Source organism: Staurois parvus, unplaced genomic scaffold (genome assembly GCF_062004578.1).
Source record: "Staurois parvus isolate SC_StPar_1 unplaced genomic scaffold, SC_StPar_1.0 ptg000432l, whole genome shotgun sequence".
Lineage (NCBI taxonomy): Eukaryota > Metazoa > Chordata > Amphibia > Anura > Ranidae > Staurois > Staurois parvus.
Genome location: NW_028318228.1, coordinates 13,308,451 through 13,380,539, shown reverse-complemented (window position 1 = coordinate 13,380,539; position 72,089 = coordinate 13,308,451). Strand labels below are relative to the sequence as shown.

Below are 72,089 nucleotides of genomic sequence, written 5' to 3'. Positions count from 1 at the left end.
TTACATGTTATGTGCAATTAAACCATGGCAACATCTAATGTTTGTGTAGTATTATGTTCAGCAGACTGTGTTCTTCTATTGTTGTGACGGAGAGTGGGGTTGTTGGTATGGAGAGTGGGGTACAGGATGTGTCCATCAGTCTGAAGGGAAGGTGAGTGAAGTTGTTGGTATGAAGAGTGGGGTACAGGATGTTTCCATCAGTCAGCAGGGAAGGAGAGTGGGGTTGTTGGTATGGAGAGTGTGGTATATGTTCTGGAGAATGGTCACTGAGGTGAAAACGTACTTGTCCTGGAGAACGGTCACTGAGGTGATAATGTACCTGTCCTGGAGAATGGTCACTGAGGCGATAACGTACCTATCCTGGAGAATGGTCACTGAGGTGATAACGTAACTGTTCAAGAGAATGGTCACTGAGGTGATAACATACCTGTCCTGGAGAACGCTCACTGAGGTGATAACGTACCTGTCCTGGAGAATGGTCACTGAGGCGATAACGTACCTGTCCTGGAGAACGCTCACTGAGGTGATAACGTACCTGTCCTGGAGAACGGTCACTGAGGCGATAACGTACCTGTCCTGGAGAACGCTCACTGAGGCGATAACGTACCTGTCCTGGAGAACGGTCACTGAGGCGATAACGTACCTGTCCTGGAGAATGGTCATTGAGGCGATAACGTACCTATCCTGGAGAACGGTCACTGAGATTATAACTTACATGTCATAGAGAAGGTCACTGAGGTGATAATGTACATGCAGGCCCAGACTGGCCATAGGGCACAGCGGGCATTTGCTTAGAGGGCTGGGGCTGCCTGAATAGGAGAGGCGGCCAGGTGTCACATAGAGGAACCGGACATTGCATTTCTTGGTTCCTCTATGTGCCATCTGGCCTCCCCTCATATCCAACTCCAGCTGCTGTGGGCTCCTGTATACTGTACTACCACCACAGACAGGAGAGGAAGCTGTCCCTCCTGCTCCCACCCTCTCCTCCTGTGTCTGCCACTCCCCGCCAGTCTTGTGTCTTCTCTCCCCTTCCTTTCTTTTTTTCTTTCTTTCTTTCCTTCACTGAGGTGATAACGTACATGTCATAGAGGAGGTTACTGAGGCAATAGCGTACATGTCCTGGAGTACGGTCACTGAGGCAATAACCTACATGTCATAGAGTACGGTCACTGAGGTGATAATCTACATGTCCTGGAGAACGCTCACTGAGGTGATAATGTACCTATCCTGGAGTACGGTCACTGAGGCGATAACCTATATGTCCTGGAGTACAGTCACTGAGGCGATAACCTACATGTTCTGGAGTACGGTCACTGAGGAGATAACCTACAAGTTCTGGAATACAGTCACTGAGGAGATAACCTACAAGTTCTGGAATACAGTCACTGAGGAGATAACCTACAAGTTCTGGAATACAGTCACTGAGGCGATAACCTACATGTTCTGGAGTACAGTCACTGAGGTGATAATCTACATATCATGGACTATGGTCAGTGAGGTGATAACCTACATGCTCTGGAGTACGGTCACTGAGGCGATAATCTACATGTCCTGGAGTACGGTCACGGAGGCAATAACCTACATGTCCTAGAGTACAGTCACTGAGGTGATAATCTACATGTTCTGGAGTATGGTCACTGAGGCGATAACCTACATGTTCTGGAGTACGGTCACGGAGGCGATAACCTATATGTCCTTGAATACGGTCACTGAGGTGATAATCTACATGTTCTGGAGTACAGTTACTGAGGCAGTAACCTACATATCCTGGATTATGGTCACTGAGGTGATAACCTAGATGCTCTGGAGTATGGTCACTGAGGCGATAATCTACATGTCCTGGCGTACGGTCACGGAGGCAATAACCTATATGTCCAGGAGTACAGTCACTGAGGCGATAACCTACATGTTCTGGAGAACAGTCACTGAGGCGATAACCTACATGTCCTGGAGTACGGTCACTGAGGTGATAACCTACATGTCCTGGAGTATGGTCACAGAGGCAATAACCTATTTGTCCTGGAGTACAGTCACTGAGGTGATAACCTACATGTTCTGGAGTACGGTCACTGAGGCGATAACCTACATGTCCTGGAGTACGGTCACTGATGCGATAACCTACATGTCCAGGAGTATGGTCACTGAGGTGATAACCTATATGTCCAGGAGTATGGTCACTGAGGTGATAACCTACATGTCCTGGAGTACGGTCACTGAGGTGATAACCTACATGTCCTGGAGTACGGTCACTGAGGCGATAACCTATATGTCCAGGAGTAAAGTCACTGAGGTGATAACCTATATGTCCAGGAGTATGGTCACTGAGGTGATAACCTACATGTCCAGGAGTATGGTCACTGAGGTGATAACCTACATGTCCTGGAGTACGGTCACTGAGGTGATAACCTATATGTCCAGGAGTACGGTCACTGAGGCGATAACCTATATGTCCTGGAGTACGGTCACTGAGGCGATAACCTACATGTCAAGGAGTACGGTCACTGAGGCGATAACCTACATGTCCTGGAGTACCGTCACTGAGGTGATAAACTACATGTTCTGGAGAATGGTCACTGAGGTGATAACCTACATGTCCTGGAGTATGGTCACTGAGGTGATAACCTACATGTCCAGGAGTATAGTCACTGAGGTGATAACCTATATGTCCAGGAGTATGGTCACTGAGGCGATAACCTATATGTCCTGGAGTACGGTCACTGAGGCGATAACCTACATGTCAAGGAGTACGGTCACTGAGGCGATAACCTACATGTCCTGGAGTACCGTCACTGAGGTGATAAACTACATGTTCTGGAGAATGGTCACTGAGGTGATAACCTACATGTCCTGGAGTATGGTCACTGAGGTGATAACCTACATGTCCTGGAGTATGGTCACTGAGGCGATAACCTACATGTCCTGGAGTACCGTCACTGAGGTGATAAACTACATGTTCTGGAGAATGGTCACTGAGGTGATAACCTACATGTCCTGGAGTATGGTCACTGAGGTGATAACCTATGTGTTATGGAGTACGGTCACTGAGGCAATAACCTACATGTTCTGGAGAACGGTTACTGAGGCGATAACCTACATGTCCTGGAGAACGATCACTGAGAGCTTAATGCATATACACTGCTTGCTGGCTATGTCAGCATGGAGACATGGATATTTACGAGGTAGCTGCATACTAGATCACACTGGTGGTATGGGTACTGAGATCTGATCTTGGTGTGTATACGTATGTGCCTGAGTAGGTATAGCAATTCTTTTTGACATTTAAAGCTGTGGATATATATTCTAAAAAGAGGTTTATAGCAGCAACCCAATCTATTACTAAAGGAAAAGGTATGACTTCTATTCTGATTCTGGAGGAGTTGGGTGATCTGTAACGTAGATGTTCATAATTTACTTTGAATTTATTTTCTTTCATTTTAAATAATATTCTTTGATTCTTTTTCAAAAAAATAACATTGTGAAGCTCTTTATTATTCAGGGTCTACCAACAAACTGTGCGACACTCACCCGGTGACATCCATACAAACTGATAAAATGATACAAAACAAAGAATGTTTCTTTTATTTTATTGTTAATGGATTCTATCAAAGATACAAGGCCTATACTATGTGGAAATGTAATTCTGTCAGTGAAAGCAGCAAAGCAAGGCAAAATCCCTGAGTATGCAAAAACAAAAAAATTTAACCCTCTGCAGCGCACTGCTAGATCGGTGCTAGGATTTGTACAGTTAGGTTAGTATAGCTGCTAAACAGAGAGGCTGTTGGGTAAATTCAGTTTGGTATTCTGCTTAACCACTTGCCTGCCGGGCACTTTTACCCCCTTCCTGCCAAGGCCAATTTTCAGCTTTCATTGCTGTTGCACTTTGAATGACTATATTTCACACAGATATAGCTTTCTTTTGGTGGTATTTAATCACCATTGGGTGTTTTATTTTTTGAACTATAGACAAAAAATAGAAAAACATTTTTAAAAAAGTTTTTCTTTGTTTTTATTATAAAAGTTTGCAAATAGGTAATTTTGCTCCTTCATTGATGTGCGTTGATGAGACTGCACTGATAGGCAGCACTGTTAGGCTGCACTGATGAGGTAGCACTGATGAGGCGGCACTGGTGGGCATAAATGAAGAGCCACTGATGATGCTGCACTAATAGGCAGCACTGATGGGCACTGATAGGCAGCACTGATGACGTGGCACTGATGAGGCGGCACTGGTGGGCATTAATAAGGAGGCACTGATGATGGGCACTGATAGGCAGCACTGATGGGGGGTACTGACTGACGACACTGATGGGCAGCACTGATAAGCAGTGCAGATCTGCTCTGTGACATTTGCCAGTTATCAGCAGTACTTTCCTTACACTAACCAAAAAAGCTAATGGGGTTTTAACCTCCGTAGCGGTCTGATTATGTATATATTTCTGTGCTCAAAGCGGTACATTTTTTTGCATGGAAATATGTATTTTTTTTATTGTAGGCCTGTAATTTTTAGGAATAACTCACTGAAATCTGTCCGAACAAGAGTCTAGTAAACATCCCGGGTATGATAAAATTTGAAACATGAAATCATAAATTATAATTTAATAAATAATCATAAAAAATAATAATATAATAATAATAAATTTAATTCAATAATATAATCAAACCAAAAACACTGAAATTTGAAATATAGCGCCAAGTTTGCACATCACTGAGCAAAGTCGCAAAATTGTTTTCAGTGTCTGATGATGAATTTCCCCACGAATCATTATCACTCAATTCTGCAAGTGGTTCTGATTTACTATCGCTGTTCTCTAGCCGGTCTAAAATCGATTTTGACCTAAAGGGACACTTTTTGGACGCCATGGACATTTCTCAGTTTCCAGGCAGAAAGAACAGTAAAAATGCAGGCAGGGCGCAGGACAAAGCACTCGGGACAAAATGTATGTGAAATGGTTTGATACAGTAATGTTATACTATGTGATTTTAGTGAATTTAGTGAATGTCACTTTTTGTCATTTTCAAATTTCCCACCGTTCCGTCCCCCGTACATCCCGACGCTCGCAGGAGACGGAACCCAGATGACAGATGCTGGCATCCGCCAGATTACATTGCCAGGGACACTGCAGGAGGGACATCGCGGGAGCGCAGGACAAGGTAAGTGATCGAGGGATCGCGGAGCAGCGCCGCATGGTAAGCCCGAGTGTAGCTCGGGGTTACCACTTTTGGTACTGAAACTTTACCCCGAGCTACACTCGGGAAAACCGCCAGGGAGGTTAAAGGTGCCATACCATACATTAGAAAAAACTCGGTAAAAATATAAGATTGCTTTTCTTGGTTAAATTAATTAAAAAGAGCCACCATAATAATGGTGGAACATAGCATTAGAACACATAGGGCATGTTGGGCCTGAAAACAAAGACAAACAATATTACAAAGTGTAGCCTACTAACACATGTACTAACACATGAAACAGATTGAAGCCTAACATCGTTGGTACAAAATAGTACTTGTAGGTTGCTCCAACATATTAGATACAGTTGAACGCTTGTTCGTTACTCCAACGCGTTTCACAGGAAAATGCCCACTTCTTCATTTACGGGTTGGTAATATTGATGACTGCACATAAAGCCAGTGAAAGACAACCGGAGCACTTGGTTTGAGGATGGATGGAAGGGGACCCCTCAGTCAAAAGTATCAATGGCCGCCAGACAAATGGAACCATCATTCCACAATAAAGAGCTAAAACATCATTACAGAGAATTCATTATATATTAAGATAAAATAAAACATGTCCCACATAAATACAAACTATACCCCTACTCCCCAAACTAGCAATCAACAAAGTCCTACAAAGAGGGGGGCAACAGTAACAGAGGGAAGGGAAAATAAATATAACCTCATGCCCTCCACATCTATACCAACTTTATGGCACCATAAAGGGGGTAACCTTAAGCATAGAAATAATTAATGACAGGCAAAGTCCATCCAAACACATACCATAGCAAATAATGTAAGTAGGTGTCTCAATTAGCATCCAAAGAGGCTCCAAAACAAGTTGTATGGATATCAGAAGAACATTCAGATCAACAGAGGGAAGAGTGACAGCATCTCAGCAATTTCTTCCAGTGTAATCCTAGCCTCCACCTACTAATGGCAGGCTTTAAATAGTGGTGCATAGGGATGCTGTCACTCTTCCCTCTGTTGATCGGCAAATGTCACAGAGCAGATCTGCACTGATTATCAGTGCCACCCATCAGTACCTTTAAAACCCCATTAGCTTTTTTGGATAGTGTAAGGAAATTTCTGTGGGACATTTTTTATTTTATCTCAATATATAATGAATTCTCTTTAATGATGTTTTAGCTCTTTATTGTGGAATGACGGTTCCATCTGTCTGGCGGCCATTGATACTTTTGACTGAGGTATCCCCTTTCATCCATCCTTGAACCAAGTGCTCAGGTTGTCTTTCATTGGCCTTATGTGCAGTCATCAATATTACCAACCGGTAAATGCTGACAGTTTTTTTTATTCCATTTCTTGAGTATTGTAATGATTATATATTTATAAAATGTTTTGGGCCTACTTTTGCTTGATTCTAGTAACTTATGCTTTGACTTCTTGAAGAAGCGTGCCTTGTCTCGTGAAACACGTTGCAGTAACAAACAAGGGTTCAACTGTTATCTAATATGTTGGAGCAACCTACAAGTACTATTTTGTACCAACCATGTTGAGCTTCAATCTGTTTCATGTGTTAGTACACGTGTTAGTAGGCTACACTTTGTAATATTGTTTGTCTTTGTATTCAGGCCCAATATGCCCTATGTGTTCTAATGCTATGTTCCACCATTATGGTGGCTCTTTTTAATTAATGTAATCAATAAAAGTAATCTTATATTTTTGCTGAGTTTTTTCTAATGTATGGTATGGTACCTTTAAAACCCTATTAGCTTTTTTGGTTAGAGTTATATTCACAGTGTATCAATCAAGGGGTTTGGTACCAGTAAATCCCTTTACCAAGGATTTGGGGACATTTTGCCCCCATCTCCCAACATATCCATATCTACTTTCTTTAAACTGTGACAGCGTGAGGAAAGTGCTGCCGATAATTGGCAACTGTATTTACTCCGTGATCTGCTGTGTCATTGGACACAGCTGATCACATGGTAAAAGGCCGCTGTGATTGGCCTTTTACCTAGTCATGTGATCAGCTATGTCCATAGGACACAGTGATAACTGGCACCACTGGGTGCGTGCAGGGGGGCGCGTTCTGGGAGGATGTCATATGCCGCCCGAAAGATGGCTACAGCGCGGTTGTAGAGTGGTTAACAGAGTGCTGTGATTGATTCGTCAGACCTACTCATGATGCTCTGGTGCTGTTTGAGTTTATCTTGAGCTCCACCTGCCCTCTGAAAGCTAGTAGAGCCTTCCAGAACATAGGCAGCAGCTTGGCAAATGAACAGCTTGAATATGGATAGAGCCCTGGGCAATTACAGGGGAAGGTGGCCTCATTGCATGCTGGGAACTGGTATTTATGTTCTTTGAGCACATGGGCTCAGTGTCTTTTCTGGAGAGGATTGCACCAAGTCAGGCTGATGGCAGGCTTGCCTCACCTGGCAACTGCTGCCATGGGGCCTCGGATGGGTGACCCGAGGGCCTGAAGTAAGAGAGAGAAACCTTGGTACCCTTCAATACACTGACTGAGGGAAGCTGTCTTCCAAAGGTCTGTCTGGTATCATTGGAAGGGTGTCGTTTGGAAGACTGGAAGGAAGCTACCATTCTGTCCGTGGGCATTGTGAGTACAGACATAGAGATGTCAGCTGCCTGCACAGCATCCTAATCTGACCCTCCCCTGCCCCTCTCCATCAGTGCTGGGGTCACATGAGCTCAGTGATGGAGAAAAACTGAGGGGGAAGAGAAACATTGAAATATTAGTCAGTACCAATAACAAAAGTTGACCTCTAATTTATACACCTCTATATTAGAAATGTATTATACATGCTGGAAAATTTAGTTTTGTTTAGTTTTGGATGCATTCGTTAGGTTGATCATTTCATTTATTAATTTTCATTGTGGCGTCCCAGTGCGTTTTCGGGATTTATTTCTTTATATATTCGTTATACTGGGTGAATTTGGGTGACCCCGCCCTATGTTTCCTTTTCATTCGGTGTGTGGCCGTAGACAGGTCTCATCATGTTCAGTGGGCAGTGTTTACTTGTTAAAAGGGGCTTCCAAATTTCAATAAGCCCCCTGCCCACAGATACCCACCCAGGGTCATAAGGAAGAGGCCCTTGTCCCCATCAACATGGAGACGTGCAATAGGAGGAGGAGCTCCCTTCTGCCATGGCACCCCCCTCATGTTGAGGGCACGTAGCCTAGTATGATTCAGGAGGCGGGGGGACTAGCTCATCACCCCCTTTCCTGACCTGCCAGGTTGCATGCTTGGAAAAGGGTCTGGTATAGATTTTGGGGTTAACCCCCATAGATTTTTTTTTTGTCTTGGTTACATTCTGCTGACAGTGAGGAATCCAGCTGACAGCAGGTAAGTCTAAACAACCACAATTATTCAAAATGAATTCGATAATGACATCATCCGAATGAAAGAAATGAAAAAAGGCATTTGTTATTTTTTCGTTATAACTTTTTTGGATTCACTACCATTCATTTCTATGTGCATTTGGAAATTCGGATGCATCTGAAACTTCGAAAATAATAAAAAAAAAAATCCAAATGAGCCGAATCACACGTGTCTACTCTGTTTTAATATTGTTATTAAGCATTACAAAGAAACAAGTATGCAACAATAGCCTTAGTAGGCCCTCCAAAGCCTTACAGTATACCTCGCAACGCAGGCGAAGCTCATAGATACAAGCAAATCATATATAATGACAATGGAAGTAGAGATTAAAACACAATCCTATAGCTCAGTCCACCTTGCAATAGGAAACCGTGAAACGGGTCTCCAGCTGACTCAAACGGGTAGAAAGGTTGGGGACCGTAGAAACGATCCCAGAGTGCCAAAGCTGAAAGCTATAATCCCCTACAGCAGGTATAAAAGAAAACACCATACCATACAATGTAATTTTAGCCTGCAAGCCATCAGAGGGCTGAGTGATCAGAAAACAATATCAGACTTGGAAAAGGAAAAGAAAAGGTAGAAAAAAAAGCAAAGAGAGAAATAAAAGGGGATAGAACAGAGGCCACCCCTGCAACCAAACCCACAGAACCTAAACAAATCACATATCAATATTAGGACCCAGTTTGCAGGTAATCAATCCAAAGATTCTAGACTGGCTCAAACTTAGCAGAAGTGACCCGCAGTATGCTGACCATTTTCTCATTAACCATAATCCAAGAGAGTTTACGTTTCATCGTCAAGTCAACCAGTGGACCCTTTCCGAGCAGTAGCAATCGTAATTTTAGCTGCTAGGAACATAAAATAAATGAAGGTCTGAGCGGACCTGGAGACACCAATAACAGGTTCATTAAGCAGAGCAGTTCTGGGGTTCATAAGAACATTAATCATGGTCACCGTAAAAATCAGGGAGTGAACTCAAATCCAGAATATTCTAACTTTATGGCACGTCCACCAAATATGGAATATCGTGCCTGCTTGCCCACAGCCTTGAAAACAGAGCGGGGAGGAGCCAGGGTACATCCGTGATAATCGATTCGGGACTAAATATCAGCGAGAGAGGACCTTATAACCTGCCTCCACAAGGGAAACATTCATAATGCCTCTGTGTTCTCTAAGGCAGCCTTTCTCAACCAGGGTGCCCAGGCACCCTGGGGTGCCTTGAGGTTTCTTCAGGGGTGCCTTGGCAAAATGTCTAAAAATTGCCCAAACATGTATACAAGACAGCGGGTGGAACAAGCCTGCTTTTTAGTTACACAAAGTCGCAAGTTTTCATTGCGCACCATTTACGACCTTCAAGCTTCTGACAACCAATGACATCATCGGTTGATAAGGAGGAAATCAGCTGCCTGCACAGCATCCTAATCTGACCCTTCCCTGCCCCTCTCCATCAGTGCTGGGATCACATGAGCTCAGTGATGGAGAAAAACTGAGGGGGAAGAGAAACATTGGAATACTAGTCAGTACCAGTGTGCAAAAGTGTGTTTGCTTTGGAAGAATAAATCGCCTAATGTTGGGTGTCCTATATGTGTGGATGTTGCTGCGTTACAAAAAACTATTAGAATCATTTTTCACATTTTAGAATGGGGTGCCCATTTAAAATTATGGATAGTCTCGAGGCACCCTTTAAAATTATGCACAGTCTTGAGGCACCCCATTCTAAAATGGGGTGCCTCAAGACTGTTCATAATTTTAAATGGTGCCTCAGGACTGTCCATAATTTTAAATGGTGCCTCAGGACTGTCCATAATTTTAAAGGGTGCCTTGATTGAAAAAGGTTGAAAAACACTGCTCTAAGGGACCAATCCTGCCAATTCTTCTCCTCTATCACCTCGCCTATGTCCCTCTCCCAGGCTAGCATATAGGATAATTTACCCGAGTGAGACACAAACAACCTATACAGACCTGAGATGCCCCCCCCTCCAAACCTCACCATGGAGATATCTGCTCTCAAACGCTGATTGCCTGGGAGCTAGAATTACATTCCTATGTAAGGAACGGATAAAATGAAGAATTTGTTGTAGACGATATTGTTCGGACGCAGGCATCCCAAGCTATTGTATAAAATGAGAAGCGGGTATATCCCCCTGTGACCCACAAAGTGCCCTACCCGGTACAAGACTTTATCCACCAGTGAAATTCCTGTGGCTGCAGACCAAGGGGAAACTTTGGGTTTTCAAATATACGTGCTACAGGAGAATTAGGGGAATGGAGAGCCGCCTCTTTGTGGACAGAATCCCAGAGGTGCAGGGAATGGGATAGCGTGGGGCAAAGGATTGTCCACCTTTGCTTAGGGGAGATCTACATTAAAAGGTCAAGGGGGAGAGGCTCATAAGCTTGCGTCTCCAGCGCCAGCCAATCCGGTCGATAGGAGGTACCGTACATTTGCGACAATTGAGTTATATGAGCTGCCCAATAATATTTCCTAAGGTCCAGTACCTCCAACCCCCCACTCCCCAGAATCTCGTAAGACATATAGCGTTCGCCGTTGCAATCTATGACCTCTAGCTCCCCAGATAAAGTGTATCAATTTATTCTGAAATCTACGAAGGTCAGCTGCTGGAACAACTATGAGCAAGGTGAGAAAATAATAAAGTATTTTAGGCAATACAACCATCTTAACCGACGCAATCCTAGCCATCCAAGACAAAGATGCGAAAGATGACCACTGTTCAACGTCCCTCAACAAGTGTGCCCATAAAGGTGAATAATTTGCCTTGTAAAGCATCGCTATAGAAGAAGTAAGAAGTAAGCTTAACCCATAGGTATGGCAGAGAATTCATCTGCCAAGCAAAGGTAAAGTGGTTCTGTAGGCTCTGAACAGTATCCCTGGGTAAATTGATGTTGAGAGCCTCAGACTTCTTCCAGTTCATGGCCAGGCCAGAGATTGTATGAAATCGAACCAGAAGATCAATGAGAGATGGTAGGGAAGTATGTGGGGACGTAAGGAAAAGGAGTATATCATCTGCGAAAAGAGCACATTTGTGTTGTGTATGCCTACTGTCTATACCCAGGATATCAGGGTTCGTCCTAATGGCCACCGCCAAGGTTTCGATCGCAATGACAAATAATAACAGTGAAAGAGGGCAGCCTTGACGGGTGCCAGATGCAATTGAAATAGGATTCCAGATACCCCAGCAAACTCAGTTGCGCTGAAGGATTGCTATACAGTGCGTGAAGGAAAATCAGAAATCTGGGTCCGAAGTACCGTCTCGAGAGAATTCGAAACAGGTACTCCCAAGAAATGGAGTCAAATGCTTTCTGAATATCTAATGAGAGCAACATGCCTTTCCATGAGCTACCTCGGTCCCATGAAGGCTGCAAAATAGAAATAAGGCCAACTGCTCTGCGTATTTGATCCGAGGCCTGCTATACTCACGTATAAACCTGACCTGATCCTTATGGATGTAATTAGCAATAAAGCCATTTAGCCTGGTAGCATACATTTTTGCCAAAAGTTTCAGGTCCATATTAATCAAAGAAATTGGCCTATAATTGGAGACATTGCAATGGTCTTTATTAGGCCTGGGAATAAGACATACAAAAGCTGTATTAGAAATCTTATCCATCGGTTCCCCCTATTGGAGAGAATTAAAATAAGTCACTAAATGTAGGACCAGAAGGTGGGCAAATTTTTTGTAGTATAAGGCTGTGAAGCCATCGGGTCCCGGAGCCTTAGCCGGCTTCAACTCCTTGATGGCCCTGAGAACCTCTGCTGATGTAATTTCTCCATCTAAAGCCTCCCTATGGGACTCTGAAAGAACAGGTAAGGGGAGACGGGCCATGAACTTCTCGAAATCTTCTGACAAAGCGGTATGTGAATGGGTATATAAATTACGATAATATGTGTGGAATTCCTGAAGCACCGTTACTGGGTTCTGGGTCAAGGAACCATCCGCCATTCTAAGTTTAGGGATGGACGTCAATTGCGGTCTAGGAGTCAGTTTCCGCACCAAAAGCTTCCCAGGATAAAATTGGTGTTTCTCTACTCTAGTGGTAAGGCAAATGTTCAATTCAAGACGCGTGACTGCTATTTTATCCTGGAGGTCTAGATGAAGATTCGGCTTGTGCTCTTTAAGAAGGGCGGTCAGTTCAGACTCTTTTTGGCGTATTAGAACGACAGAGGCCTTCTTAAATCTGGCAGCTAGCTGAATGAGAATACCCCATACAGAGGCTTTATGGGCGGCCCAGTTATCTTGAGATGAAGTTTGTATCGAATCGTTAATGGTAAAGAACTCTTTAAGGTGCATCTCAACATCAAGACAAACAGAGGGGTTGCTGAGGAGCGCCTCATTAAGACGCCAAGAATAAACTGAGGAAACTTTGCGATTAGAAATGAGGGTGGCCATAACAGGTGAATGATCAGACCACGCAACCTCCAGAATTTTGGAGTAATTAAACAAAGGCACACTTCAAGAGGGAGTAAAGATGTGGTCTATCCTAGAATAGGTTAAATGAACATTGTAATAATATAATATGTGAAGTCACGACAAGTTCCCGCCAAACATCAACCAAATCAAACTGGTGAAGCAACTTCCCCAGCTTGGTTCCCACTTTGGACAGCTCTCATCTTATCCAAGACCGAATCCAGAGCCACATTCGAGTCACCCTCCAAGACCACAGTCTCCATAGTGTGGAGACAACGTCTGGAAAAGGGACCAGAAAAAGGCTTAACTGGTCAGTGTTGGGAGCATAGTACATAGAAGTCACCTGTTCCCCCTCTATATCTCTTGTCACCAGGAGGTATCTACTGTCAGGATCCGGAACTACTTTAAGGGGTGAGAAGGAGAGCCGTTTGGATATACAAACTGCAACACCCTGTGTCTTGTCCGGCGCATTAGCCAGAAAAAACGGGATAATGGCCATGCAAAAAAAGGCGCTGGCAGGGGCAGACTGACAACTCATGGGGCCCCCTACTGAGTCCGGACCTTCGGGCAGTGCCTGAGTTTCCAAATGGTCAGTCTGCCCTTGGGCGCTGGAACGCGATAGGAAAATGAGCCTTCTGTAACAGAACTATATCCGCACCCACCAAGCGATAGTAATGGAAAGCTTTTCTACTTTTCACTGGCGAGTTCAGACCCTGAGCATTATGAGAAAGACCAAGGGGTTTGGGTGTATTATCGGAGGCCATGAGAAAGGTCCAAAAAGAGCTGATTTACCCCACAGAGACAATTACCAGGCGCCAATCCAGAAGCCAGTCCTAGGGAGAGGCGGAAGCCGCATGGGTGGCAATTAAAAGAAAAACACTAAAAGAAAAGAGAATTACTACAGTAAAAAGAGGAAAAACAAAAGAACCTGCAAGCAGGAAGAGAGAAAAGCGGGACAATAATGAATTACAAAACATCAGGAAATATGGTATATGCAGGTCAAATGCAGACACGCTGCAGAGAACACCAAACTGAAACTAAGTATGTTCCACAAGTCGTGGAAAAAGGTCTGGGTCTATGTCAGCCACAATTAACGAGGCAGAAGTGGAAACAGAGTGGGGTGCAGTACTCACGCATGAGGCCTGCGCCTAATATCATTCAAAACTGACAGAGAACGTTAGTCCTCCAACAATACCGCAGGCAGTAGCAAAGAAAACAAACAAAATAATAAACAAAATATAAGTGGACAACTGTGCACAGGAAACAGAATCCCACCCTGACAAAACTAACAACTGCAAATAAGAAAGGGTGGGGGACCCATATCTCAAGCAAACAGTTACATTTAGCAGAGACCAACAGATCTGGTCCACCAGATCAAGGAGGTTGGGACTTTTGCTTGGAGCGGCTTCTAGTGTTGTGCCATAATGGTGGAGCGTTGGTTCTCGGTCAGTTTTTATTTTCCAGGAAAGGAGACTGAGGTTGTGGAGTCATAGATGGAGCTGTAGTTATCAAGCCCAGTTGCAGCAGTAAGGATGAATGGATACGATTTTCCCCTATAGGTGAATGACAACAGGAAGGGGAACATCCAATGTTATTTAATGTTCTGATCTTGGAGTGGTTTCAACAATGGTTTAAATGCATGTTGTTTCTGTACGGTGGCCTGCGAGATGTCAGCAAAGATTTGGACTTCATGTCCACCGATTTGAATATTGGAATTTTTTTCTGGCCTTAAGCATGACTCGTTCCTTAATCCCAAAATAATGGGGCTTCACAATAATGTCTCTCGGAGGCCCATTGGGACGAGGGGCCATTAGAGCTCGATGGGCCCAATCCCGCTCAAGCTGAGAATCCAGCACATTAGGAAGCAAGGAGCGCATCAGCTCCATAACCGCTGCATGGGTTTCGGCACATAATTCCTGAAGGCCTCCAATTCGAAAGTTATACCTGCGAGACCTGTACTGCAAGTCATCAATTTTCGCCAGGGCTTCCTCCAGCTGTACATGTAATTGAGAAATCTGATCAGTATTCTGATCTGGTTCTGGATACCGTGGCGTCCAGCTTAGTTTCTTAGCTATGGTATTGCTACGATCAACAAGATCTTTGAATTCTTGCTTAAGCTCAGTAGTAATACATTTACTCACCTTCTCTAGGCCTTGTTCCAGCAACGACGAGAACCTCGCCAGTATGACGGGGTCACCTGAATATTCAGGCTGGGGCTGCTGAGAAAGTTGAGAGGGAAGGGCCTGTAACTCAGGGCTAGCAATATTATGACTTTGGTTGGTAAAAATTTCTCCCATGGCCCTATCTAGCGAGGAGCTAGTGGAATGTGGGAGAACCTCCACCCAGGCAATCAGCCACATAAGGGGAGATCATGCTCACCCTGACTGGGAGAAGTCCAAAGATGCAGCACATAAGGTGCTTAGAGACGTAGGGGGGGAGAAACTAGAGAACACTGATCTTCCTGGTGGAACACCAGGTATTTTAAACAAAGGAAACAACAGAAAGAGAAGAGGATACTTTTTAAAGTGGAACTTCGCCCAAAAGTGGAACTTTCGCTTGTTTACCTCCCCCCCTTTTACAACTGGCACTTTTTTGGGGGGGGGGGGATAGGCAATCCAAGCAGAAGTTCCCTCATCTGCAGCCTTCTGGGACACATCACAGGTCCCAGAAGACTGCAGAACCATTCACAAAGAGCAGCATGGCTCACACATGAGCAGTAGGAAGTCGGCTGTGAAGCCGCAAAGCGTCACAACTGCTTTCCCTTAGTTAAGATACCAGTTCCTGGACCTAACACCCCGGTCACATCGGGTGCGATTTGGCATGCGATTTGCATGCCATGCCACTTGTAAATCGTATGCCAAGTTGCACCCTATTGTTCGCCATTAGAGCGGTCAAATCGGTGCGGTTCTGACTTGGTCGGAGCCACACGGATTTCTAAAGTAGTACATGCACTACTTTTGGTGCGATTTGCATAGACATCTGTGTCAGATGTATTGCAAATCACACCTGAAATCGGCATCTTACCTGACTTTGAAATCGTGCGACTTTACTGTAAGTCAAGCTTGATGTGACCGGGAGGTAAAGCCGATTGAAGAATCAGCTCAGTATTTGTAGCTCCTGAGTTTTTTTGGGGGGTGAAGATTGGAGCTCCTCTTTAACACAAGTATATGGTACAATAAAAAAAAACTAAATACCATGTGGACTTCGCATAAATTAAGTACATTTAATTTGACAATACATGAGTAATATTGCTTCACATATGCAAAGTGAATAATTGTAACATTCAGTCCCAATACGGAAAAATAAAGTGCCCAGGTGTTGAATACTAATTGGTGAACTTTGTGCAAAAAATGACAGGTCCTCCCCTGTGCTCAATCGGTGCCCCACATGGATGTGCACTCACCGTTAGCCATGGACCACCTATCTCTAGGTTGGTCTTAAATGCCTGGTTTGGGACTAGCCCAATGCGTGATGGCAAGAATGGCACCAATATTCATTCCTGGGAATCATGCGATCTGGCTGATAGTAACCAATAGGATGATGACCAGCGTGGATATAAATGAGCATAGTTTCAAAAGAGCCTTTTGAACTTTCTCCTCTCCTCCCAGGCAGTAAACCAAGTTTCAGCATGTGAACAGAAACAAAAGCAAACCTCCCATAGTGTAAAACCATAAAAAACTTTAATGACAGGGAGAAATTATAGGAATAAAACTCACAAGCAAAGTACCCATCATAACCTGGCGCTCAGTGTATTCAGCTTTGCTGTGAATAGGAACCAAGATGGCAACCGCGTCCCAGCGTGTGTTCCAAAGGGCGGAAGTTGCATCATCAAACCTCACATGGTACAATAGACACATAAAGGGAATATGATATGTTGGGGTAACACAGTTTCTAATCTTACTGCTGGGTCTTTAGAGAAGGTACATAAAAAAAAAATTAAATATCTATTTAAAAAATATAAAATGTAAAAAATATTTTTTAACAATAAAAGACTGCGAGCCAACCTGCTTCTCAAGGACCCCATGTTTTTGTTTTTTTACGTTTTTTTTTACTACGTTTGTTACATTTTATTTTTTTAAGTGGAGGAAATTTGCTTTAGCACAAAACAATAGAACTGACTGATCACCAACAGTCTTGTAAGATGTCTGTATCACTCTTCAAGTAATTAAACTGGATTCAAATATGTGAAAAATTAAACAGGTACTAATCACTAAAAATGAAAAAGAAAGGCTCACTGGGCTTTAACCATAAATAGGTTTGAAAATGTGACCGCAGATCACAAAGGACTGTCGGCATAATACAAAGCTGACCTGGCTGACAGACTACAAAAAAAAAGCAAAAAAAAACAAAAAATTGTTTCTGCAGAATCCACTATTAATGGTACATTATTCCTCACAATGCTTCATTGTGGATTTTAAGTGTGTGTGCTTGCAGTAATCACAGCCTCTTTTTTTCTATTGGAATCCCAGTGAGTTTTACTATAAGGCGTAGCGTTCCCTGCAGTTAACAACAGGCATGGCTGTAAGCAGAAAATATTGAGCAAAATAAAACAGCTTGTAGAGGGACTTTTGTTTCACAGTCCTTGGCAAACTCGGGCAGTTGGGATGCCAGAAACGTGGAGGCTTCGGCTTCATATCATCCCAGATAAATAGAATCTGGAGGCAAAAAACAACAAATCGGGTGCAGATTTAGTCCACGCTCCTGTTTCATGAAATTTCGCTTTCATGTTACCTTTTCATCTTTACGCCTTCATCTATCGAATGACATTTTCAACTTTTATTATTTTTTTAATTTTCCTTAGGAGTCCCACTCAACAGGTTTTTACTCTGTATTTTTTTTTTTTTTTTTACAAAGGTTTCCCTTAAAGGCTTGTGGATTTGTTTCAGGATTAATCATGAAAAATATTTATGAGGTTTTTATGCACACGGACAGTTTGAGGCATAAAAAGCTCTGTAATATAAAATCCAGGCATTTTTCAATGCCAGAGGAGCCGCAGGTGGCACGTACAGCCGGCTATAGAAGTGAATGGCTGTAAGCTCGTGTACTCCAATACGAGGTGTGACAATTTAATTGCCGGAATACCAGTGCCTTGGCACTATGGTGGTTACACAGCTATTCACACTTGAGTGTGTTCTGACATGTTCTATGGGGCACTCGCCTGGGGTACAGACCAGTTGTCTCAGTCTTTACAGAGTAGCAGAAGAAATAACGTGTGCATTTGCCCTGTAGTCGAAATATGAGTAACAAAAATCTGGAGCAGCACATTAATATCAAATTGTGTGTGAAAATTGGCAAAAGTGCGAGTGCAACTTTAGCTCTGTTACAACAGGCTTATGGTGAGCATTCAATTAAGAATCAAATGTTTTTGAATGGCATAGGTGGTTTAACTACTTGCCAACCGCAGATAGCCGAATGACGGCTACACTGTGGCCGCCCAGTTCTGGGAGGGCGTCATATGACATCCTCCCAAAACACGCACCTGGCGATCTCCATGATCGCCGTGTCCTACGGACGCAGCTGATTACGTGATGTGGTAAAAGGCCAATCACAGTGGCCTTTTACCACGTGATCAGCCGTGTCCAATGATACGCTGATCATCGGGAAATGCAATTGCCGGTTCTCGGCTGCACTTTCCTCACGCTGTCAGAGCACGAGGAAAGTACTGCCAAGAACCAGCAGTTGTCAGAGCAGGGATCGGCTCCGATCATCAGGGCACTGATGATCAGTGCCCTGATGATCGGTGCCCAGCAGTGCCACCCACCAGTGCCCAGCAGTGTCCAGCAGTGCACCCTGTGCCACCCAGCAGTGCCACCCACCTGTGCCCACCAGTGCCCTTCAGTGCAGCCCAGCAGTGCTGCCAGTCAGTGCCACCAGTCAGTGCCCAGCGGTTGTGCCAGTCAGTGCCCAGAAGTTGCGCCAGTCAATGCCTAGCAGTGCCACCAGTGATGCCAGTCAGTGCCCATCAGTGCTGCCTCATCAACGCACATCAGTGAAGGAGAAAAATTACCTGTTTGAAAAATTTTATAATAGAAACAAAGAAACTTTTTTTTTCAAATTTTTTTGCACTTTTTTTTGTTTATAGCGCAAAAAGTAAAGTGCCCAGTGACGATTAAATACCATCAAAAGAAAGCTCTATTTGTGAGAAAAAAATTATAAAACTTTCAGATGGGTACAATCTTGCATGACCGCACAATTGTCAATCAAAGTGCGACAGCGCTGAAAGCTGAAAATTGGCCTGGTACAGAAGGGGGTATGAGTGCCCAGTAGACAAGTGGTTAAGGAGAGGCGGGAAGATGTCCACGAATCAAGACGCAAAAAGTGGGCAGCCAGAAAAGCAAAGGAGGGATGCAAATGTGGGCAAAGGTTATGGGAATCTGTTTGATGAAAAGGCAATAACTCTGGCCCAACAAGTGCATTCTCCACCACAACAATGCTTTTGCACATGATGCGTTGTTTGTGAGTTCCTAGCCCAGAAATCCATGTAGTACAATGCGACTTTTGGCTGTTTCCAAAATTAAATTGGACTTTAGAGCAGTGGAGATGTGTTCTCTGGAGTGACCAATCACACTTCTGTCTGGCAATCCAATGGTTGTGTCTGGTTTTGGCAGTTGCCAGAACGGTACTTGCCTGACTGCATTGTGCCAAGTGTAAAGTGTGGTGGAGGGGGGATTATGGTGTGAGATTGTTTTTCAGGGGTTGGGCTTGGCCCCCTAGTTCCAATGAAGGGAACTCTTAAGGCGTCAGCATACCAAGATATTTAGGACAATTTCATGCTCGCAACTTTGTGGGAAGAATTTGGGGATGATCCCTTCCTGTTCCAATATGACTGTGCACCAGTGCACAAAGCAAGGTCCATAAAGACATGGATGAGCGAGTTTGGGGTGGAGGAACTTGACTGGGCTGCACAGAGTCCTGACCTCAACCCAACAGAACACCTTTGGGATGAATTAAAGTGGAGACCGCGAGCCAGGCCTTCTTGTCCGACATCAGTGCCTGACCTCACAAATGTACTTCTGAAAGAATGGTCAAACCTTCCCATAGACACCCTCCTAAACCTTGAGGATGGCCTTCCCAGAAGAGTTGAAGCTGTTATAGCTGCAAAGGGTGGGGCCAACTCAATATTGAACCCTACGGACTAAGACTGGGATGCCATTAAAGTTCATGTGCGTGTAAATGCAGGCTGACCAATACTTTTGGCAATATAGTGTGTGTACATATACAATATCTCACAAAAGTGAGTACACCCCTCACATTTTTGTAAATATTTTATTCTATCTTTTCAGGTGACAACACTGAGGAAATTACACTTTGCTACAATATGATGTAGTGAGTGTACAGCTTGTATAACAGTGTAAATTTGCTGTCCCCTCAAAATAACACACAGCCATTAAATTCTAAAGTGCTAGCAACAAAAGTGAGTACACCCCTAAGTGAAAATGTCAAAATTGGGCCCAATTAGCCATTTTCCCTTCCCAGTGTCATGTGACTCGTTAGTGTTACAAAGTCTCAGGTGTGAATGGGGAGCAGGTGTGTTAAATTTGGTGTTAGCGCTCTCACTCTCTCATATAGGTCACTGGAAGTTCAACATGGCACCTCATGGCAAAGAACTCTCTGAGGATCTGAAAAAAAGAATTGTTGCTGTACATAAAGATGGCCTAGGCTATACGAAGATTGTCAAGACCCTGAAACTGAGCTGCAGTATGGTGGCCAAGACCATACAGCGGTTTAACAGGACAGATTCCACTCAGAACAGGCCTCGCCATGGTCAACCAAAGCAGTTAAGTGCACGTGCTCAGCATCATAGCCAGAGGTTGTCTTTGGGAAATAGACGTATGAGTGGTCTGCATGGCTGTCGTCTCAGAAAGAAGCCTCTTCTAAAGATGATGCACAAGAAAGCCTGCAGTTTGCTGAAGACAAGAAGACTAAGGACATGGATTACTGGAACCATGTTCTGTGGTCTGATGAGACCAAGCTCAACTGATTTGGTTCAGATGGTGTCAAGCGTATGTGGTGGCAACCAGGTGAGGAATACAAAGACAAGTGTGTCTTGCCTAGTCAAGCATGGTGGTGGGAGTGTCATGGTCTGGGGCTACATGAGTGCTGCCGGCACTGGGGAGCTAGAGTTCACTGAAGGAACCATGCATGTCAACATGTACTGTGACATACTGAAGCAGAACACGATCCCCTCCCTTCAGAGACTGGGCCGCAGGGCAGTATGCCAACATGATAACGACCCCAAACACACCTCCAAAACAACCACTGTCTTGCTAAAGAAGCTGAGGGCAAAGGTGATGGACTGGCCAAGCATGTCTCCAGACCTAAACCTTATTGAGCATCTGTGGGGCATCCTCAAATGGAAGGTGGAGGAGCGCAAGGTCTCTAACATTCACTAGCTCTGTGATGTAGTCAAGGAGGAGTGGAAGAGGACTCCAGTGGCAACCTGTGAAGCTCTGGTGAACTCCATGCCCAAGAGGTTTAAGGCCGTGCTGGAAAATAATGGTGGCCACACAAAATATTGAGACTTTGGGCCCAATTTGGAAAAGTTCACTTAGGGGTGTACTCATTTTTGAGTTCTTTGCCATGAGGTGCCACGTTGAACTTCCAGTGACCAGTATGAGTGAGAGCGATAACACCAAATTTAACACACCTAGTCCCCATTCACACCTGAGACTTTGTAACACTAACGAGTCACATGACACTGGGGAGGGAAAATGTCGAATTGGGCTCAATTTGGACATTTTCACTTAGGGGTATACTCACTTTTGTTGCCAGCACTTTAGAACTTAATGGCGGTGTGTTGAGTTATTTTGAGGGGACAGCAAATTTACACTGTTATACAAGCTGTACACTCACTACGTCACATTGTAGCAAAGTGTCATTTCCTCAGTGTTGTCACATGAAAAGATAGAATAAAATATTTACAAAAATGTGAGAGGTGGGGGGAGAGAGTGTGTGAGAGAGAGAGAGTGTGAGTGTGAGTGTGTGTAAAATTTTCAGAAGCCTTCATAATTTTTTTTTTTTTTTTTTTAAGTTCTGTTAAATTGCAGCCTGATCCTACAGGTGTTTAAATTATTTTTTTTCCCTCATTAATCTACACTCAGTACCCCATAATGACAAAGTGAAAAATTTGGAAATGTTTGCAAATGTATGAAAACCTGAAATATCACATTGACAAAAGTATTCAGACCCTTTGCAACAACACTTTAAATTTATTTCGGGTGCCTCTAATTTCTCTTGATCGATGCAGAGAGGTTTCTACACCTTGATTGGAGTCCACCTGTGGTAAACTAAATTGACTGGACATGATCTGGAAAAGCACACACCTCTCCAGGGCTTGACAAATTTGCTTTGAATCTAGGAGCCAGGTTTTTTTTTTTTTTTTTGTAGCATAGCATGGATTGACTTTACCCGATGCGATTTGCCATGCAACAATAAGGTCAAAACCGCACCACATTTTCAGCGCCATTAAAAAAAAAAACCTATGTTTTGCGATCACAGCGATTCTGCTGTGATCCCAAAACACCCAGGTGTGAATGGAGCCGCCCTGGTTCACATATGCGAATCCGGATGTTTTGAAACTCAGATTCCCATGACAGGCTAGAGCATAGGTGTTCCTATTGAGGTGGTTCACACCCATTGTTGAGTGTCATTACAAAAAGGGTCCTGTGCGAGTTTGTAGCAGTGGTTTCCAGACTCGCAAGTGGTAGAGTGGAATGCAGAGATAAGTGTTCACATAGGATTGTAATTGACAGTTTTTGCATTGACATCTATGGGGCGCAATTTCCCAATGTTAAATCTTTCTTGTTTGCTTTTACTTTGGTGCTAAAGTACCTTTTGATATTTTTATGACAATTTTTCAATAAATTATCAAGACCCTGCAGAGAGTACAGCCATTTTCATGATTTTTGCTGTCTTCTGAAGGGGAGTCAGGCTGAGCAACTCTGCAGTTTGTGTTAAGTGGATCTTGCTACATAGACCTGGAGCAGCGTCTCTGTTGTGGTTTTTCCCATTGATGTCTATGGGGCGCGATTCCCCATTGACGTCTATGGGGCGCGATTCCCCATTGACGTCTATGGGGCGCGATTCCCCATTGACGTCTATGGGGCGCGATTCCCCATTGACGTCTATGGGAGGCAGTGTGTGAATCCAAGCGCCAGGACGCAATTTCTAGTTGTCGTCATCATCAACTGGGATTTGATGAGTCCTACACCTCTCAGCTGTCAATACATAAAAAAAAGCCATTAGGGCAAAGAAACTGCCTGCAGAGCTCATAGACAGGCACAGATCAGGGGAAGGCTCCAAAAACATTTCTGCTGTACTGAAGATTCCCAAGAACCCCATGGTCACTGACTGAGCTCCAGATTTCCTGTGTTGAGATGGGACAAAGTTCCAAAATGACAATCATCACTGCATCCCCCCCCCCCCCACTGATCTGGGCTTTATAGCAGAGCAGCAAAACAGAAGCCTTTACTTAGTTAAAAACACAAAAGCCTGCTTTGAGTTTGCAAAAATGCACATGAAGGACTCTCAGACTGAGGAACAAGATTCTCTGGTCAGATGAAATCAAGATTGAACTGTTTGGCCCGAGTTCTAAACATTATGTCAGGAGGAAACCAGGCACCACTCATCACCTGCCCAATACCATCCCAACAGTGAAGCTTGGTGGTTGCAACATCATCATGCTGTGGGGTTTTTTTCAGCAGCATGGACAGGGAGACTGGTCAGGGTTGAGGAAAAGCTTAAAAATGGAGCAAATTACAGGGATAAACTCAATGAAAACCTGTTCTACAGCACTCAGAACCTCAGACTGGGCCAAAGGTTCACCTTCCAACATGACAATGATCGTAAGCAAACTAGCAAAGACAACACATGTGTGGCTTAGGGATAACGATGTGAATGTCCTAGAGTAGCCGTCTTGAACGCTTCTGTAAAGACCTGAAAATGGCTGCCAGATGGCCCTCATCCAACCTGACCGAGCTTGAGAGGATTTGCAAAGAATGGCAGAAAATCCCCCAATCCAGGTGTGCAAAGCTTATGCCGTCATACCCAAAAAGACTCGAGGCTGGAATTGCTACCAAAAGGTGCTTCAACAAAGAGTAAGGACTATTACATGGACATTCCGATCGGGTCCACCTGCCCGTTTTTCAGGCGGACCCGATCAGAACCTCCATTCTCCTCTATGAAGCGGTGGGTACAAACGGACGTGTCCGTTTACACCTGCCGACATCCAATCCAATCCGCCAAAAAAGGGACAAATAGGGATCCAATTCCCCTGCTGTCCGTTGGATCGGGTCAAATGAAAACAGACAGGCGGTCTGTTTTCATCTGACCCTAAGTGCAATAAGTCTTTTAATTCAAGTCTAAATGTAGAAACACTCACATGTGTGACGTAATCATAAGCATAAAAACCGTAGTTAACAATAGTTAACGGTGGGGTGGTAACCCGGGTGAAGAGCCGTCATCTCTCTGCGATGTGGGGAGGTCAGCTCTCGGCTGGAACAGCGTGGTGGCTGGAGGGGGAACAGCGGTGAGGCCAGCCTTCATGCACGTCCTCCCTCAAAGCCGGATGGAACGCACGCTGGAACGTAGCGGCGGCGTGGCCGTGATGACGTCAGATCCCAGGGTGCACTGCGACGCGTTTCGGAGCATGCACTGGCCGTGGAAGGCGGAAGTGCACTCCTTTTTCAAGCAGGGGGAAGTGGATGAACAGGGGTGAATATATAGGGAACGTGAGTCTAATTGATCAATTAACCAATTAACCAGTGATTGACCATTGCTGTCAGGTGAATAATGTAAAGTCATGGATGTTAACTGGGGGTAAAAGGAAACCAAATGGAAAAAAAGAGAGGATGTAATAAATAAGAAAACGGAAGACGAAAGAAAGAAAAAAAAAAAAAAAAAAAATAATGTTCTGGGAGATTAGTGGGGTAAAATGTTCACCTTGCAGCACTGGCACATCAATTATGTAACAGTAGTGAGCAGATATTTAGTGGTAATACAGCATGATTGCAAGATGATACAGCATGATTGCAAGATGATAAACATATTGGTAATAATACATGCAGATGACATTATAAAAAGTAAATTACATTGTAAAAAATAGAATAAAATATAAATAATGAACAAAAGGTTATAAATAATAAACTAAAAATTGGATTTAAAAAAAAAAAAAAAAATTCGATAAAATATTTGATTAAAAAATTTGATAAAAAAAAAAAAAAATAATAATAATTTTATAAAGAAAGGGGGGGGGGGGGGGAAGTATCATTGTGAGTGTTGAGTGGCTGTGAATGGGAGATTGTAGTGTTTATAGTATAGTGTTAATGTCTAATTCCTCGATGAGTCCGCCTGGGGACAATGTATCTAATGTAAATATCCAATAAGTTTCTTGTGAACAGAGTTTTTTGAAACGATCAGACTCAGAGAGATTGTTGTGTATGGATTCTAAGACCCATACTTGTAGGCCATCAGTGGATTTTTGGTGATATTCAAGGAAGTGGCGGGGGACGCTATGTTTGTCTTTACCATCTTCAATGAGACGTCTGTGCTCGCCAAACCTGGCGCGGAGGGGTCTGATGGTTCGTCCCATATATAGGAGGCCGCAAGGGCAGGATATACAATAGATCACATGATCAGTGGAGCAGTTGTAAAATTCTTTGAATGAATAGGTTTTTCCTTTTGTGGTGAAGTTTTTTTGTTCGTGTTTAACGAATTGGCAAGTTTTATACCAAATTAACTAAAGACCCACTACCCGAATTCAAACAGGATGCACTACTACTAACGAACACAGCCTTACTTGATGGTGTCATCACCAAGCAGGAAGCCTCTTTTCTATCTAAAGACTTCTACAACACCCCGTATTTTTACTTTCTCCCCAAAGTACACAAAAATCCAAATAATCCACCAGGAAGACCGATCGTAGCGGCCACAGGGAGCATTACCAGCGGTTTCTCCCAATATATCGACCACTTCCTACAACCCCTTGCACAGGCTCAACACTCATATATCCGGGACAGCGGACACTTGCTAGAATTACTCCAAACATACTCCTGGGAACCCGACTATTGTTGGGTCTCGTTAGATGTCTGCTCCCTATACACCTCGATACCCCATGATGTAGGCATCACCGCCATCCAGCATTATCTATCCTTGGATCCATCACTCAACCCCAAACAATCTTCCTTTATAGTAGACGCCACCTCATTTTGCCTCAAACACAATTACTTCACATTCAACCACGATTTCTACTTACAAACTCAAGGTACAGCCATGGGAGCCAACTTTGCACCCTCATATGCCAACTTGACTATGAGTTTCTGGGAGGACAAACACATATGGCACAACAATCCCTTTGCCGCCCACATCATCTTTTACGGCCGTTACATAGATGATATTATCGTCATCTGGGATGGACCAATATCACACGTAGACCAGTTCGTAACCCATTGCAATTCAAATCCTTTTGGACTGTCCTTCACCTCCACTCACCACAAACATACTCTTGTATTCCTAGATCTCGAATTATACCATGACAATCTCCAAATATTAACAAAAAACCACTTCAAACCAGTATCTGGCAACTCATACCTCCACTTCAACAGCTGCCACCACCCCAAATGGATCCAAAATATACCTAAAGGACAATTCTGTCGTCTCAGACAAAACTGCACCACAGATTCAGATTACAATCTCCAGAGTGACATTCTAATAAAGAAATTCCTAGACAAAGGTTACCCACACAAGCTAGTAGATGAGGCCCACTCCTTCTACCACAAGGGTAGACCCCAAACACAAAATAACACACAGCCTCTCAACCAGGTCAGATTTATAACCAAATTCCACAACAACTTTCACAAAATGGAGTCTATCATCAATAGACATTGGCCGATACTACTACAGGATCCACATTTAATAGACATCTTAGATAAAAAACCAAAATACACCTACCGCAAAGCCATCAACCTTAAAAACAAGATTGCCCCCAGCAAATACAACCCACCCACCAACACACTCAACACAATCTGCCTCATACCCAATGTCGGCATGTATAGATGCAACAAAGCGCTATGCAAAACTTGCCAATTCGTTAAACACGGACAAAAAAACTTCACCACAAAAGGAAAAACCTATTCATTCAAAGAATTTTACAACTGCTCCACTGATCATGTGATCTATTGTATATCCTGCCCTTGCGGCCTCCTATATGTGGGACGAACCATCAGACCCCTCCGCGCCAGGTTTGGCGAGCACAGACGTCTCATTGAAGATGGTAAAGACAAACATAGCGTCCCCCGCCACTTCCTTGAATATCACCAAAAATCCACTGATGGCCTACAAGTATGGGTCTTAGAATCCATACACAACAATCTCTCTGAGTCTGATCGTTTCAAAAAACTTTGTTCACAAGAAACTTATTGGATATTTACATTAGATACATTGTCCCCAGGCGGACTCAACGAGGAATTAGACATTAACACTATACTATAAACACTACAATCTCCCATTCACAGCCACTCAACACTCACAATGATACTTCCCCCCCCCCCCCTTTCTTTATAAAATTATTATTTTTTTTTTTTTTTTAATCCAATTTTTTAATCGAATTTTTTATCGAATTTTTTTTTTTTTTTTAATCCAATTTTTAGTTTATTATTTATAACCTTTTGTTCATTATTTATATTTTATTCTATTTTTTACAATGTAATTTACTTTTTATAATGTCATCTGCATGTATTATTACCAATATGTTTATCATCTTGCAATCATGCTGTATCATCTTGCAATCATGCTATATTACCACTAAATATCTGCTCACTACTGTTACATAATTGATGTGCCAGTGCTGCAAGGTGAACATTTTACCCCACTAATCTCCCAGAACATAATTTTTTTTTTTTTTCTTTCGTCTTCCGTTTTCTTATTTATTACATCCTCTCTTTTTTCCATTTGGTTTCCTTTTACCCCCCAGTTAACATCCATGACTTTACACTATTCACCTGACAGCAATGGTCAATCACTGGTTAATTGATCAATTAGACTCACGTTCCCTATATATTCACCCGTTCATCCACTTCCCCCTGCTTGAAAAAGGAGTGCACTTCCGCCTTCCACGGCCAGTGCATGCTCCGAAACGCGTCGCAGTGCACCCTGGGATCTGACGTCATCACAGCCACGCCGCCGCTACGTTCCAGCGTGCGTTCCATCCATCCGGCTTTGAGGGAGGACGTGCATGAAGGCTGGCCTCACCGCTGTTCCCCCTCCAGCCACCACGCTGTTCCAGCCGAGAGCTGACCTCCCCACATCGCAGAGAGATGACGGCTCTTCACCCGGGTTACCACCCCACCATTAACTATTGTTAACCACGGTTTTTATGCTTATGATTACTTCACACATGTGAGTGTTTCTACATTTAGACTTGAATTAAAAGACTTATTGCACTTAGAGGCGCTTCTCTCCTTTTTCTCATCTACAGAAGTTGCTACAGCTTATTTGGAAGCCTTGCCCTCAGTGCCACACGGAATCCTACGCTCTTCATACAGTAGCCACTAATACCACCATCACCCATACTACCATTTCCCAGGACTTTGCAGTGTTTGCGCTGTTACAACCCTTCCTCATGTTTTCATCTGACCGCCCATTGAAGACAGCGAACATCTGTGTCCGCTCCGTTTGAAAGGATCCTAAAGGGTCTGAATATTTAAAGTGATCCTGAAGGCTCAAGGATTGTTACCTTCATGATTCTATGCATGAAGGTGAAAAACCTCTGTGCTCCCCCCCCGTTACTCACCCTAAGCCCCCCTCTAGATCCAGCGATGTGCACTGGAGTCTCTGCTATCTCTTCATTTGCTGAGACAGAAGCAGGAGCCATTGGCTCCCACTGTGGTCAATCACAGCCAGTGAGAAGAGAGGAGGTATGGCCAAGTCACACGGAGCAGTGGGTGCCTCCATGGCAAGCGGCTTGCTGTGGGGTACCCGACAGGAGGGGGGGACCAGGATCCGGGCTGCTCTGTGCAAAACCACTGCACACTGGACATTTTTTTTTTTTTTAAAGAAAAAATATCAAAGCCTTTAGATTCACTTTAAGTACATACTTAGTTTTTATCCCAATAAATTTAGACATTTCTAAAATTCTGTTTTCACTTTGTAATTATGGGGTACCGAATGTAGATTGAGGGAAAAAAAAATTAATTACAGGCTGCAAAACTGAAGGGGGAGAGGGGGGGAGGGGATAGAGAGAGAGGGGGGAAGAGAGAGAGAGAGAGAATAAAAAAAAATATCCGACTGGCCTTTGTGAACCACTTGCTTATTTCTACCATCACTCTTTATGTTTCTCTATGTGCCATCTCTAAGCATAGTATATAAAACATCTTTATGTGCAGAAATGTTACAACTACAGAGAATGACACCTTTTTGGGATGAAAAATATGCCTAAATCCACAAAGCAGTTGATCAGATGTAAGAGTTTATTCTGCAGTAAACATTTAGGTGGCTGGTGATAACAGATACAGTTCTTAGATCAAACAGTCCAGTCATTACCGTCATCAATATTAAAGAAAACTGTTTTTAATTCAGACTGCTTGGATATTCTGTTAACCCAACTGGAGATCAAACTGTTTTTATAGATAGAATTTTGTAATGTTTTCAACTGTTTTTTTGTAGGTGTCTGTCTGACTGCCATCCACTATGAACAAGTGAACAACAAAAAGCTTAATAGTCAATGAGGTAGAGAATAAGGTGTCACACCTTTGTACTTTGATGTGTTTTCCATTGAAATCAATGGATATATATCACAATACATGTCAATGTGAGTTGATGTGCAAAGTAAAGTGCATTAAAAATGCAATACAACACACACCGACACGTTTTTGTTTTTCTTCAATGCAAAAATGCATTAACCTACATATGTTTCAAAAAGGCAAAAGGTGCGATTCTTCCCTTAAAATTTGCCTCCTGCTACAGAATCTATTTCGGCATTCACTTCGGGAGTTCAAGTAATAACACCAACAATACACAATGGGGGAAATTTAATAACACTGGGGTACGCAATCAGGAGCAGCTGGTGCACGGTAGCCAATTAGCTTCTAACGTCAGCTTGTTCCATTAGCGCTGGCAACAAAACCTGGAAGCTCACTGGTCTCCATGAACCATATTTTGCACTCTCCAGTTTTAGTAAATTTCCCCAATAAGTTATTTAAATAGCAGCAATAACATTATTAACATTAATATACAGGGATGAAGAGATGACAGTCCAATAATTGACAAATCATTTGCAGTCTTCATCCAAGTCCGATGGCCAGTATTGATCATCCATGTAGTGGCTGTTGTTTTGAGTGTTCTCTGGAATGCTTTCAGTGTCTTCGTGAATGTCAGTAAGAAGTTTTTGTTCATACTGGTCCTCCACCAATTTATAGAGCTCCATGCATGTCTGAGCATCTTCCACCGAGGAATGGCCCTTTATACCCACCTGCATTGCACAAAGAAAAAAAAAAAAAAGTTTAAATTTAAGGCAAAATCGCATAATAAAAAAAAAAAAATGTAACCCTTTCGCTGCCAAGGATGTCCACTCTAAGTTGTGGCTGTAGCATCCAAGTAGCAGATGACATATAGAAGACACCATGAAAAGCAAACGCAGCCATTAACATGAATTAAAGTGGTTCTAAATACGGAAGTTTTTTTTTTTTTTAAGTGGCTTTAAACCTCAGACATGAAATATGAGCAAAGCATATCCCTCTATAGTGTGTACGTGTCTCAATCCAGAGCACCAAGTATCATTTCTGTCTGCTGCCTCCTTCCTCTGCCATCAGCATGAATCACCTCTGATGAGTTTTTCGAACACCAAGAGAAAAATGGTGACAGGGACCTCCAGCAGATGGACAGCCTCAGCTCTGTTCCTGTGAGCTGTGTGAAGGAGTGTGTGTCCCTTCCCTCCAATCAGCACTCAGAGCTCTCCTCACTGAGAGCAGTGGAGTGTCATTTCAGCTCCACACCCCTTTTTTCTGAATTCTCAGACAAGCTGTACAAATTCAGCACTTTGGATGGATGTAGAGAAGAGAATACTGCAGATAAACAGGAACAACTTCTGTTAGAGGTACTGTGATGGATTTGGTAAAATGCCTATTTAGTTTCCTATTGAATATATATATATACGCTATTTCTATAAGTTTTATAAATATTTACTTTTATACTTTAATACATATGTTGTGTGAATATTTTCTGCCTGCTGGGCTTTGTGGTACTATAAGAAATCCTTGCTTAAGAAATGTCTGCTCACACACACTGCCCCCCTCCCACCGTGTGATTTGGAAGACAAAAGAATGTTTTCCTAAAAAGATAAGGCCTGGAAGAAGATCACACCTATACCATGACGGAGATTGTTTTCGTGTGGAAATGACCAATCAAAGACTAATATAATGCTTATGCTGTTGTCACAGGACTCTCGCATCATTCTTCATATATAAGCTTATTTTCTCATTATAATAAACTAGAAGCATTCATAGACTGAACTTGTGTGTCAGCGTGAGTTTCTTCCAGTGTGCGCACATTCCAAAGCTAGTGTCATAAATTAGGACAGGAACAGATAAGCACTGGACGATTAAGTCCTCAACTAACACAGTACAACTTATGTTAGAGGATTTGTTTAATCTCTGTGTACCACCTGAGGCCAGTCAGTTCACTGGGTATATAGAAGGGTAAAAGTGATTTTAAAAGTTTTGTTTTTTTTTAATTAGAACACACACACACACACACACACACACACAACTTGCCTGCTCTGTGCAAGGGCAAAACAACACATTAAACATAGGCATGCACTTAACCCCTTCATTACCCCGAGATGTTAACACCTTCCCAGCCAGTTTTATTAGTACAATGACTGTGTATAGTATTATCACTGATCACTGTATTAGTGTCACTGGTTGGTGTGTCAGATTGCCCACAGCACTATCACGGTCCGACTACAAGTTGCTGATCACCACCATTACTAGTATAAAAAATATAAATAAAAATTCCAGTATATAAACCATTGTTTGTAGATACTATAGCTTTCACACAAGCCAATCAATATACACATTCAGATTTTTCTTTCCCCTTTGTGATTTTTGTGGAGACAGGTTCTCTTTAATGAGACATCCAGGGTCCAAAAGACTCTTGAAGTCTTTCTTGTGCTCCACTGAATATAATGCAGTACAGATCACATTGCAATACATTCCTTCCTGGCTTGGAAACCGTGGGGGGGAAGGGGGGGAACGACACCCAGAAGTGACAATTTACTGCCGGATCAACAGGAAGAGGAGCGGACGTGTATCTGCTCAGCTACCTCCCCCCTACCCAGCAGCACCTGCTATGTTGGTCCCGCAGATGGGCAAGCGGAGCCCAGGATACGTGGCAGGAGTGCGCATGTCACCAGGGGTGTAAAAGCAATCCGGCACCACTGGACTTGGCAGGTGGCAGTCTGCTCATCAGATACAGACACACTCCCCGTGGCTGCAACCATCAGGAAGTATGTGTGTAAACCCCCCTGATGTCAGGTCTGTACAATATACGGGCCAAGAACAGAGAATGGTTAAACCCTTTCATTGCTATGATGTGTGCTATGTCATTGAATGCAAAAAGGGTCAAAGCAACTATGGCCCCTCAACAAATGCCCCGATCTGCAGAAATGAATAAAGGTTTCCCACATTCAGATGATTTCACTTTTTTCCCCAGGTTAACAGTTGGGTCAGATGACCACATACAGACCAATGCTAACATCCGGCTTTTAAGGGGATTGACTGAAGGATCATCTTGTGACCTTAAATCCAGGGAATAGAGGAAACTGCTTTCCCTCAGGCTCCATTCACATTTATGCATGTTGCGTTTGATGCTTTCTCCAGTACTGTTAGCAGCTTGTTTTGTGTTTTTCTACACGCGGTTTGCTTTTTCTTTTTTTTTAAAAAACTGGAATTTTTTTGCTGGGCAGAATAAAAATGAAAAAGCCAAAACGTGGCAAAAAAATGCACTACCATGCATTTCAGCAGATTCTCCACTAAACTCTATTGCAACAAAAACACTGCTTTTTGCTTTTAAAAGTCCCTGACCCTTTCCAAAAAACGCCGCAGCTCAAAAAAGCATAGATGTGTACATGTTCCATAGGAAGCCATATTAAATGGACTGCAGTGTGTCTGCAAAAAAGTGCTAAAAAACGCATTGGTGTAAATGGAGCCTAAAAGCAAACACACAAGGAATTGCTCAATCTTGAAATGTGGGATCAGGGGACAATAGGCACAGTGAACCACCCCAAAAAAAAATAAAAAATAAATTTTGGGGACAAAAATATATACATTCACAAACTAAAAGACAAATTACTTATTTGTTATTCTTATACAAAGGGGTATATTTATAAAAAATCTGGTGTACAGATGTCTCATCATTCGCATGGGTGTCACAAACAACCCCAGGTATGTGTCTAATATGTTTATTCCCTATGATAGTCAGTGCCATCCAATGACCATAATGCAGTATTTTCCATTGATTGAGATATTTCAGGAAAATACTGCATTATAGCCACTAGATGGAGCAGATGATCAGAACGAATGAACAGACACATTAGGGAGATTTATTATCTTACTTTTGAACTTTTCTCCAATTATTCTGCACAAAAGCTTACACATGTTCCATGTCATACATCTCAGACTTCAGGGAGCAAAAAGGGGTTTTCTCAGCTAAGCACACACCCCTGCCTGAGCTAAGGGCAGATAGACTCCAGTAAGTAAATACTACACGAATCATCTGCCCTTAGCCAAGATGGCCATGGCCACAAATGCTGGGGGGGAGGGAGTGTTATTCAAAGTGATTTCTCAGCTAAATAAAGTAAGGAGACATGAATGGATGGGGGAGTTTGCGTTGAAAATCAAAAATAAATGACAGTGTTCTTGGTTTGTGGTGCTCACACACAGTGTAGTTCCACTTTAATCTTACCTGTATTTTTTTCTGCAGGAGACCCCATGCAAGACTTTTTAAAGAAGGTGTTTTGGACAGTCCTGCCATTTGGGTGAGCAGACGGATTTGACTTGTGTCTCTGGTTTGTTCCTTGGGATGGTAATATCTTAGAGCTTTATAATCATTGATCAGAGCATGTCCAATGACTCGCTTATCTTTCAGAATGTTCAAGATCTAGAAAACAATTCAAAGATCAGGTTGCATATGAGATATTATTAGTAAAAACATCTCAAAGCGGTATTAAACTCAAAACCAAAAATGTAATATATTGCAGATTACCAATCATTAGATATGGGGCCTGCATTCATTTTTTTTTTTTTTTTTTTTAAAAAGGACAGACGGATTCCAGGAAGTAGATGCTAAATGAACCACTTGCCAACCATGCTATAGCTGAATGATGGCTACAGAGCGGTTGTCCAGTTCTGGCAGGGCGTCATTTGACGTCCTCCCGCACGCCCCCCGTGATCGCTGTGTCCTACAGACAAAGCTGATCACATGATGAGGTAAAAGGCCAATCACAGCGGCCTTCTACCATGTGATCAGCTGTGTCCAATGACACAGCATATCACAATGTAAATACAGTTGCCAGTTATCGGCAGCACTTTCCTCACGCTGTCACAGTGTGAGGAAAGTACTGCCGATACCCTGCAACTGTCACAGAGCAGATCGGCACTGATGATCAGTGCCCAGCAGTGCCCATAATTGCTGTATATTAGTGCAGCATCAATGCCTCCTGAATGCCCACCAGTGGCACCTCATCAGTGAAGTCTATCAGTGCGGCCTATCCGTGCCACCTTCATCAGTGCAGCCTTAAAAACACACAGAGGAGAAAAAATTACCTGATTGCAAAATTTTATAATACTAAGAAAATGTTTTTTCAAATTTTTTGCTTTTTTTTTTTGTTTATAGTGCAAACAAATAAAACATCCAGTGGCAATTAAATGCCACCAAAAGAAAGCTCTATACGTGTGAAAAAAAAAAAAAAAAAAATTAAATAGGGCTACAATTTTGCATAACTTCGCAATCGTCAAAGTGCGACAGCGATGAAAGCTGAAAATTGGCCTGGCCAGGAAGAGGGTAAAAGTGCCCTGTATGCAAGTGGTTAAAGTGATACTAAACCCAGGACCCGCATCCACTGTATCTGGTCTCCCCGGACCCCGCATCCACTATATCTGGTCTCCCCGGACCCCGCATCCACTATATCTGGTCTCCCCGGACCCCGCATCCACTATATCTGGTCTCCCCGGACCCCGCATCCACTATATCTGGTCTCCCCGGACCCCGCATCCACTATATCTGGTCTCCCCGGACCCCGCATCCACTATATCTGGTCTCCCCGGACCCCGCATCCACTATATCTGGTCTCCCCGGACCCCGCATCCACTATATCTGGTCTCCCCGGACCCCGCATCCACTATATCTGGTCTCCCCGGACCCCGCATCCACTATATCTGGTCTCCCCGGACCCCGCATCCACTATATCTGGTCTCCCCGGACCCCGCATCCACTATATCTGGTCTCCCCGGACCCCGCATCCACTATATCTGGTCTCCCCGGACCCCGCATCCACTATATCTGGTCTCCCCGGACCCCGCATCCACTATATCTGGTCTCCCCGGACCCCGCATCCACTATATCTGGTCTCCCCGGACCCCGCATCCACTATATCTGGTCTCCCCGGACCCCGCATCCACTATATCTGGTCTCCCCGGACCCCGCATCCACTATATCTGGTCTCCCCGGACCCCGCATCCACTATATCTGGTCTCCCCGGACCCCGCATCCACTATATCTGGTCTCCCCGGACCCCGCATCCACTATATCTGGTCTCCCCGGACCCCGCATCCACTATATCTGGTCTCCCCGGACCCCGCATCCACTATATCTGGTCTCCCCGGACCCCGCATCCACTATATCTGGTCTCCCCGGACCCCGCATTCACTATATCTGGTCTCCCACAGTACACAGAACATGGAGATGCAATTATTTTGGTAAATATAAACGGCTAAATATCTTTTCTCATCAACAGTTAGAGCAGTCTTGTGACTTCAGCTGAGCACTGGTTAAAGCCTGTAGGAGGAATTTTCTTTCTGCTCTAGGAGAATGCAGAACCCCTGACCTCTGTCTGGACAGTGCTGACTGGCCTTGTGCTGATCATATGCACTCTCCCAAAAAAAAAAAAAAAAAAACAAACACACACAAACCTCTCTAGCAATACATACTAAACTGAGCATGTGCAGAAGGGCTACGGGTTCAGTCTGTCTTATCAGGAGATAAGGTGTGGACATTTGAACAAGGAGGAGCAGAAAAGAAAGGATCAAAATGGCCTTTTTACACAATGCAGAGGATTAACCCCTTAGGTTCCACAGTGAGTATAACAAGCATGCTTTACGGCATATACAGACTGATTTTACGGTCGTGGGGTTAGTAACACTTTAATCAGCTGCCCTTACTCAAGATGGCCACTGCTAGAAATGATAGGGGGAGTTTTTTAAAGTGATTTCTCGGCAAAATAAAACAAGACAGATGCATGGGGGAGTTTGCTTTGAATACAAGCAATGAATGAAATAGCGTTTTCAGTTTGTGGTGCTCAGATACAGTGTAGTTCTGATTTAAATTGGTTGTAAACCTCAGACGTGAAACATGAACAAAGCATATCCCTCTATAGTGTGTATCAATCTCAATCCAGAGCACTAAGTCTCATTTCTGTCTGCTGCTTCGTTCCTCTGCCATCTGCATGAATCACTTCTGACAAGTTTTCCTGACACCAAGAGAAAGACGGTGACAGGGGAGGGAACTCCTACAAAATTGACAGCCTCATTAAGACAGCTGTTGTTGACTAACATGGAATATCACACATGTGACTTGGGGGGGGGGGGTCGCACAAGTCAGGTCCCAAGTCGCAGCAGTATGAACCGAGCCCAATATACATATGAATGCATAAATAATGAATGTATTTTAAAGCTATTCATTCTATGGAACTAAATGCATATTCCCTCTGTGTATATGGGAGCAAAGTTGAATGGCAAAGGGCTATTTTATCTGGAGTAAAATGTTATCAATTCATTAATAACAAAAGCGGTTCAGGAAAATGCTGCATTATCGCCACTAGATGGAGATGCCGATCATGGAAGTATTTCTTTTGATCAGCAGCTCCACCTATTGGCCACATTGCAGTATTTTTCAGATTTCTGCTGTTCTGCTTGAATGAACATTCGACCTGGAGTGTAAATAGCCCACTAACATTCCATTTTGCCCCATTCACACAGCACAAATGTACATGCACAGCATGCATAACTCTGCAAACGTTACATCCCTAACTATTATAGCATTTACCGTTTTCTGTGCAGTTTTAAATGGAATGGCATTTTTCAGGTGGCGTTTGGTGATGCCGCTCCAGCGTGTTCTGTAGTCTGTGATTGGTAGCTCTGGCATAATGTATTTGTCATAGACAACGTCTCCTTGGTAGTTCACAATACTACACCGGGCCAGCTCACTGGTCCTACCACCGGGCCCTGTGCCAACCATCTCACAGTCCAAGGCAACGCACTTCCCGGGCTTTAGCCACGGACAGGGGGATGAGGGTCTGCTAGAGGGACAACTGCTGGATACGGACAAGCCGCTGTCGTAGTCACATGCTGCAGAATAATCAGGGGATCTGGTAGCCATGGCTGCAGGATAATCAGGGGATCTGGTAGCCATGGCTGCAGGATAATCAGGGGATCTGGTAGCCATGGCTGCAGGATAATCAGGGGATCTGGTAGCCATGGCTGCAGGATAATCAGGGGATCTGGTAGCCATGGCTGCAGGATAATCAGGGGATCTGGTAGCCATGGCTGCAGGATAATCAGGGGATCTGGTAGCCATGGCTGCAGGATAATCAGGGGATCTGGTAGCCATGGCTGCAGGATAATCAGGGGATCTGGTAGCCATGGCTGCAGGATAATCAGGGGATCTGGTAGCCATGTCTGGCAGAGAACACAGCATGGACTTTATCTTATCGAGTTTAGCAGACTGGTCATCCAGTTGATCTGTGTTCAGTTCATCCACTTGTAGCCTACCACGGCTCTTCCGATCAGAGTCAGAACACCAATCTTCTCCTTTCCCTTGTATGGTCCCAGATTTCAGAGTACCCAGCCGCCCCCGCTGCTGCAGAAACTCTTTGTACTTTAGGAACCGTTGGTGTTTTCGGCTCTTCCTGAGACTCTTAACACATGAAACTTTGGGTTCCTCCATTAAGACGTCTTTATGAACCGAGTTCAAGTAGTGGCTGGACCCGTGGAAGCCATAAAACAAACAGCTGGCTGCTCGGCCTTCCATTGATAAGGATTGCTGGGGAGGAACCACAAGAGATTTACAAATTAAAACTACTATAAAGAGCACCTGTCACTTAGCTAGAGACATACTGGAGATGGTGTATACACTAATTGTTTAACCATTTGAGCTCCAGAAGGTTTGATCCCCTTCATGACCAGGCCATTTTTTGCTATATAGCACTGCGCTACTTTAACAGGCAATTGCACGGCCATGCAAGACTGCAATTAAATTTATAGAATTTTTTTCACACAAAATAGAGCTCTCTTGTGGTATTTGATCACCAGTTTTTCTTAATTTTTTTATTATATATACACAAAAAAAAAATAATTTTTGAAACAATTTTTTTTACTTTTGATTATAAAATAGAATATATTGAATAAAAAAAAAAAAAAAAAAAAAAAAAAATTTCTTTATAAGTTTAGGCCAAAGTATTCTGGTACATGAACCTCCCCAATCATCTCTATGGCATTAACCACTTCCAGACCGGACACTTTTCCCCCCTTCCTGACCAGGGCAATTTTCAGCTTTCAGCGCTATCACACTTTGAATGACAATTGCGCAGTCATGCAACACTGTACCCAAATTAATTTTTTACCATTTTTTTGCAACAGATAAAGCTTTATTTTGGTGGTATTTATTCACTGCTGGGATTTTTATTTTTTTTGCTATGTAAATGAAAAAGTCCAAAAATTTTGAACAAAAGTGTTTTTTTTATAAAATTTTGCAAATAAATAATATTTCATCATAAATCTTTGCCAAAATGTATTTCGTTATCTTTTTAGTAAAAAAAAAAACCAAACAAATTAGTTTATAACCAAAAATTATAATTTTTAAACATTTTTTTTTACATTTTTATATTATTTTTATTTATTTTATTTTTTTACATACGGTCACCCTAGCAGTACAGTGTCACCATGGTGACACTGTACTACTTGTGGATGGTGATGAAGATTTTTTTTTTTTACAATGATTGCTTTTACACCCATATAGGATGTAAAAGCAATCATTTCTCTTTCTCTCTGTCTGCATTCCTGCACTCATTGAGAAATACAGAGTGAGCTGTGATTGGTCACAGCTTGTCACATGGTACAAGGCTGTTGTGAATAGCCTTGTACCATGTGACCTCTGTGATCATTCACAGATTTCACACGTAGTAAGCAATGATGTCACAAGTGACATCTTGCTTACTACTTTGCATGTGATCACTGATTGGCCAATCAGTGATCACATGATCGGGACCTCGTACAGAGGTCCCGTCCAACGATCGGTGTTTCACTGTGTCCGGAGGACACAGCGGGCACCGGATCGCGGTGCTGCGCGCTCCCAGGGAGTGCGCACAAGCAGGGTGCGGGGAGGCCGTTCATAAACGGCCACCCGACCCTGTACTGCCACCGTCCGGCTGTTTATATGCAACGGCCGGTTGGGAAGTGGTTAAAAATCGGAAGTGACAAGCATTTTGTCGCTTCCAGCTTCTCCAGATGTCAACAAAGCCATTTTTGGCTTCGGAAAGCATCTGGCCACACAGAACTTGCTGTGATCAGATGTTTTTTTTTTTTTTTTTAAGAGCAGAGGAGAAATCTGGGGTCTAATAGACCCTAGATCTCTCAGTAAAGAGGACCTGTCACTGCATACTGTCATCACAAGGGATGTATACATTCCTTGTAATCACAATAAAAGGGATTTAAATAAACTAGCTTCTTTAAAGCACCCTAGTGCTTGCACATAAAGGCGAATGCATACCTAGGTCACGCACGCATATGTAAATGGTGTTCGCACCATACACATGAGATTGCTGCTAACATTATAGTGAGAATAATAATTCCAGCAGACCTCCTGTGTAACTCTAAACTAGTAACCTGTAAGTGTTTTTAAAGTGACAGTTATGGAGGTTTTAAAAGTAGTATAATTTGGCACCGTTCTACAGGCGTACAAAATTTTAAAGTGGGACAGGTTTGGTATCTATTTATTCACCATAACATTATCTTTTATATTTTACCAAACAAGTGGACATTATATTGTGTTGTGCGCTAAAATTCATTAAAGTGCATTTTTTCCTAAAAATTTGCACTTGAAAAACTGCTATGCAAATACCGAGTGACATAAAAAAAAAAAAAAAAAAATTGCAAAACCCACCATTTTATTTTCTCTAGGGCCTCTGCTTTAAAAAAGAAAAAAAAATTGTACACACACACCTCAAAAATAAAAATTAAAAGAAAAAAAAAAATAAGAAAGGAACACTTTTTAATCAGAGTATAGCATCAAGTCAATTAAACTCCTGGGATATTGATCTGGTCAGTTAAGTAGCAGAGGGGGTTGTTAAATCAGTTTCAGCTGCTTTGGTGTTAATGAAATCAACAAGTGCACTTGATGGGCAACAATGAGACGACCCTCAAAACAGGAATGGTTTTACAGGTGGAGGCCACTGACATTTTTTTCCCTACTCATCTTTTCTGACTGTTTTTCACTAGTTTTGCACTTGGCTAGGGTCAGTGTCACTACTGGTAGCATGAGGCGATACCTGGACCCTACAGAGGTTGCACAGGCAGTCCAACTCCTCCAGGATGGCACATCAATACGTGCCATTGCCAGAAGGTTTGCGGTGTCTCCAAGCACCCAATCCCAAGAGCATGGAGGAGATTCCAGGAGACAGGCAGTTACTCTAGGAGAGCTGGACAGGGCCGTAGAAGGTCCTTAGCCCATCAGCAGGACCGGTATCTGCTCCTTTGTGCCAGGAGGAACAGGATGAGTGCTGCCAGAGCCCTACAAAATGACCTCCAGCAGGCCACTGGTGTGAATGTCTCTGACCAAACAATCAGAAACGGACTTCATGAGGGTGGCCTGAGGGCCCGATGTCCTCTAGTGGGCCCTGTGCTCACTGCCCAGCATCAAAGAGCTGGATTGGCATTTGCCATTGAACACCAGAATTGTCAGGTCTGCCACTGGCACCCTGTGCTTTTCACAGATGAGAGCAGGTTCCCCCTGAGCACATGTGACAGACGTAGAAGGGTCTGGAGAAGCCGTGAAGAACATTATGCTGCCTGTAACATCATTCAGCATGACCGTTTTTGAGGGCACAGACCTCTACAGGCTAGACCAGCATTTCTCAACCAGGGTGCCCAGACACCCTGGGGTGCCTTGAGGTTTCTTCAAGGATGCCTTGGCAAATTTTTAAAAATAGCCTTTTAATTACACAAAGCCACAGATTTTCATTGTGCACCATTACGACCTTCTAGCTGCCGGCATCCTGACAACCAATGACATCAGTTGATAAGGAGAATGTCAGTTGCCTGCACAGCATCCTAGTTTGACCTTCCCCTGCCCCTCTCCATCAGTGCTGGGGTCACATTAGCTCAGTGATGGAGAAAAACTGAGGGAGAAGAGAAATACTGGAATACCAGTACCAGTGCGCAAAAGTGTATTTGCTTTGGAATAAATCCCCTCTAATGTTGGGTGTCCTACATGTGTGGATGTTGCTGTGTTATATAAAGCTATTAGAATAGTTTTTCACATTTTAGCATGGGATTCCTCAAGACTGTCCATAATTTTAAAGGGTGCCTTGACTGAAAAAAAGTTGAGAAGCACTGGGCTAGACAATGGCACCTTGACTGCCATTAGGTATCGGGATGAAATCCTTGGACCCATTGTCAGATCCTACTCTGGTGCAGTGGGTCCTGGGTTCCTACTGGTGCACGACAATGGCCGGCCTCATGTGGTGAGAGTATGCAGGCAGTTCCTGGAGGATGAAGGAATTGATACCATTGAATGGCCTACATGCTTGCCTGACCTAAATCCAATAGAATACCTCTGGGATATCATATTTTGGTCCATCCGACGACACCAGATTGCACCTGAGACTGTCCAGGAGCTCAGTGATGCCCTGGTCCAGACCTGGGAGGAAATACCCCATAACACCACGCATAATCTCATTAGGAGCATGCCCCGACATTGTCAGGCATGCATACAAGCTCGTGGGGGCCATACAAACTACTGAGGACCATTCTGAGTTACTGCAAAGAATTTCAGCAAAATGGACTAGACTGCTTTATCATTTTTTCACTTTGATTTTCGGGGTGTCTTTGAATTCAGTCCTCTGTAGGTTGATAATTTTCTTTTCCATCAAACGATGGGACATCCTTACGTTCCTAACACATTACCCCGTCCATGTCAGTATAGATATCCAGCATGAGATTTTTCCCTATTGAGATCTGATGTGTTTTCAAAGTGTTCCTTTCATTTTTTTTTGAGGTGTGTGAAAACCACTTGGAGGTTTCAAGTAATTTTTAGCAAAAAAAATTATGATTTTTACATTTAGGAGAGATGTCAGAATTGGCCCAGTTGGGAAGTAGTTAAAAGATAATTTCTTTGTAAATATAAAAATGTATATCTTTTTGCAATTAAAAAAAAACCAAATGATTGTTTTTTTTTTTAAACTAGAAAATATGCGCCAGCGATCAGATCATGGGTGCTATGCAGGACTCCTGCAGACCTGTCTGTATATCTGTGTGCTTGTACCTGCTACTATCAGGACAGAATTCCATTAATGAATTACATGGCTGGGTGGGCGGAGAACCGCACAGCCACATCTTTTTAGAATTGTGGCAGCAGATATGGGGAGAAGATCCCTTATCTGCTGTCACAGGAGGAGGGTGCATCACTAAAATGTTACACCCCGAATATAGGGTACAAAAGGTGAACTTATTGTTTAGAGCCAATTTCCACCAGTGCATTGATTTGCGTTTTGAAGCTGCTGTAAAACGCAGATCAACAGAAGGACATCTGTAAAACAAATTCCAAGATGTCCTATTCACACCACAACACTGCGCTGACCTGCAACATGTATGCGTTTTAGCACAACAGATGTAAGTGGATGTCAACGAAGCGCACAGGATATATCGATTGTCAGTGTGCATTAAAGCGTGACTAAAATGGATGGATATGCACATACATTTTAGCGCAAGTCAGTGTGAATTAGCCCCAATTACACTTTTATGCTCACTATAAGGCATGTCAACTGTCAAAACGTATAACGGACATCAGCATATGACTAAAATGGAAGGAAATGTACATCTTTTTTCTGTACATTTTTGCTCAAGTCAGTGTGAATTTGCCCTAAAGTTAAATTGGTTGTGAAGGCTGAAGGTTTTTTTACCTTCATGTATTCTACGCATGAAGGGAAAAAACCTGTGTGCAGCTCCCCCCATACTTACCTGAGCCCCATCACAATCCAGCGTTGTGAACGACAGCCTTGGCTGTCCCAGGTCTCTGTCTCATTGGCTGAGACTGCTGTTAATCACAGCCAGTCAACCAATAAGACAACAAACTCTGTTGTCCTTGGGGTGACCCTGAATTTGACCGGCTACACAAAATTTAGCCCCTCCTAAATCACCTTAACCAAAAATTTGCAGATGTCTATACTCCCCAGCAAAACATCTGTGTTGATGAGTCCCTCATTAATTTTTCTGGCTGCCTTGCATTCAAACAATTTCTCCCCTGCAAGCGTGCCAGATATGGGGTCAAGATGTAGAAGACCTGTGAGAGGGCAACGGGCTATACATATACGTTTCGGATTTACGAGAGAAAAGATAGTCACGTGGAGCACCCCGGATGCCCAGGGTATATGGGGACCGGTGGCAAGATAGTTTGGGACTTGGTGTCATCCTTTTTCCATATGGATAATATACGTGGATAATTTTTATTCAAGTGTGCCACTATTCAGACATTTGTACAATCTAGGAATAGGCACATGTGGCACCGTGCGACCTAATTGCCGGGGCTTCCCCCAACGGCTTGTAAACACCCATCCTAGAGAGGGGGGAAAAGCCTGCTTGAGAAATGAGGATGACATTCAGCTTCAGCACCAACTTGTTTATTCTGATAGCAACAGGGTCTTGCTCTCAGAATATACATAAAAAGGTGTGTGCAGCGCTGTTGGATGAGATTTTTCATCCGCAGTTAAAGAAAAAAAAAAAAGAAAAACAAAAAGGAGCATATGCCAAAGCATGCGGGCCTGGGGTGGCCAGTGGGTGGATGGCCCCTAAGCGTCGGCATATATATTTAAAAATATTTTTTGGCACATTTCATGTGAGCCCACCATTAGAAGTGGGTGGATGCAGGGTGGTATATTCTAATGGTGGGCATACCACACTTTCTCTGGCAGAGATTTATTCTCTTTTTCATTCAGCCCAAAGGCTGCATAAAAAAAATAAATAAAAAATAGCATATACACCCAACAAGGACCAGCGACATACTGGTACATCACTGGACTTTGAGTGGTTATACCAGGATGATGCCTGCAGCTTCAAGCATCCTCCTGGTATCGCTTTTTTTTTTTTAGGAGGCGATGGGTTTTCATGTAAAAGCAATCCTAGTGGTTAATTAGCTGCAGGATTGCTTTTACAAGCAGTGGGAGAAGATGTCCCCCCTCACCCGGTGCCTTCCATGGCCTTCTCGGGCAGTCCCATGCCATCAGTGGAACCTAAGAATGCAGCCGGTGTTTCTGCCAGCTGACCATAGAGCTGACTGGAGACTGGAATGGTGTCAATCATCTCTATAGTCTAAGAAATCAGAAGCTGCAAGCATTTCATAACTTCAGTTTCGCAGGATATAAACAGCGCCATTTGTAAATTGGGAAAGCATCTGATCACACTGATCTTGGTGAGATTAGATAATGTAAGGGCAGAGGAGATATCTAGAGTCTGATAGACCCCAGATTTATCAAAAAATAAAATATGACAATGCCCATTGAAGTTATAGGGGGGAAAAAATATTCAAAAAATAATGTACAGTGTAAAAATAATTAAAAAAAAAAAAAATCAAGAAGCACCCTCGCCCCCTCCCCATGCGTGGGCGTTGACCTTGTGCCAGTATGCAAACAGCGGTTGCACCATGCATGAGGTATCACCGCGAACTCCAGATCAAGGGCGGTAGTTCTAGCGCTAGACCTCTGTAAATCTAAAATGGTAGCTTATAAAGGCTTTTAAAGCGTTGCCTACTGATATTAAAAATGTATGCAGTTTGTCGTCGTTGCACGGGGCATGTGCAATTTTAAAACATGTCATGTTTGGTATCTATTTACTCGGCATACCATCATCTTATATACTTTACCAAATAATTGGCCAAGATATTGTGTTTTTGTGCATTAAAAGTAAAAAAAATGCATTTTATTCTAAAAATTTGCGTTTGAAAAATCGCTGTGCAAGTACTATGTGATATAAAAAATTGCAGCGCCCACCATTTATTTACTAGGGTGTCTACTTTAAAAAAATATATATAATGTTTGGGAGTTCAAAGCAAAAAATACTAAGTTTTTTATTCATGTGACAGAAAAGGCTTGGTCTTCAAGTGGTTAGAAGAGTGATTGATGTGTGGCATAAACTTCTTATGCTGGGCATAAAAAAACAAAAAATTGTCACTTAAATGATTTATTGCTCACACATGCCATGGGTATATGTGGAATTACACCACAAAATACATTCTAGTTCTCCCGAGTATGGGGGTACCACATGTGAGAGACGTTTTGGCAGTCTAGCCAAGTACAGGACCCCAAGATCCAATAAGCACCTTCGGGCTTTTAAAGGGCTGTATTTCCACATTACACTTCCTGACTACCTATCACAGTTTCAGGAGGCCATGAAATGCCAGGATAGCACCTAACCCCCCCAGATGACCCTTTTTCGGAAAGTAGGCACCCCAAGGAATTTGAAAAGCATGGTGAGAAATTTGCAGATCTCGTTTATTGCCACAAGTTTTTAGAAAATGAACAACGAAAAAAAGCATTATTTTCTTTTTTTTTTTATATATATATATATATATATATATATATATATATATATATATATATATATATATTTCAAAACCTTGTGAGAAAAAAGATGAGATCTGCAAAATACTCACCATGCCTCTTTTTAAATTCCTTGGGGTGTCTACTTTCCAAAAAAAGGGGTCATTTGGGGGGGGGGGGGTTTTGGTGCTATCCTGGCATTTCAGGGTGTCCGAAACTGTGATAGGTAGTGAGGAAGTGTAATGAGGAAGTTATGCACCTTCAGGCTTTCAAAGTATTCATTGGATTTCAAGCTCCTGTATGTGGCTAGGCCCCCTAAAACTCTCACATGTGGTATCCCCATACTCAGTAGAAGTAGCAAAATGTATTTCGGTGTGTAATTCCACATATACCCATTTGAACCCATACTGAATTTGACAGGTACCCGCTCCCATTTCCGGTCCGATCGCCTATGCGATTGGAAGCTTTAGGTGTCCTCCCTCCTTCCCTCCCTGTAGTCTTCTGGGACACGTGACAGGTCCCAGAAGACTACAGGACCATTCCTGAAGCGCAGCACTACTCGCGCATGCGCAGTGGGTGCCCGGATGTGATTCTGCAAGCTGTCACAGCCACAGGTGCCCACACTGAAGATGCCGGCCTCCTGGAACACAGGACAGCCAGTTAAACGGGCTGCGGGGGACACACCACGGGACAGGTAAGTGGCTGTTTTTTAACCACTTCCAGTCCGGACATTTTTACCCCCTTTCTGTCCAGGACAATTTTCAGCTTTCAGCACTATCACACTTTGAATGACAATTGCGCAGTCATGCAACACTGTACCCATATGAATTTTTTACCATTTGTTTGAGACAGAAAATTTTATTTTGGCGACATTTATTCACCGCTGGGATTTTAATTTTTTTTGCAAATGAAAATGTCCAAAAATTTTGCAAAAAAATTTATCATAAATCTTGGCCAAAATTTATTCTGTTATCTTTTTAGTAAAAAAAAAAAATAAGCCAAATTAGTTTATAACCAAAAATTATAATTTTTAAACTTTTTTTTAATTTTTATTTTACATACTGTCACCCTAGCAGTACAGTGTCACCATTTTTTTCTTTTTTTTTTTACACGGATTGCTTTTACACCCATATAGGATGTAAAAGCAATCATTTCTCTTTCTCTCTGTCTGCATTCTTGCAGCTATTGAGAACTACTGAGTGAGCTGTGATTGGTCACACCTTGTCACATGGTACAAGGCTGTTGTGAATAGCCTTGTACCATGTGACCTCTGTGATCATTCACAGATTTCACACGTAGTAAGCAATGATGTCACAAGTGACATCTTGCTTACTACTTTTCATGTGATCACTGATTGGCCAATCAGTGATCACATGATCGGGACCTCGTACAGAGGTCCCGTCCGACGATCGGTGTTTCACTGTGTCCGGAGGACACAGTGGGCACCGGATCGCGGTGCTGCACGCTCCTGGGGAGCGCGCACAAGCAGCGTGTGGGGAGGCCATTTATAAACGGCCACCCAATCCTGCAGTGCCACCGCCCGGCCGTTTATATACAACGGCCGGTCGGGAAGTGGTTAAAAGTCATCAGCTACAGTTTTTGTAGCTGGACTATTTTTTGACGTGAGTGGAACTCCGCTTTAACATCTGCTAGTACACAGAAATATATTGGGTGTCCGTTCTTCATCCGTAAACGGACAGATGAAAAAAAGACTTACAGAACATCCGTGTGAAAGAGCCCTTAGTCATTTTTGTTGTAATCAGTTGCGATTGGCCACAGCTGAGCATATGCTGCAGATGGGCTGTGATTGGCCCTGTCTGTACATGTGATCACTGTAACCAATCACAGCTCACAGCACAGTTGTAAGCAATGAATGGCACGAAAGGAAACCATTGTTTCAACTGTCACGTGATTGGTCGCATCAATCACATGACACGGGCAATGGGCCAGTGTAGTGATGTCATCGGCCATGTCCGGTGACCACAGCTGGTGACAGATCGCGGTGGAGCACGTGAGACGTGATCCTGGGAGGACGTCATGTGATGCCCTCTGAGGAGAAGAGGGATCCCGCTGGGCTGTCATCGTACAATAGGCCGGGCAGGAAGGAGTTAATGAACCCTCAGAAGCCGTGTAATTAATACGTGTTCCACTTTAAAGAGATGGTGCGGCAACCCTGCACAGGACTTGGATGTGATCCCAGGAAAACACGCCTTCTGATGGAGGACAACGGGAGCGTACCCAAAAATGTGCCACGCCATAAACACAGTGTAATCACCGGTGTACACCAGCCCCGATGACGCAGGGCTGCTGCTGGGACTCCACTGTACGGGATGACGTCACAGCCTCCACTGACAGGGTGAGGAGCCTGGGGGGGACATGTAAGTATATCTCATTTTAATAGAAAAAAAAAGTTTTAACTCTTTCAGTGTCACTACAGGAATCATTCTTTACCCCCCCCCCAATCTCAGCTGTAATGGGATATTACAGATGTATATAGGGCCCAACACACCTGGGCGATGACGTCATACACCCGGGGTTACCGCCTCACCCCTTTAAAAGAGGAAGACACATGATGACAGGTTCTGGGGCTGATGATGGCGGTCATTAGACTCACCCGGAATAAGTCAGTCCCGGAGCTTGTGTCAGTCATATGTGTCCCGGATTAACCGGGTGAGGTGGTAACCCTACAGACACCAACTCTACAGTCACCATCCCTCCTGTCCCCAGAGCGATCCACCCCGACATTATCCATAAACTTCCCATAGACTCCTCTCACCTGTCACCCGCCGCCTGGCCGCTCCCGGAACTCTCCGCACAGATCACACGTGTTCCTCTATACCGGCTTCTCACCAACTCTGCCCGGACATGTCCCGTACACTGCTAGCCTGTGATTGGCTAACGCACTCAAGCGACCGCCTTCATGTGTTCTGATTGGACGGTGGAAGCTCGCTAAGGGAAAGAAACCAGGGTGGGATGGATGACATCACGCGCGAACTGCAACCTATGGGGGAAATGCCGCTTGTGTCACGTGGCAGCAGAGTGCTGCGTGATGGGAACGGCGAGCGGTGATTGGCTGACGTCACTGGACTAGATGGCTGCAGCCACGTGTACCGCATCCCGGCTTCTCTACACTTACAACACGGACTGGGTATGGCTGTGTACACACGGCTTCCCGGGGGGTATCTATTGGTTTGGGGAGGGACAGTGTCCGTGTCCCCAAAGGGGGATTCACCGACATTTGTCGCGGTGACCACAACCTTCCCCCTCCCCTTTGTATCAGCCCCCGTTTTTATACCAGAGTCCCTTATTCACATCCAATCCCACCCTTTTATATAAGAGTCCCCCATTAAAATCCGATCCCTCCCTTTTATATCAGTCCCCCATTCACATCATATTCCCCCTTTTATATATCAGTCCCCCATTCACATCCTATTCCCTCTTTTATATAAGAGTCCCCCATTCACATCCGATGCTCCCTTTTGTATCAGATCCCCCAATTCACATCCAATTCTCCCCCCACTTTTATATCAGAGTCCCCCATTCACATCCGATCCCTCCCTGTTATATCAGAGACCCCCTTTATATAAGAGCCACCCTATCACACCAGAAACCCCCTTTTATACGAGAGACCCCCTTTTGAGCACCCATGCACATTAAAGCCCCCTTTCATATCAGAGTCTTCCGATCACATCACCTCCCCCCTTTTATATCAGACCCCTTTTGAGCCCCCCCCCCTTTTATATCAGCGGCCTCCATTCACAGAGCCTCCCCTTTTATATAAGAGCCCCCTTAAAGAGCCACCCATCCACACCAGAAACCCTCTTTTATATCAGCCCCCCATTCACATCAGAGCCCTCCTTTTATATCGGAGACCCCAATTCAAGCCCCCCATTTACATCAGAGTGCCACTTTTATATCAGAGTCCCTGATACATATCAGAGCCCCCTTTTATATTTGAGCCCCCCATTCATATCTGAGCCCCCCCATTTACATCATATTCCCTGCTTTTATATCAGAGCTCCCCCCATTCACATCAGAGCCCCCTCCCTTTTATATCAGACTTCTCTGTTCACTTTAAAATTAGACCATGAAAGAGGATTTTATTGGCGCACTATGAGGCAACAGTGTAAAATTCAATAAATGTATTACAAAATCACTAAAATTACAAATATTAATAAAACAAACATCCAGGGAACTCAGCCCTAAGGGCCAGTTCACACCACAGTGCATTTTTTTTTCCTGCATCAATAAAGCATAGATAGTAGGCTATATGGTTTCCAATGGCATCATTCACACCAGTGCAGTTAGTTTCAGAAAAGTAGAACATGCTCCATTTTTCATGCAATAGACTGTACTGGAACACGCATCAAAAACACAGCAAACAGTACAGTGAAAAGAAAAGAGCATCCAGAAACGCATACAAAATGCATAGGAGAGATTAAAAAAGAGGAAACGCTTCCAGAACGTATCTGGACTTCATTTGTGTGGTGTGAACCAGCCCTAAATGATTTAAAAATATACCCAGTACCCTCTACTGGATTGGTAAAGCACATAGCCTGAATTATACATACAGTGTATAAAAAAGAATCAACCCCCCTTTAAAATAATCATGTTTTGCCTGACTGTGATTGTGCCAAGTGTAACGTTTGGTGGAGGGGGGATCATGGTTTGGGGTTGCTTTCAGGGGTTGGGCTTGGCCCCCTAGTTCCAGTGAAGGGAACTCTTAAGGCGTCAGCATAGCAAGATATTTTGGACAATTTCATGCTCCCAACTTTGTGGGAACAGTTTGGGGATGGCCCCTTCCTGTTCCAACATGACTGCGCACCAGTGCACAAAGCAAGGTCCACAAAGACATGGATGATCGAGTTTGGGGTGGAGGACCTTGACTGGCCTACACAGAGTCCTGACCTCATCCCCATAGAACACCTTTGGGATGAATTAGAGCGGAGACTGCGAGCCAGGCCTTCTCGTCCGACATCAGTGCCTGACCTCACAAATGTGCTTCTGGAAGAATGGTCAAACCTTCCCATAGACACCCTCCTAAACCTTGTGGACGGCCTTCCCAGAAGAGATGAAGCTGTTATAGCTGAAAAGGGCGGGGCCAACTCAATATTGAACCCTACGGACTAAGACTGGGATGCCATTAAAGTCATGTGTGTGGAAAGGCAGGCCGACCAATACTTTTGGCAATATAGTGTATGTTATACAGACAGGTTTCTCCAAATTCAGATGTCAACATGTTTCATAGTAAATTTGCTTCATCAGGACCAGAGGTCAAAGCTGAATACATAAAATGACATGAATGGAGTACACAAAATATAAAGAACATATATCATTCTTACATCTTGACCGATGGAGAAAGTGTAGTGCTATACAGTCTGGCAGACGGACATAGAGGCAAAACAGGAGTCATCACTTCCACTAAGGTGTTTGAAAAAGGGTAATAGATGCATAAACCTTGGAAAAAAAAGATATTTTTATGTGCATGGCAAACAACTCCCACAAAGTCCTCACATCATATTATAGGACCCCCATCAGAAGACCCCCTTGTGACGATTGTGCGCAGTAGAGACATGGACTCTGTACATGACAGCCATCTTGTTAGGTCTCGGCCATGTTCTCTTCTGTCCTCCATCCTCCCTTTTGAATGGAATGTGAGACTGTAAGTTGAACGGAGGTCAAAAGGGCCTCTTATCCTAAATAAAACACAGCTAGATAATGCTCAAGGGTTGTAAACCGCTAATTAGTCTGGTTCCAGGGGGTCTGCTTGAAAACCACTTTCCTCCAACGGATCGTAAAACAATAACTCAGTCATGACCTGTTAGGCCATTAGTGCTAGAGCATGCCATAAAACGTACATTCCATGAGTCATTTTTCATACAATTCATAAACTTCAGCAGGAACTGGGCACATTACTATGAAGTATATATTTGGATAGGTCATTTTAATGTGAGTCACACAAGACCTTACATCACTATATTAGTACCTACACGAGAGAAGAAAGCAGTCTCTTTCATCCTGGGTGACAAGGGTATGGTATGTTTGGTATCTTTGCATTTGGATTCTAATTCTGAATACTAATCTGCCAGTTGCTAGGATGCTACCTGTACCTATTGAAGGTTATTGACCTTAGTATGAAATGGTAAGGGATTTGGTCATAACCTTGGTTAACGCCTAACACCCATCCCCAAACTGGAGGATTGGTCATTTGTTCTCAGGAGACACCCCTTTGATATGATAGAAAAAGACTGATAGGCCTGGAGAAGACAGCTCTCGTTTAACGTCTATCAGGAAACATCTAACAGACTTGAGAGCCAAGGCAACCTTTTTGTTCGGACAATTGGACTCTGTTTAAACCAAGGACTTTTGCAAGTATTCTGCCTTCTGAACTCCTTTTTTTTTATTTCTCTGTTTTATTGTTCTTTTTATATCTTTGTTACATCTTTTTCTGTAAATATTTTAATTGCACTATTTTGACCTTTTTAGTAATAAATCCTATTTTTTGAAAAGTGTTGAACTGTCTCTAAAGCTTTTAATGCAAACTAAAGAATCCCTGTCTCTTGAGTGCTAATGTATGTAATAATCCTCTGAATATATCTGTCTGTGGTGACAGTGTGTATTACAGACGCTTATACTAATATCATAGTGTTACTGCTAAGATTTGTGTGTTTCCTCCTTCTCTGTAAACAGGTGGTGGCAGTGTGAAGGGTTAATTGCGTAATTAACCTGACCCAGTAACAATCGCTCTCAGGCTGCTGGCACATAGATTGTAGTCCCGCGAGCTGGAAAATCTTTCTGTAGGGCGCAGCTGAGAGTGACATTGTTACACAAGTGACAGCGTGGTGTGAGATCGGCTGGTCCTTCAGTCACGAGTTGGTGAGAAGGGCTGGGGTCGGATGCCGCGTTCCATCACACCCTCTACCACATTAAATCATCTCTTCAAATCAAAAGATCCTCCCCATCACATCAGAGCCCCTCAATTACATTAGTGCCCCCATCACATCAGAGTCCCACCTTTCACATCAGACTCCTCTCTTCACTTTTGAAGCCCCCAATCACAATAGAGTTCCTCTTAACAGTTACTCCCCCACTCAAATCAGCCTCCGTATGGATGGCCCTGCCCAGATCATGCCCATTTTATTAATGGTCCTGCCCAGATCATGCCCACTTTATGGATGTTCCTGCCCAGATCATGCCCACTTCATGGATGGCCCTGCACAGATCATGCCCATTTTATTAATGGTCCTGCCCAGATCATGCCCATTTTGTGGATGTTCCTGCCCAGATCATGCCCACTTTATGGATGGTCCTGACCAGATTATGCTCACTTTATGGACAGTCCTTTCCAGGTCAAGCCCGCTTTATGGATTGTACCACCCAGATCATATCTGCTTTATGCATTGCCCTAACTTGATCATGTCCACTTTCCGGATGGTCCTACCCAGATCACACCCACTTTTTGGGTGGTCCCATTTAGCTTACATTCATTGATCCCATTCATATCACACCCACTGTCTGGACAGTCCCACCCAGATCATACATTCTGAATGGTCCCACCCACTTTAGGGACAGTCTCTCCCAGATCACAGCTACTTCATTGACGATCATGGCCACTTTATGGATGGTCTTGCCAAGATCATGTCCATCTTATGAATGATCCTGCCTAGATTATTATACAGGATTTATATAGCGCCAACAGTTTGCGCAGCGCTTTACAATATAAGGGAGACAGTACAATTACATTTCAGTACAGAAGGAATAGGAGGGCCCGGCTCATGGAGCTAACAATCTAAAGGAAGGGGGAGATGATACAAAAGGTGATAGCTGTGGGGGATGATCTGGTGGAGGTGGTTCAAGTACAGTTCTTAGGTGGAGGTGGGGTAGGCTTCCCTGAAGAAGTGCGTTTTCAAAGATCGCTTAAAGGCAGACAGGGTGGGGGCTGACCGGACATGCTGTGGAAGGGAGTTCCAGAGGATGGGAGAGGCTCTGGAGAAGTCCTTGAGGCGAGCATGGGAGGAGGTGATGAGGGAGCTAGAGAGGAAGATATCATGGGAGGAGTGGAGTGGGCAATTTGGCCGATATCTGTGGATGAGGTTGGTGATGTAGCTAGGGGCAGTGTTGTGGATGGCTTTGTAGGCTGTGGTTAGTATTTTGAATTTTATACGTTGGGTTATTGGAAGCCAATGAAGGGATTGGCAGAGAGGGGCAGCAGTCGCTGATCGGTTGGTAAGGTGTGTGAGTCTAGCAGCAGCATTCATAATAGACTAAAGGGGGGATAACCTGTGTAACTGTAGACCAGTGAGGATGGAGTTGCAGTAATCGAGGCGGGATATAACCAAGGCGTGGATAAGTTGTTTTGTGGTGTCATTGGTCAGGAAGGGCGGATTTTGGAAATGTTCCGGAGGTTGAGACGGCAGGATTTAGCCAGTGAGTGGATGTGGGGCTCCAAAGGAGAGGTCAGAGTCTAGGATTACACCTAGCACCCTGGCATGAGGGGACGGACCAATGGTTGTGCTGTTGATCATAATGGTAAAGTCATGAGTGGGGGATCGGGGGGGGGGGGGGGGAATATTACAAGATCAGTTTTTGAAAAATTGAGTTTGAGGTAGTGATGTGATATCCATGCTGATATGTCGCTTAGTAGATTTGTGATACGTGAGGGGGTGAGCTGGGGAGTGGAGAGATAGATTTGGGTCACACCCACTTTATGGATAGAGCCACACCCAGATCACACCCACTTTCTTGATGGTCCTGCCCAGATCACACCCACTTTATGCAAATCATGCCCACTTCATGGAAGGTCCCACCCAGATCACACCTATTTTATAGATGGTCCCACCCAGATTACACTCTCTTTGTGGGGGGCCCATTTGTACCTATGTGGGATCCCTTCAGCCAGTATCCTTTGTTGAGTTATTGCTCATGCTCGGTAAATCAAATAAGGATGATGCTGTCCTCTTGTGACAAAAGGACAGAGAAGCTATCTATGCTATAAAGATTTTCCCCTCATTGCTTGTTGGGACAGAAATTGATTGGAAATCTTCCCAAAAGGACACAGACAGCAAACATTAAACCAAAACTCTTTGTAACTTTACATAGAGTTGTGATGTGTTAAAACCCCAGTAAGGTTTGTATTGCTGTATGTTTTATGTTCATAATTTGTCCTGATGACCATTGTCAGCAGAAGAAGTGAATGTGAAGTAAAATTCATAATTTTGACTCACCATAACAAGGATAGAGAGAAAACTTGTTCCACTTGTTTTGGTGACAACTGTATTATGTTGGGAAGTCCCCTAATTTTGGAAAGATTTCCTCTCACTTCATGTTAGGTCTAGAGCAGTGGTCTCCAAACTGCAGCTTATGATACCAATGATGGGGCACTAATCCTCCCACTGACACCAGTGATGGGGCACTATTCCTTACACTCACACCAATGATTGGGCACTAACCTTTCCACTGATACCAATGATGGGGCATTATTCCTCCAGCTGATTCCAAAGACAGGGCACTATTTACTCACTGATACCAATGATGGGGCACTATTCCTCCCACTGATACCAATGATGGGGCACTATTCCCCCCACTGATACCAATGATGGGGCACTATTCCTCCCACTGACACCAATGATGGGTAACTAATCCTCCCACTGACACCAATGATGGGGCATACTTTCTCCCGCTGATACCAATGATAGGGCACTATTCCTCCCACTGATACCAATGATGGGGCACTATTCCTCCCACTAACACCAATGATGGGGCACTCTTCCTCCCACTGTTGCCAGTGATGGGGCACTAAAGGACCCTCTCGTGATAAAAGTACAGAGAAGCTATCTATGCTATAAGGATTTTCCCCTCATTGCTTGTTGGGACAGAAATTGATTGGAAATCTTCCCAAAAGGACACAGACAGCAAAAATTAAACCAAAACTCTTTGAAACTTTACATAGAGTTGTGATGTGTTAAAACCCCTGTAAGGTTTGTATTGCTGTATGCTTTATGTTCATAATTTGTCCTGATGACCATTGTCAGCAGAAGAAGTGAATGTGATGTAAAATGCAAAATTTTGAGTCACACATACTAATGATGGGTCAATTTTCCTCCAACTAATACCAACGACAGGGCACTATTCACCCACTGATACCAATGATGGGGCAAGATTCCTCCCACTGATACCAATGATGGGGCACGATTCCTCCCACTGACACCAATGATGGGGCATTATCCCTCCCACTGACACCAATGATGGGGCATGATTCCTCCCACTGACAGCAATGATGGGGCACTATTCCTCCCACTGATACCAATGATGGAGCACTATTCCTCCCACTGATACCAATGATGGGGCACTATTCCTCCCACTGACACCAATGATGGGGCACTATTCCTCCCACTGACACCAATGATGGGGCATTATTCCTCCCACTGACACCAATGATGTGGCACTAATGCTCCCACTGATACCAATGATGGGGCATAATTCCTCCCACTAATACCAATGATGGGGCACTATTCCTCCCACTGATGCCAGTGATGGGCCACTAACCCTTCCACTGACACCAGTGATGGGGCACTAACCCTCCGACTAACACCAATGATGGGGCAGTAACCTTCCCACTTATACCAATGATGAGGCACTGTTCCTTCAACTGACACCAATGATGGGACACTAATCCTCACCTCTTAAAGTCTGAAGGATAAAAATCTGGCCCTTTATTTAAAAAGTTTGGAGACCCTTTGTGAAGACTCTTGACAGGTAGGAGGGGAAGGGATTTCTCCCTAATGGGACACAGACAGCAAATAAAAACCCTACAAGCATTTTAACCATTCACCAGGGGCAGACTGACAACTCATGGGGCCCCCGGGCAATAGGGGATCATGGGGCCCCTGTGTCCTCGCCCACAATCAAACCACACCCAAAAAAGCCTATGAAAGGTACCAGGGACATCTCATGGGGCCCCCTACTGACCCCGGGCCCTCGGGCAGTGCCCGAGTTCCCCAATGGTCAGTCCGCCCCTGCCATTCACTATCCAAAATAAAATTCTCTTCCCTACTCTATCCAAAAACTAAAATATTTTAGCTATATACTGTATGCACTTTAAAGCTGAACCCACTAACATTTAAACTTTAATATGTAAAGCTGAATGCTAATTTTTGTCTAGGGTACCAATAAGTGCAGTTTTGTCTGTATTGTAAATGTAGCACCCTCCTAGAGTAGTGTAGGTTGTTAGGCAGATTTCATTATCTCCTCTGTAATCAATGGAACGGGTAGATTGTTCAGGCCTGCTCATTGTCTCACGGGCTGCTGCTCAAGGAGGGTGCTACAACTGTACACGTGTACAATCTGCTCCAAACATCTATAAAAGTAAGAAATAGTTTTGAAAAAATGTTTATGCTGTGTGAAAAGGAACATATAAGAAGCATGTAGTGTGGGGGTTCTCAAATTTTACTGCAAAGTTGGCGCTACACTTTAAAATATTTGTCTTTATTCATAATTTTGTTCTTTCTTTTATAGTGTTAACTGAATGGTTAAGATGAATAACAGCCATCTCAGAATGAAGAGCAGGTTGGCTGCCTACCTGGAGTTCTAATTGGGAATACTCACCTGTAACATCGCAAGCTGCTTTTCCATCACAGAAAACAGCTACGAGGAATTCAAATCCCTTGCTATGTGTGATTAAGATGACTAGCTTCTGTAGTACTGACAAAGACAGCTGGGCTTCATGCCTTCTGAAAACTACAGGAGATTACAACCCCCCAAGAGTCTCCAAAGCAGCCATCACCGCCAAAAAAATACGTTTCAGGATACATTTATATTTGGCTGCCTATAATTCATTCTTTCAAGCATTCTATTATGTTTAAGTAATAGAAGATCGGACATATTGAGGCATCGCATACTGTATCTTCCCTTAATAAAGCACTCTGCTGGATGTCACTGATGCTGCACAAACAGCCATTAAATTGCCAACAGAGCCTCCATAAAACCAGCGTGATATACTCAAGTTGTTTTATTTTAATATTTACAGAAATCCATTTTGTCATTAGTATTCCTGATCGCATGTTAATAAAGAAACAACATCAAGAAAAAAAAGCTGGAGCATTGAAAGACATCTACTTTTGAAAAAAATTATTTTTTTGTGGAATTGTGCTGTGATACGTGTTATAATTGTAATAGGAAAAATATTGCTTTGCTTGGATTCTATATCTTTTTGAGTTGCAAAATAGACTTCCTAAACAATGGTCAGTACTGTTCTTCAGCCCCTACTGAAGAAATTTGGTCTTATTTAATAAGACATACTCATCAACAACTACCGAGCTACATCACCAAGCTCAACACAAAATATCACCCAAACCGCCCTCTTCACTTCTCCCAAGATCTCCCGTTGTCTGTCTCCCTCGTCACCTTCCCCTTGCTCATCTCCAATATTTCTCCAGACTTTCTACCATCATCTGGAACTACAAAGCCATTTACAACTCATCCTCAGCTACATCACCAACTTCATCTCAAAAGATCACCCAAATTGTTCTCTTCGCTCTTCCCAAGATCTCTTGCTCTTCATCTCCTTCATCACCTCCCCATGTTCATCTCCAGTATTTCTCCATCCTCTGGAACTACAAAGCCATTCACAATCCTGCCCCAACTACATCACAAACTTCATCTCAAAATGTCACCCACCCATTATCTTCACTCCTCCCAAGACCTCCTGCCTTCTATCTCCCTCATCACCTCCTCCCATGTCCATCTCCAGGATTTCTCCAAAACCTCCTTCATCCCTTAGAACTACATAGCCATTCACAACTCTGCCCCAGCTACATCACCAACTTAATCTCAAAATTCCACCCCAACTGTTCTTTTCACCCTTCCCAGGACCTCCTCCTCTTTATCTTCTTTGTCACCTCCTCCCATGCTCATCTCCAAGACTTGCCCTGAATCTCTCCCATGCTCTGGAACTACAAAGCTATTCATAACTCTGCCTCCAGCTACATGACCAACTTCATCTCAAAATATCACCCAAACCATTATCTTCACTCTTTCCAAGACCTGCTCTTTATCTCCCTTGTCACCATCTTCCATGCTCGTCTCGAGGATTTCTCTAAATCCTCTCCTATCCTCTGAAACTCCCTGTCACGGACGCACGATCGCCACCCTCAACATGCGACAATCGCACGACCGCGACCAACAATACGTCACGCCCGCGGCGTCAGACCCCAGACCTTCTCACCAAACTCGTGACCGAAGGACCGGCCGATCTAAAACCGCGATGTGACGTACGTCACAAGGCCACACCCAGCTGCACCCTGCACAGCGATTTTCCAGCTAATGGACTACAATCGGTGCCTGCAGCCTGAATGCGCTTGTTACTGGGTCGGGTTAATTACGCAACTAACCCTCTACTGCCACCGCCTTCTTTTGTACAGAGAAAAAGGAAACTCTATCAAATATACACTATAATGATTGAAATAAAGGTCTGTACAACACGGTCCACAGGCCCGTTATACAGAGATTACAACAAACAGTGGCGTCTCTTCAAGGGCAGGAATTCGTGAATTGCAAGTAAGCGCTTAGAAATAGTTTAACACTTTCAGAAAGAAAGATTTATTACTAAAAGAGTCAAACAGGTGCAATAAAATATTTACAAAGAAAATGTAACTAAGATATATATTTATATATAAAACAGCACAGCAAAGAGATAACAGGGAGAAGTTAAAAGGTTAAGTTACTTGCCATGTTAAGCCTTGAGGTAGCAGATCCAAGTTGCAGAGCGAAAGGCTTAACTTTTTAGGCTTGCCAGCCTGTCTTTTAAAATCTCCCTGCAGGGGGGGTGGCTCTGAGTACTGGCCAACACCCTGTTTTGGGCAGGATCGTCGGATGGGCTCTGCATTAAAACTGACAGCTTCATAATCCATGATATGAAACATAGGTGACAGCTGAGCTGAGGAATGTTCATTTAACTTCTGTCACCTGGCTGGTAGGGTTTATGAGGTTCCAACTTCTTTCAAGTCCAGGGAAAAAACTACCTTATCTTGGTTAGGCGGTGTGAGTTTACACAGGCCTTGGGACAGAGAGTCTGCTGTCTCTATGGGGGGGCTTTGTAGCGCTGGGCCCCCTGCTGCTCCAGCCTGCCAGCAACTTTTAACACACCCACATCTATCCCTGTGCCTCTCAGGAAGGGAGGGGGTAGGGATTAAAGGATTGAGGAATACTTCTAATAAAAAAGGGGAACTCCGCGTCCATCTCTGATGAGCAAGTTTACTACACTCCCTACCTCAATTAGTCTACTCTGTCCACCTTTAGACGATGCATAAAAACTCATCTCTTTAGGGAAGCCTATTCCACCTCTGCCTAATAAACTGTACTTTTGCTTACTCCAGCAGCTCACTGCGGTTGAAAACAATAATTGATTTGACCCCAATACCTGTTAGATACCTGTTAATTCAAATTGTTCCATAATCTATTTTTTTCCATCGAAATCCTACCAATGTATGGCCAGCTTTATCCCACTTCAGCCAAACAACTCCACTCATCAGTCACAGTGTTTACCTTCTGTATTAATTGCTCTTTTAGAGTGTAAGCTCTCATGAGTAGGACTCTCTTAATCCTTTTGTTCTGAATTTATTGTAACTTTATTTTGTAAAGTGGGCACAGTAATATTATTATTATTAATAATAATAATAATACTAACTCAAAACCGGTCTGTGTAAAATTTACTCATTTTGTATTGTATTCTATGTATCTTTGTTTTTTGATCTGACTTACCAAGTTTGTTTTTGGGAACTTTGGATATATGCAGTTGTGTTTTGCTGTATTTAATTGGATTCTGTATGGTCTGACTGATATTTATAATTGATGCATGCTTCAGCTGTGGCCAGGAAAATGATTTGCCAAACAGACCAATTCCAGTTTGGTCATTCACTTCTTGAATTGGCTGTTTTCACACCAAATCCTTTGACTTTGAACTTAACTTGATATGTGTTTTTTATGTATTGATTTGCGTTGGTGTGCGATTTTTTTTTTGTTGCATTAGTGTGCAGGTTTTTTTGTTAATAACAGGAGCAAAAATCCTTTACCACGGGTTCACATATGTGCAGGCCGGTTTTCATAGTGCAACTTCAGCCCCTTCTAGTGCAAATTTGTTCAGCAGTTCAGGTGCGATTCAGGTGTGATTTGTAAAAGTGCATGACATTGGAAATTGCACCTGAACCAGGCTCAAAATCGTACCGGACTCTTTTTGAAAATGCGACGCGGCATGGCCCACACATATGTGAACCAGCTCCATTGAAAAGGCTGAAGGCTCACCTGTCATGGGAATCAGATGTGGTTCAAAACACATCCAATTCACATGTATGTGATACGGGGCTTATTCTTGTTTCCCTAACATGCTTCGCAGAGCACTGTGATGCAATGTTATGCTGATTTTAAATGAAGCATGTTCCATTTTCACAAAGCACACCAACATAGCACATTTGTGGCCTGTTAGAAACAATGAATTTCGGCTTGTTATTGCAATGGGCCTGTGTTGAGAAATGCAGGCCAATGGATGTGATGGGAATGGTCCCTAAGATAGTAGATACTTACTTCCCTGCACAGGGCAATTGTCTGAAAAGCATAAACGCATTAACGTGGAGCCTAACTGTATCTGAACACAAAAACTGAAAATGCTGTTTAATTCATTTTATTATAATAACAGCACACTCACCCATCCATCCATGTCTCCATGCTTTATCTTGTTGCGAAACCACCCTCTAGCATTTCTAGCTGCGACCATCTTGAGTAAGGGTAGATTATTCATGCACCATTTAATTCCTGGAATCCATCTGCCCTTAGATCAGGCATGCAGGCAGAAAGCCTGTTCTTCAGAGGAAAATAAAAAAAATGTCCACGAAGACTCCTGGGATGTGACATTATTTTTGCCTAGGCCAGAAACCCGGAAGACACTGAAGAAATGTAAAAAAAAAGTTTAAGACAAATAAATATAATATACCTTTCTATCTATTTATTAAGCTAAATTAAATATATACAAACCTGCGCTTATGAAAATTGTAGTAAATAATAATCAAAATAGAGTGTAAACATATAGCAGCTGAACACAAAAACCCCGATACCAGGCAATAAACAATATATACATAAAGTGCAGCGCTTAACCACTTCCAGTCCGGACACTTTTACCCCCTTCCTGACCAGGGCAATTTTCAGCTTTCAGCGCTATCACATTTTGAATGACAATTGCGCGGTCATGCAACACTGTACCCATATGAATTTGTTAGCATTTTTTTGAGACAGATAAAGCTTTAGTTTGGTGGTATTTATTCACCGCTGGAATTTTTATTTTTTTTGCTATTTAAATGAAAAAGTCCAAAAATTTTGAAAAAAAGTGTTTTTTTTATAAAATTTTGCAAATAAATAATATTTCATCATAAATCTTTGCCAAAATTTATTCCGTTATCTTTTTAGTAAAAAAAAAAACCAAATTAGTTTATAACCAAAAATCATAATTTTTAAACTTTTTTTTTTACATTTTTATTTTATTTTTTTATATTATTATTTTTTATTTTAATTTTTTTTTTACCATGGTGACACTGTACTACTTGTGGGGGGTGATGAAGATTTTTTTTTTTTTTTTTACACTGATTCCTTTTACACCCATATAGGATGTAAAAGCAATCATTTCTCTTTCTCTCTGTGTGCATTCTTGCACTCATTGAGAAGTACTGAGTGAGCTGGGATTGGTCACAGCTTGTCACATGGTACAAGGCTGTTGTGAATAGCCTTGTATCATGTGACCTCTGTGATCATTCACAGATTTCACACGTAGTAAGCAATGATGTCACAAGTGACATCTTGCTTACTACTTTGCATGTGATCACTGATTGGCCAATCAGTGATCACATGATCGGGACCTCGTACAGAGGTCCCGTCCGACAATCGGTGTTTCACTGTGTCCGGAGGACACAGCGGGCACCGGATCGCGGTGCTGCGCGCTCCGAGGGAGTGCGCACAAGCAGGGTGCGGGGAGGCCGTTTATAAACGGCCACCCGACCCTGCACTGCCACCGTCTGGCCATTTATATGCAACGGCCAGTCAGGAAGTGGTTAATAAAATGACAAATAGTGAAAAAAGCAGTAAAAATGTGTCATAAAAAATAGTCCATCCAAAAATAAAGAAAAAGTCCCCAGAGGCTGTGATGAAACAAAAGAAATCCAAGGAGAGTGTTTGTGTCACCAACCACTCATACAGAAGGCTTACCAGAAAGGCATGACCCCCCGTTAAGAGTGGCCAATCACGCTTTGTTATAAACAACCCAGAAAGCTGGACAATCGGATCCTCCTCCAGATCACCAAGAGAGCAAGTATAGACCTTCCAAACAGTAGACCTTAATTAGGATAGCTACACCACTCAGGATAAAGTTCAGACTTGTGGTGCGAAACATGTAAAAAAAAGAATGCTCCACATAGTGTAAAACCATTAAGACAACATTTATTTAAAGTATGGTTGCACTCACATGAAAGCAAACATCATTAGGCATTGATAGGCAAAAAATCCAAATTTTCCAGTTTCCAAAATGGCCACCGGTCGGTCGCGCATGCGCAGTAGAGTGTGTACGTGGCTCCGCTCCCTCCTACGCGTTTCGTCACAGGTAACGTTATCAGGGGCCCCATGCTTGCTTTCATGTGAGTACAACCATCCTTTAAATAAATGTTGTCTTAATGGTTTTACACTATGTTCAGGGCCGTGCACCCGCACGGATGTCAAATTGGAAGCAGCTGCTGTGTCTGCACATCTGCTGTGTCCCAATTAACATGAATGGGACTGCCTGAACCAGGAGGCATGGAACACCAGTGCATCCCCGTACAGCAGTGGTTGTCAACTTATGAGCTATAGGGGGTCTCAACTGCCCCTGACATCACCAAAGGGACACACATAATGTTAAATATACACTATAATGCCAAAAGTACTGGAACACCAAATCATTGGATTCAGGTGTTCCAATCACTTCCATGGCCACAGGTGTATACAATCAAGCACCTAGGCATGCAGACTGCTTCTACAAACATTTGTGAAAGAATGGGTCGCTCTCAGGAGCTCAGTGAATTCAAGCATGGTGCCGAGATAGGTTGTCACTTGTGCAATAAGTCCATCTGTGACATTTCCTGGCTACTAAATATTCTACGGTCAGCTGTTAGTGGGATTATAACAAAGAGGAAGCAACTGGGAACAACATCAACTCAGCCACCAAGTGGTAGGCCATATAAAATGACAGAGCGGGGTCAGCGCATGTTGAAGTGCACAGTGCACAGAAGCCACCAACTGTCTGCAGAGTCAATAGCTAAAGACAGTGCATAGAGAGCTTCATGGAAGTTTCCATGGCCGAGCCGCTGCATCCAAGCCTTCCATCACTCTGTAAAGCACTCTGACACTGGACTCTGTCTGGCAATCCGATGGACATGTCTGGGTTTGGCAGTTGCCAGGAGAACCATACTTGCCTGGCTGCATTGTGCCAAGTGTAAAGTGTGGTGGAGGGGGGATTGTGGTGTGGGGTTGTTTTTCAGGGGTTTGGTTTGGCCCCCTAGTTCCAGTGAAGAGAATTCTTAAGTTGTCAGCATACCAAGAAATTGTATACAATTTCATGCTCCCAACTTTGTGGGAACAGTTTGGGGATGGCTCCTTCTTGTTCCAACATGACTGCGCACCAGTGCACAAAGCAAGGTCCATAAAGACATCGATGAGCGAGTTTGGGGTGGAGGAACTTGACTGGCCTGCACAGAGTCCTGACCTCAACCCCATAGAACACCTTTGGGATGAATTAGAGTGGAGACTGCGAGCCAGGCCTTCTCATCCTACATCAGTGCCTGACCTCACAAATGCACTTCTGGAAAAATGGTCAAACATTTCCATAGACACCCTCCTAAACCTTGTGGATGGCCTTCCCAGAAGAGTTGAAGCTGTTATAGCTGCAAAGGGCGGGGCCAACTCAATATTGAACCCTACGGACTAAGACTGGGATACCATTAAAGTTCATGTGCGTTTAAAGGCAGGCAGCCCAATACTTATGGAAATATAGTGTATGAAATGCTTGAGAGGACTGTCAGAGACCTAATAGAAGAAATGAGGGTCAGAGAGTGTGGACATGCTACTTTTTTGGCTGGAGAAAGACATAGTAAACTAAGCACATGTTACACAAGACTAGTAGAGATCAACTGCTATTACCCTAATCGATGTTCCAACTCTAGACTGCTGAGGGCCACACATCATATACATATGCCAAACATCACAGATTTGCTGGGACAGTCCTGAGTATGCTTTAATTGTCCTGCGGTGGCTGAGTCCCGGGAAAGCAGAGTGAGGCTCACTAGTTAGTTGCTGCACATGTTGATCAGCAGCTCTGTAGTGCCTGGCATCTCCACCTGCCCATCTGGCCGGCAGTTCACACCAGGGGCAGACTGACAACTCATAGGGCCCCCGGGCAATAGGGGATCATGGGGCCCCTGTGTCCTTGCCCAAACTCAAAAAAGCCTATGAAAAAGATACCAAGGGCATCTCATGGGGCCCCCTACTGACCCCGGGCCCTCGGGCAGTGCCCGAGTTTCCAAATGGTCAGTCCGCCCCTGGTTCACACTATACAGTGGAGAGGAGAAGACAGGAGGCTCGGCTTGTATACTAAAACCAGTACCTGCCCAGGTCATAGGCCTCCCCCCTACTCTGTTTAATGTCAACTGATGGCCAGAGGGGCAGAGGGAGATGCCGGAGTGGCAGAGGAAGATGCTGGGCACTACAGAACTGCCAATTAGACTCTTCCTCCCCAGTCTACTGTTTAGCGGGCACCACAGAGCTGCTCATCGGACACCTCTCCCCTTTCCACTGCATAGTGAACTGCTGGCTAGAGGGACAGAGGAAGCTGCCAGAGGGGAAAAGGGAGCTGCTGTGTTGGAGAAGGGGTGGACAGAGGTGTGCTGGGAGGGTTGGGGGTGCAGATATATGCAAATGGCTACAGGGGTGGGGTGTATTTGGGGTGTGGGTGGTACAAAGATGTGTGGCAGAGTCTTTAGGTGTGGTGGGGGTTATGAAGGTTTGCTGTGGTGTACAAATGTGTGCTGGATGGATGCAGAGGAGGCTGGGAGGTACAGAGGTGTGTGGAGGTGTTCTGGGGGTGCAGTGATGTGCAGCTAGGTATGGAGGTGTGGGGGGTGCAGATATGTATGGCGGAGAGGAAAGGGGGTGGGGGTGTGCTGGGAGGTGCAGAGGTGTGTGTAACGGGGTAGGAGGGAGGTGCTGAGATGTGCAAGGGGGTACAGAAGTGTGCTGGGGGTATAGAGATGTGTTATGGGTACAGGGGTTATCTGAGAGATAGAGATGCGTGTGGGGGGGATGTGTGGAGGCATTCTAGGGGGTGTAGAGATGTACAAAGGGGCATTAGGTGCCTCTCATAGAACCAAGTCCATTTTAAATACCCCAATTAAGATATGTTCTCTGCCTACAATGGTTGGCTGAACACATAGCAAAAAAAAAGATGTCCCTGGAATTTTTTTTTTGAATAGTTGACAACTAGGCATATAACAAAGGGCTGAATGCTACTCTTGAGCCACAGGCTGGACACCAAGGCCGTACAGGGTAAACACGGCCCTTCCATGGGCATACGCTGTAGTAGCCTTGGACTGGCACTAGTGTTGACTCTCTGCTAGGATAATCTCTATTCACGTTGGCAGATTACAGGAAGCTAATATAAAGACAAGTTGATGTTTTCAGATAAGCTGAATTTTAATTTGTTTTAATGGATTTAAAGATGCACTGTTCATGTTTCCAGAGTTCTGCTTTAAGTGTTACTAAACCCACAACAGTGATATCAGTCTGTATATGCAGTGAAACATGCTTGTTATACGCACTGTGGAACCTAAGGGGTTAATCCTCTGCACTGTGTAAAAAGGCTGTTTGATCCTGTATTCTCTGATCCTCCCCTTCTTCTACTGTCCCCAATCCATCTGCTGATAGAACAGAGCCTTGGGGGCAAGTTGCATATGCTCAGTTTGATGTGTATTTTTAGAGTTTTTTTTTTTGTCTTGGGAGAGTGCATGTGATCAACACAGGGCCAATCAGTTCAGTCCAGACAGAGGGTCAGGGGTCCTGTAGCCTCATAGGACAATCAGGGAAGAATGAAAACTCCTCCTACAAGCTTTACGCTGATAGAAGTAACAATACTGCTCTAACTGCTGATGAGAAACGGTATTTATCAGTTTTTACTAAAAATAATTGCAGTTCCATGTTGTGTGTACTGTGGGAGACCAGATATAGTAAATGCAGGGTCCTGGGCAGGGGCGGACTGACAACTCATGGGGCCCTCGGACAATAGGGTATCATGGGGCCCCTGTCCTTGCCCAAACTCAAAAAAGCCTAAGAAAAAGGTACCAGGAGCATCTCATGGGGGCCCTTATCGACCCTAGGCCCTTGGGCAGTGCCTGAGTTTCCAAATGGACAGTCCGCCCCTGGTCCTGGGCTTAGTAACACGTTAAGCATGTTTATTGTAGTGATAGAGTCATTTGATTGAGGCCCTAATATGCAGGTTTGCTTCCTTCTCCTTTTTTAAACATTCTGACCTTCTCACATACCTGTACATGATAAATAGTTTAAATTGCTGTTTTTATTCAGAAGGATGCATGGCATTAGACAAGGTCTGTTCAATAACAGTGTGTCAATTATAACACCGTGCCGAAACATTTTCCCCTGCTCTTGGCGGATGACACATATCATGTCTGGCTGCCCTGGTGTCTTGGCAGGTCGAGATGAGAGATTGAGGAATTATTGGAGCATAAGGATCAGTTGTTGAAAGCCGAGGAGTAACCTGGAGAGAAAAGCTCAGTGAGCCCCTAGCACTCTAGGTGGCAACAGAGAATTTAATTTGCAGCTATCCCCATGCCACATGAGTGGGAAATTGAATTTTGGATTGTGTGTGATCTGTCTGTAGAAAAAAAAATGACAGTTGTATCTCTTCTCCTTTTATCCTTCAAAAAGGTTTGCGGAAAAATTTGCCAGATTCCTTCCTGGGCCTCAAAACTGTGCTCTGTGTATGCAATGATGTTTTCTTTGAATAAACATGATATCCTAGATGTGACTACACCAGTGATATTCAAGAATAATCCCATTTGGTGCCATCATATGTTATTCAACAAATCTGATAGGGTGACCTAAAGCTGTAATTCCAAAAATGAAAATGTATTATATTTCATTTTACCAATTTTTAGATGTTGTAGCTGCATTCGTTTTCTTTATTTAGGCTTGTTTCCTTTCTTTTAACCTGGTGATCTGGCCAGTAAGCCTGTTATTTTTCAAATTCTTTATCAGACCAAGCTGTCCAACAAAACTGACAGAGAGTTGAGACCAGGGGCGGACTGACAACTCATGTGGCTCCCCGGCAATAGGGGATCATGGGGCCCCTGTGTCCTTGTCCAAACTCAAAAAAGCCTATGAAAAAGGTACCAGGGGCATCTCATGGGGCCCCCTACTGGCCCGAGTTTCCAAATGGTCAGTCCGCCCCTGGTTGAGACAAACCATTTACAATGACAGGGTTTCTTACAATGGTCAGCTTATATTTATTTATGTAAAACCTTTATCCCAAAAGGAAAAAAAATCACTGCAACTGCTTATAAAGTATGACCTGGAGTTGGACTTTAATTTCTTAGCCAAGCCCATCTAGATCTGCTAGTGCCTCCAATACCACCCTCTTCACAAGTTGATATGTTGCTCTCCAAGGGTGACTTCCTTAAAGTATATCTAAAGGCAAAACTTTTTTTTTTTTAGTTTTGGATAAAGTGGAGAGGGATTAGAACATCTATTCATTTTTTACTGCTGTCTGTGCCCCCGTTAGGGAGATTCCCCCTCTCTGTTTGTCCTGTTTACCATTATCATCGAGAGTGAAAGTAAGAGAAAACCCCAAATTTTGGTTTATCCCCAGAAAGGTAATAGAGGAGAACTGTTCCAATGGGGACATTAGTTCTGGTGACCTGGGCATCCACAATGAATTCCCTTAATTTATTATTTATTTATTACAGGTACTTATATAGCGCTGTCAATATATGTAGCGCTTTACATATATGTTGTACATTCACATCAGTCCCTAACCCTCAAGGGGTGTACAATCTAAGGTCCCTAACTTACCGTATTTTTCGCTCCATAAGACGCACCTAGGTTTTAGAGGCGAAAAACAAGAAAAAAAAATATTCTGAACCAATGGACTGCAGACACAGTACAGGGGATGACCAGAGACTGCGGACATAGTACAGGAGATGACCAGAGACTGCGGACACAGTACAGGAGATGACCAGAGACTGCGGACACAGTACAGGGGATGACCAGAGACTGCGGACACAGTACAGGAGATGACCAGAGACTGCGGACACAGTACAGGAGATGACCAGAGACTGCGGACACAGTACAGGAGATGACCAGAGACTGCGGACACAGTACAGGAGATGATCAGAGACTGCGGACACAGTACAGGAGATGACCAGAGACTGCAGACACACTACAGGAGATGACCAGAGACTGCGGACACACTACAGGAGATGACCAGAGACTGCGGACATAGTACAGGAGATGACCAGAGACTGCGGACACAGTACAGGAGATGACCAGAGACTGTGGACACAGTACAGGGATGGTCAGAGACTGCAGACAAACTAGAGGAGACAGTCAGAGACTGCGGACACAGTACAGGAGATGACCAGAGACTGTGGACACAGTACAGGAGATGACCAGAGACTGCGGACACAGTACAGGAGATGATCAGAGACTGCGGACACAGTACAGGGATGGTCAGAGACTGCAGACAAACTAGAGGAGACAGTCAGAGACTGCGGACACAGTACAGGAGATGACCAGAGACTGCGGACACAGTACAGGAGATGACCAGAGACTGTGGACACAGTACAGGAGATGACCAGAGACTGCGGACACAGTACAGGAGATGACCAGAGACTGCGGACACGGTACAGGAGATGACCAGAGACTGCGGACACGGTACAGGAGATGACCAGAGACTGCGGACACGTTACAGGAGATGATCAGAGACTGCCGACACGGTACAGGACATGACCAGAGACTGCGGACACAGTACAGGAGATGACCAGAGACTGCGGACACGGTACAGGAGATGACCAGAGACTGCGGACACGGTACAGGAGATGACCAGAGACTGCGGACGCGGTACAGGAGATGATCAGAGACTGCCGACACGGTACAGGAGATGACCAGAGACTGCGGACACAGTACAGGAGATGACCAGAGACTGCGGACACAGTACAGGAGATGACCAGAAACTGCGGACATACTACAGGAGATGACCAGAGACTGCGGACACAGTACAGGAGATGACCAGAGACTGCAGACACAGTACAGGGAAAATACCAGGGACACAGTACAGATGACCAGAGACTGCAGACAGTGCAGGGGATGACCAGAGACTGCAGACAGTGCAGGGGATGACCAGAGACTGCTGACCTTTGGGGAGGGAGGGGGAGCGGGTACCTGAATTTGACAGGTACCCGCTCCCACTTCCGCGGAGTTGTCTTTCCCTCTTCTTCCCGCGTCGGGCTTCTGTGACAGCCGGGTGCCCACTGCGCATGCGCGAGAAGCGCTGCGCTTTGTGAATGGCCCAGCGCCTTCTGGGACCTATCGTGTCCCAGAAAACACTGGACCATTCACAAAGCGCAGCGCATGCGCAGTGGGCACCCGGCTGTCACAGAAGCCAGCGAGGGAAGACTGTGCAGCACTGGAGCGAGGAATAGGTAAGGCCCTGCAGAAGAGAACAGCTGAGCGGGCGGCCCGGTATTCTGACATGGTGGTGGCAGAAATACCGGACCGGCCGCTTTATATTCGCTCCATAAGACGCACTGACATTTTCCCCCCTTTTTTTGGAGGAAAAAAGTGCGTCTTATGGAGCGAAAAATACGGTACATTCATAGATACACATACTTTGGCTAATTTAGACAGAAGCCAATTAACCTACCAGCATGTCTTTGGAGTGTGGGAGGAAACCGGAGTACCCAGAGGAAACCCATGCAGGCACAGGGAGAACATGCAAACTCCAGGCAGGTGGTGTCGTGGTTGGGATTTGAACCAATGACCCTAGTACTGCCAGACGGAAGTGCTAACCATTTAGCCACTGTGCTGCCACAATTTGCAGGGATTTCCTTTCACTTCCTGTTTTGGTTATGGGACATAAAGTGAAGGAAAATTTCCCTAATGGGACACAGATGGTGAAAAATAAACTGACAGGGGTTATAATCCTCTATTGCTCTATCCAAAATGAAAAAAAAAAACAATTTTGCCTATAGTTCTACTTTAATCCAGTGTGGAGACACCCTAAGGCTAGCTAAAACATTAGGCAATTTTCTTTCCTTCAACCAAGGGTTGAAGGAAAGGAAATTGCTTGATTCCCCCATCAACACTGTCACGATCACGGCGTCAGACCCCAGACCTTCTCACCAAAACTCGTGACCAAAGGGCTAGCCAACCTAAAACCGCGATGTGACGTACGTAACAATGCCACACCCAGCTGCACCCTGCACAACGATTTTCCAACTAATGGATACCGATCGATGTGCCAGCAGCCTGAATCGATTGTTACTGGGTCAGGTTAATTACGCAATTAACCCCTTCACACTGCCACCACCTCCTTTTTGATCAGAGAAAAAGGAAACTCGGCGTTCAGCTATAACACTATGATGGTTGATATAATCGATTGCATTACCTGGTCATAATACAGACCTGTTATACAGAGGGTTAAAACAAACAGTAGCGTCTTTTTAAAGGCAGGGATTCGTAAATTGCAATTAAGAGCTATAGAAACAGTTCAACACTTTCAGAAAGAGAGATTTATTACTAAAAGGTTCAAACAGGTGCAATAAAAATATTTACAGAGAAGATGTAACTAAGATATATATATATACACATGTACAGAAAACAACACAGCACAGCAAAGAGATAACAGGGAGAAGTTAAAGGGTTGTTACTTGCCATTAAGCCTTGGATG

General features: G+C 43.8%; 1 protein-coding gene across 1 annotated transcript; it reads right to left on the bottom strand.

Moving 5' to 3' along the window:
* Positions 1-29,441: 29,441 nt before the first annotated feature.
* LOC149454398 (uncharacterized) lies at positions 29,442-48,960 on the bottom strand. Its single transcript, XM_089687668.1, has 4 exons — positions 48,846-48,960; positions 37,309-38,304; positions 33,952-34,146; positions 29,442-30,460 (listed from the first exon to the last, which is right to left on the bottom strand). Exons 2-4 carry the CDS (start codon positions 38,290-38,292, stop codon positions 30,260-30,262), a joined length of 1,380 nt encoding a protein of 459 aa, XP_089543794.1. The 5' UTR covers positions 38,293-38,304; positions 48,846-48,960; the 3' UTR covers positions 29,442-30,259.
* Positions 48,961-72,089: the final 23,129 nt, after the last annotated feature.

Bases quoted from the DNA above. Each gene is read 5' to 3' on its own strand.
- LOC149454398 (XM_089687668.1), bottom strand. From the start codon at position 38,292: ATGGAAGGCCGAGCAGCCAGCTGTTTGTTTTATGGCTTCCACGGGTCC. The intron at 34,147-37,308 runs GTAAATGCTATA...ATTGTTTTCTAG, and splicing joins TTAAAACTGCACAGAAAACG to ATCTTGAACATTCTGAAAGA. The intron at 30,461-33,951 runs GTAAGATTAAAG...TGTGCAATGCAG, and splicing joins TCCTGCAGAAAAAAATACAG to GTGGGTATAAAGGGCCATTC.